Source organism: Papaver somniferum, chromosome 8 (assembly GCF_003573695.1).
Source record: "Papaver somniferum cultivar HN1 chromosome 8, ASM357369v1, whole genome shotgun sequence".
Lineage (NCBI taxonomy): Eukaryota > Viridiplantae > Streptophyta > Magnoliopsida > Ranunculales > Papaveraceae > Papaver > Papaver somniferum.
The window spans coordinates 107,008,496-107,080,584 of record NC_039365.1 but is presented as its reverse complement, the minus strand read 5'-3'; the positions used below and the strand labels follow the sequence as shown (position 1 = coordinate 107,080,584).

Below are 72,089 nucleotides of genomic sequence, written 5' to 3'. Positions count from 1 at the left end.
ACGTAATAACGTACAATTAAATTTTTGGTGTAAACCAAGCGTAAGTTTTTAGTTAGTTGTAAATCCTCACATAAGTGTTGTATATCCACGTTTTTGCTAACAATGTTACAAACGGTCAGTTAAATACAGGGTGTAAACATAGTGTAATTTGTGTCTTAATTTCTCGGCCAATAGAGTCCCGTCAAGTGTCCTCTCCAGGTTTACTAATGCCCAAAAATTTTATCTAATTTAATTTGAGGGGGTGTCGCACTCATCGGGCGACGTGGAACTCATATGACTTAGCATTTTAAAGGAGAGGAGATTATCATCTTGTTAGATTAGATAGATATATTATATCTCGTTAGATAGATTGGATGTCTAAACCAAAAACAAGTATAGAGTTATCTGTGGTCCAAGCTACCAGAGAGTTAGCTACATTGTTACATGTTTTTGGTTGAGAATAAAATATGCAAGCTACAAGACTAGAACTAAACATAGAAATATCTTTAAATGAAGTATTTGTCCGTTGATTGTCTTCGAAATTCTCCCATGACAATTGGTTAATCAGAGTTTTTGTGTAACTTTTCGCGATAAAGTGAGTAATTTATTGTTCCACTGCTTTCTTCAAAACTGCCCAGATGGCCCCTGGTTTCTGCTTCCTCTGGAGAGTTTACTTCAAAGGTAAGGCCAGTTCCTATGGGTGTGGAAAACCAAAAAGTTTGCCATTTTTGCACCCACTATGGAGCTGGCAAACTGGCCTGGCTAAGTGGCAACTTTGCCACTTAGCCAGGCCAGATCAAGTTTCCACCACTAGGTAATTTTTTAATTTTTATTTTTTATTCTTTCCTACTTTTTAGTTATTATAACAGATTTTTATTATAACAGGGCCCCTCAAAATATTTTATAATACCTAAAATCTGAAAAGGACCCCACCAAATACAAATAACTAGATTTTTTATTAACAAGGGTCCCACAAAACACAATATAATATACTACTTAATAAAATTTGCCAGTTTTACCATAGTGGGGAAACTAGTTTTCCATGCCACGTGGCATGGAAAAACAATCTTTATACCATCTCTCATAGGAACCGGCCTAATAGCAGCACAAAAAAGATGGTTTTCCAGTAGAATCGTGCATTATATAGAGTGCACCATTAGCCAATAAGACATGATCGAAAGTATCATTGGTATTTTCTTTGATCCAACCAATTGGAGGAGGCATCCATGTAGCAGCACTAATGACATTAAAATAAGGTGAAAGGGGTATAAGGGGATTCCTAAACAAAATCATGGCTCTCTAGCAATAACAACAGAAGGATTCTCCTTTTTCTTGTTAAAAATCAGATTATTCCTACTATTCCAGATAAACCACATAATAGCAGAAAAAACTTTTTTTGACTTATCAGAAAGATAGGTAATAGCATTAATAAGCCACTAATCAAGCCAATCGAGCAAAGTAGAGTCATGAAAGTTTTGAACATTCAAACAAAGAGAAGAAGAAAACTAAACCGAGGTAGCAAAAGGCCATGAGATATAAGCATGTATAAATGTCTCATTACATGAAAGACATCTAAGACAAATTATAGTGTCAATAAGCATTCTGGTCTGCAAAATAGTTCTAGCAGGTAAGGCATTTCTAGCAAATTTCGAAATGAAAATCTGAATACAGCGTGGTACTCTGAGTTTCCATATGCACTTCCAAAGAGTGTTGCTTGGGGAAGGTCTAATACCTCTGAGACCTAAGTGTGAAGATTTAGATTCTGAACAGAAGCATTGTCAAAATGGGTGTTCAATTTATAAATACTCCAAGATCTAGTATCAGGGTCAATGAAATATAATACTTCTAAGCAGTGGGGAGGAGGGACAAGAGGATTAGGTCTAGTAGAACCTAAGGTAGGAATCCAATTATCACACTAGGGACCAATAAACTAACCATCACTCACAACCCAATAAATGAAAGGTTTTATGAGCTCCTTAATGGTGTGAAGAAATATCCAAGTACAGGAGCAGGTAAAGGGCATTTAGCATTCAAAAAGCCAAATATTAGGAAAGTATTTAACCAAGTCCAATAGCAGGTAGAAGGGAACTTAACATTCAAAAAATAATTATTAGGAAAGTATTAATTAACTTTAAGAATGGTGCCTAAAAGAGAGTTAGATTTTAAAGAAGTTTCCAAGCATTCCTAGCTAGCATAACAAGATTATTTAATTCAGATTTTCTAAAACTTAGACCCCACTCTTACGAGAGCACAGAGTATCCCAACCAAGCAAGTGAAGTTCTCTATCTTTGGGGTCTAGAGTTTTCCCCCGCCAGAATTTACAGAGATGAGAGTCCATTTTCCTACAAAGAGCTTTAGCGATGACAAAAGCTGTCATTTGGTAAATAGAAATGGTTTGACCGACATGTTTAACTAGAGAGGTTTTGGCATGTTAAGATAAAAGTTGATGAAACCAATAAGTGATTCTAGCGTCAACAGACTGCAACAAACTCATACGAGTATAAATTTTAGACTTTTGGAAACTAATGCAAGTGCCCGAGTAGTTTTTTTCCCCAGATCCAAGGAGATAATATTAAGGATAGGAGAAAGATGTTGAGTCAAAAGAGGAGGCAAATCCTTGCTAAACAGGATTCCAGACTTATCAAAGTAGATTTCCTGACCAAAAGCAGAACAATATTTATACAAATAGTCTTTAATGGTAGTAAATTCATGAACAATAGATTTTGAGAAAAGCAAACAATCATCATCAAATAGCAAATGAGTAATGGGTGGAGGATTCCTAGACATCTTTGTTCATTGTACTAATTCTAACCTATTAAGTTTATCAATATAGGCATAAAAAGCTTCAGAACAGAGAATATAAAGGTAGGGAATAAAAGATCTCCTTGCCTAAGGCCTCTTTTAGGTTTTAAAAAACCAGGGGGACTTCATTTAGTAAAACAGAATAGGAGACAATGGCCAAGCATTGGAGAAATCTAATGCTCACACAGACTCATATGTCTGAGGACTTTCTCAAAAAAATTCCACTCAAGGTTGTCATAAGCTTTAGACATATCAAGTTTTCAAGTTTGATAGCAGATAAACCTTCTTTCCCATGATAATGGTTCACTATAAAATCCACCCCATTAGTAAGGAGGATACTATTCGGAATGCTTCTCTTAGGCACAAAAGCACTTTGGTTTTGAGAAATCAACCCATCTATGAGAGGTTTTAGTTTATTTGCAAGAATTTTGGAAAGAATTTCATAGGAAAAAATTACATAAATGGGTTTATACTGAGATACAACCTCAGCCATATGATTTTTAGGGATAAGGTCAATATTAGTGTGATTAAGGAAGTTGGCCACATGGCCAGTTCTAAAGCAGGTTTGCACCATGTCAATGACATAGTCCTAAACAATATCCTAATGCTTTGATAAAAAGGACCTGTGAACCCGTCTGGTCCTGGAGCTTTGTTTCCCCATATTTGAAAAGAAGCATGTTTAATTTCTTCAGGGGATAGGGGTATGTTTAAAAAATTGTAGTCATTCAAGGAAAATTTGGAAGGAAGATCAGCTAGGACTTCTTCTTGGAAAGATTGGGGATTAGAAGAGTAGAGGTTTTTGAAGTAATCTACAAAGGATTTACCAGTACAACTTTTATCAGTAAGGATATATCCAGAGTTATCTTTTATCTAGCACATGGCATTTCTTTTTCTTTTCTAGAGAGTGACCTTGTGAAAATAGTGAGTATTTCTATCTCCTTTCAAGAGCCAAACCTCTTTGGACCTGCCTTTCCGGTAAAGTCCTTCCAAAGAATACACATAATTCAATCTAGCTTTAAGTCTTGAGACATGCATGGTATCAGAAGGATTAGAGGTTCAGATTTTTTTAAGATCCTCCATACTGGTAGATATATTAGTTTGAATAGACCTTTCTTGGTGTTAAGCATGCAATTATCTTTCACTTTATAATCAGCGGACCTCACCACATTAATAGAACAAGAATTAGATATGATGTATGTACAAATAGGGTATGTTATCCACATAACCATGAAATTGAAGGGTTTAGGCATACAACATCCATCAAAATTAAAACCTATATGCATGGGACAATGATCAGAAGAATCCATAGGTAAATTATCAAGACAAAGATTGGGGAACAAAACTTCAGCATCATGATTTATAAAACATCTATCAAGCCTCTCAAGAATCATATCAACACCACTCTGCATATTAGACCAAGTAAATCTAGGACCATAATATATTGGATCATGCAAATCAAAAGTAGAACGAGAGGTTTTAAGATACAAGAAATCATTATCATCCAGGTCAATACCACCACTCTTATCTTTAAAACCCAAAAGGGAGTTAAAGTCTCCTACAAAGAAAATAGTGAAAAAGCGGGGGTACAACAACCACACCCAATATTTCGATTAGCAATCTGTATGGACTAATTCCAATATACTTTCAAGAGAATCCACTAGACTCAATCTTAATAAAGTATATCAAAGAGTTATATCTCTCTTTCTCGATGCAATTCTTTACTCAAGCAAATAGAAATATGCGAGTCTAATTGAATACAAGAGAAATCACTTGAACGGTACCAAAGAACAATGTTCAAGTATCAATCGATTTCAATCAACAACCAAAGGTTGGATTTCCAATTGATTGATTCAAATGTACAACCTGTGATATTTCAATTATATAACAAAATATAATGCGCAAAAGAAATAACACAGACACCACAATTTTGTTAACGAGGAAACTGCAAATGCAGAAAAATACCGGGACCTAGTCCACATTGAAAACACACTGTATTAAGCCGCTACAGACGCTAGCCTACTACAAACTAACCTCGGTCTGAAATATAGTTGAACTCCAATAAATCTCACACTGATCCAAGGTACAGTTGCGCTCCTTACGTCTCTGATCCCAGCAGGATACTACGCACTTGATTCCCTTAGCTGATCTCACCCAAAACTAAGAGTTGTTACGACCCAAAGTTGAAGACTTTAATAAACAAATCTGTATCACACAGAAAAGTCTACGGTAATAGATAAATCCTTCTCCCACATAAATACCTACAAGTTTTTGTTCCACTTTTTGATAAACCAAGGTGAACAGGAACCAATTGATAACCCGGACTTATATTCCCGAAGAACATTCTATAATTATCAATCACCTCACAATAATCTTAATCGACGCGGCGAAAGAAGATATTGTGGAATCACAAACGATGAGTAGGAGATGTTTGTGACTACTTTTATATCTTGCCTATCAGAGATATTAATCTCAAGCCAATCGTTACGATTATACTCAACACGATAGAATATGCAAGATCAGATCACACAACTAAGAGAAAGTAGTATCGGTCTGGCTTCACAATCCCAATGAAGTCTTTAAGTCATTAACCTGGTTTACAAAAAGAAACCTAAGGTTAAAGGAGAATCGACTCTAGCTTATACAACTAGTATCACAGAGGAGGGGTGGGGATTAGGTTTCCCAGTTTCTAGAGTTCTCCCTTATATAGTCTTTCAAATCAGGGTTTGCAATCAATGTTAGCTTAGTAACAAAGCATTCAATATTCGCTGTTAGATGAAAACCTGATTAGAATCAAGCTAATATCTTTCAACCGTTAGATCGAAAACCTAGCTTGTTACACACAAATGAAATGCACGATTTTAGGTTTGTGTAACCGTACCCAAACATGTACATTTGTTGGTTCAATAGTAGTTAAACAAATGGTTAGCTATATGAACACATTCATATCAACTATATTATTCTTCACCATAACTAGTTCAAATGACTCAAATGAACTAGTTAGAGAGTTGTTCAATTGTATAAATCTTATATGACTATAAAAGACACAATCGAAGCAAAAACGATTTGATTCACTCGAATCGATTCATGAACTTTATATCCACGGTTTGCAATTTGCATTCCTTAGTTAATATAAATATAAGTTCACATATGACCGTCTTTAGATATAACCAACTCAAGTTCGCGGACTTAAGTTCCGGAAGGAGTTCACAAACTCCAACAGATATTCTCGGGATGAGAACCTCCGCCAGTTCGCGGACTGAGCTCACAGCTCTTGTTCTGTTTTTCCTGATCAACAAAGTACGCATACTTTGGTTCAAGGAATAAGGACTTATACATATATGTGTTTCCACACAATGCTTATATCCAACAATGGTTATATAATCTAAACTCTCATTTCAATCATTGAAACATTCTTAGAGGACGTTATATAGTTGTTATTCACAAACCATTTTTCGTCAAAGCCATTTTCAAAGTGATTGAAACCTAACATGACTTTCATCACTAGGTAAAGATGAACTTGGCCAAAGCGAAAGCTTACCAACACATATTTCGAGAAATAGATAGGCGAGGATAAACTCGGCTCGAAATAACAATTGTGTATAAGTAAAGTCTATATAGCAAAACGACTTTTGTCTCAAGATAAGAGATAGAGTAGATAGGCTTTTGAGTGATAGATAAGTTCAAGTCTCCACATACCTTTTAGTCGATGAATTTCCACCAATTCCTTGAATAGTTCTTCGTCTTGTATGATGATCGCCATGGAGTTCTTGAGCTCAACTACACTTTCTATCCTAGTCCGAGACTTAGCTATAGTAGACTAGAAATCAAAACTTATAGTTTTGATCAATAATATTTACAAACATGCTTGAGATAGCAACGCATGCGAGTTCGACCGAGCAGTGCTCTAACAAATAGGTTCACTTCAACGGAATGAGGTTTTTTTGATTAGCCCAAAAAACATCCCTAAGAGTTTGGTTTGGTTCACCATAGATAAAATGTATGTAGAGTTTGGAATGAATAATGTCATTGGTGGTAACATAGATACCTCTTGAGTTGAGCGAGATGATATTGAGATCCAATTCCTGTTTCCAGGATAACACCAGGCCACCACTTCTACCAATACAAGGAACATTAAAGAAAATGGGAATCCTAAATTTTTCAGTTTTTCAGCAGTTGTATCGTTTCTCATTTTAGTTTCAGAAAGAAACACTATATCAGGGTTCAAGTTCTTCAGGAGAATACTCAATTCTTTATTAGAATATCTTTTGCCTAAGCCTCTAACATTCTAACAAAGCGAGTTGACATTATTAACATGGTTTAATGGGGTGGTAGTAGCAGCATTTGGATTAGAGGAGTTATCAGAAATGATAAGATGTGAATGGGGATTTACTTGATTGGTAGGAATAACACTACCATTAGGCTGAGAAATAGTATAATCACCACTTGCTTGATCTCCTTGTGTCGCATTCAAATCCAAAGAAGCAGCCTCATAAAGAGAATTATAATGTATATTATGGTCTGCCAAGGATTGACCAGCCGGTACATGAAAATGACCATATGGGTTAACAAGTTGGTGAGAACGATCACGTTGGTTAGGCTCATTGATTGGTGGAAGGTGCTCAAGATTAGTAATAAATGGGCACAAGGTATTGTAGTCAGGTTCTGGAGATTCTTGACTTTCTGAGGGGACAACAACAATACTGGCCAAAGCAAACTTAGCATCCCGAGTACATTTTCTAGCATCAACACGAGGGTTAATCTTTCTCTTCAAATTAGTGAGAGAATCATGTTCAACTGCTAAAGAAACAATTAATTCCCTAGAAAGAGGAGGGGGATGTGGTGGTATATATAGTTGCAGTCTTAAACCTTCGTAGATGATTTAGAATCAGAAGAACGATTAAACTGTTGTTTCTCAGAGGTAGTAGGTGTTGGAGACGTTTTCTTGTGAATGACAGGAAGACCATTCTCTGAAGTAGTCACAGCCTGATTTTTAATTTGACCCACTTCATGAAGTTTTCAGATTTGGAGATTTGCTGGTAAAAGGTCCCATATTGAGTTTTCTGTAAATGGAGTTATCATCCAAAGGTGAAGAAGTATACTGAATGACAACAACCTTCCCTTTTTCCTTGGAGCAAAGAATTTCAATATCCTCTATACCATGGCATTATCCCTAACCGGTTGAGCAGTCGGTGGGTTGGTTAAATTTCCATAGATTCAAAGCTGGAAGATACATGAACTGGTTGTGGAGGCATCCATCTTGAGACAGTAATCCTGGAAACAAGACTTTTATCGGACAAAGATTGACTAGATTCACCCGCTTGTTGAAACACTCTTGGTTTAGTTTTGGTAGAACTAATCTCTTTGTGATCGATGATACGGCATGATCAGCAAAAGGATATTGGCACCATAAAATATCTATATTATGCGAGAAATGGATCGATTCTGCCTCTAGTCACTAAAGGAATACCGGTAAGGAGAGGTTTTTATACTGCAATTCTGACATATTAACATTTTTATTTAAAGGATGGTTGGCGTATGGTTCTTTAGCTTAACCACTTCTCTTAATTTGAAGGTTAGTTTAGATCTTCAAACTTAATACATTCCTTTGGAACATTGCATAGCACCAACCACATAAGATCCTTTGTAAAAGCAGTTTGACAATTGTTTGGCCATCCTGAAGGAGGAACTATACGAATAAAAATGAGGTAACCACAAGCATACCAAGGTGTTTTTTTATTTAATCTATTGAAGTCTACTTCAGCTAGAAAACGTGTGAGAATCTTGTTCTTTAGACCACTAAAAGTAGTTACTGTGAGAGTTTGAAGAAGAAGCCATTGGTTGCAAATATAACTCTTGACTGAAGAAGTAAGAACTAAGAATTCATTGCAATTATGACCAATCATACACCATTTCCAATTATTATCATTTCAGCAACCACAACAGTTTTATCTATGAAAACAGGTTCATTGAGAAAAAAAGGAAGTTTATTTGGTAAGGTGAGCTTCTCAGACATTTGATTACAGAGGTCTTAAATTTATTTGTCTGTGGAATAAGATTGTGGAGGTTGTAGTTGTTGAGCATGTTTTTATGTTGGAAAGGAATTTATTGGAGAATTGTGTTGAGTACTCATCTGAAGATGAAGATTAAGGATATATGAGAAATGGGGAATAAATAAACATGCAGATAGTATGTTCGTCTAAAATGAATGGTGATGATGATGTATAAGTTGATGATGCAAGATAAAATGATATATTTGGTCACCTGTGCGGAGATAGTGATATGTCACTTGGGTAAGATGGACTATCTGAAGAGAAATAGCCATATCATTCTTAAAAATAGACTAACTACAAGGATAATTTAAAAGGGGACAATGAACAAGAGCTTGTAGTGGTATAAGGTCATAGTTCCTTTGTGTAGTATGATAACCGATTTTTTGGAGGGTTGTAGGTGTCTCGCTAAAACAACATTTCTTTGGAGATACTGAATATTGGCCCTTGATAGAGCACATGGGTCAAATATGGGGAGTCCACATCTATTTTTGGTAAGGCATATGACTCCACATTTAGTCTGATAAACTTAGTACCAACAACAAATATTCTCTTTGTAACGGTAGTAGATTGATCCATGCCACACAAGGTAAATGAACATTTATGATAGTTTTTATTATATGCTCAAATAGTAGAGTTACTCAAGACAACAATAATAAATATTGAAAAATTAGGTGATGAGAGAAATGTGTAGGGATGTATTTTGGTGACATATGACCAGATTTGCATGTGTCTATCTAGATGAATAATGGTGTATGGACAATGAGGATAGATAAAATGGAGAGGGTTTTGGACAATGGCATAATACATGAGCCGGACGTGTAAACTACAACTAACTATAATGCATCTCAGTAGGTGCTTCATTCTTTGAATCTGCAACAAAGTCAACGAAGATTATTAGTGCTACACTTAAGGACATGCAAGTAGATAACCAACTAGGACTCCTCTTGATAACCGTGTCGTGGAGATCTAAACGATAAAAAATGTATAGATAATCTTTGAGAGTGGGAGTTAACGAAGAGTAATGATGATCTTTGAAAAATTGCGTCTGGAAATGAATTAACATGGTCTGCCAAGAAATGAGACGTTTAACGAATCACCATAAATAGGCATCTATGGTTAATCTACTCTCTTTATAAAAGAGATATAAAGAGATAATAACACCATTAACAATAATTATACCCAAAGAGGAAATATCTTCTCCGGAGATTAGAAAAAATTGAGATGACTGATTTAGGTAACGATGCAGGGAAATAAAAATGTTGAAGATCAAACGATTAATTCACCAGAGATTCAGCATGCAAGAAAAGTCATTGAAGCCTTATCAAGCAATGAGATTCAGAGACTAATTCATTTCTTGAATCAGGAGTTGAATAGCAAAAGAGATAATGAAGAGTATGAGCATCAGATACTTGCGAATAATGGGGAGTTTCAATTATGAGTGAGTAAGTGTGATGCAATGGGTGCATGTAAGGCAAGAAAAAGACAAGAAAGGCAAAATAATAGGAGGTGCCATTGAAGAAAAACCATAAGTGCAACAGAGAATGATAGTGAGAAAAAAAAAAGAAAAAAAAGATGTTGAGGCAATTGAGGAGGAAAGCAACAGTGAATCGTCAACAAACCCTGAGGAGGAAGCACGAGAGATTGAGAGGCAGAACCGAGTGGAGGATATGATGTATTTTTGTTACCTAGCTGAGAAGATGATGCCCAGAATGCTTTCAAGCACCATGTCAGAACCATTGAATGTGGATTCTGATGGAAAGGAAATCCCTGGTTTAGATGTTGATGGTAATCCGGATACAATAGATGGGAGAAGATGAGAGGATGAAGATGAGAGGATGAAGATGAGAAAGATGAAGAGACAAGAGATGATGATGAAGAAAACAGCGGCAATGGTCCCGCCGCTTGATAGACACATTTTTGTGTATAATTTGTCCTCAATGTTCTGTATTGTTGGTACCCGATTTCGTACTTATTATGGTGTTTTATGTGTTTGTAGGTATTTTTGGGAAATAAACATTTTTGGAAAATTCGGCTCGAAAAGTTGCTCGGGGTACCCCCGGAAAAGTACTAAAGGCACCCTCATTTTGGATAAGGGAACCCCCAGGCACCCCAGCTTTTAAAGGCGCCCATACTCTGGATAGGGGGCAACCATCATCTTCCTCATTTGAATTTTGGTTTTGGTGGGAAATTGGTTTTTCACGGTGGCAGATTTAGGGTTAGCATTTTGGACAAGTTGCAATGAGACTCAACATCTGAAATCGTGTGGGGATGTTGTATTGGGCTTAACAGGCGTGGTAGAGGTGTTGGATTTATTGCAGTTGGACCAGATAATCATCGAGGAGAAAATAGGGAAGACATACACCGGAAAACAATATTCATGGAATTACAGCAAGTTATACGTGTGCTGCTCGTGTTTGGATACACTTGGTCTCTGAAGAAGCGTGTAGAAGACAAATAAGGAGATTTCATAAGTTGTAGACGCGTGGAGAATTAAATCTGGGAAGAAATTCGCGTATCTTGCATGGATATATTCTTGATTAACTGCCGGATATATTGGAGTTATGAGGGTTTGTTCTCGGTCCAAATGAATATATATAGGCCTATGAGATCACAGAGGGGGCGGACGGAGAGTTTGGAGAAGAACAATGCGTAAATCAGAACTGCATAGAAATCTTTTCTGCTGCTGCATAAGCTGAAGAACACGAAGAACATAGACCCACAGAGACAGTCGTTTTGCTACAGTAACAACGACAGTTAGGTTCTATCGTTCCCTGTAACAGTTCGGTTTGTAACACTTATAACTGTTACAAAGCCGGTTTTAATGAATTTCTCTCCCATTTCATCATTTGCACACCACCTTTGAGCAATAAAAATGAATTTTGAGCGTGTTTTCCTAATGATGAGCTAAACCCAATCCTTGGGTCGACGGAGGAAGCCATTCTTTCAAGAATTATGTGGTAATATTTATTTTATAAATTTATGCAATATTTTTATATGATTAATTGCATTGATAAAAAATAAATTAAATGATTCTTATTAATCAAATGTGTTTTCTCTTGATGATGCATGCTTAGTTTTAGACTCTTGATGCGTTATACTTGCGACTAACATTTGATATTTTGGGAATCTGATTTTGGCAATACTTTAGAATCGAATCAATTGTTTAAATTGCATGATATAAATTAATTGAGAACCACATAAGTGTTGATGAATGGTGAAATCCTAGCTCCAACCTCTCCATAATTTTCACAACATATCAACATTTATTTGCTTTATTTTCTTTGCTTTAAAATTAAGTTTAAAATCTATTGCTTTCACAAGTCTCAACGAACCTACTACTACAACTCAATTGAAAATCACATCACCGCTTCTTCAAGCAATGAAAGTGGCCATGACTTCTACTAAGATGAGGATAAAATTGACAGCAACAGTGATGATGATCAGTGGTGATCATCAAGGAAGCATTTTTAGAGAAGGAATCTTGGAGATTAATTTCGTGGAGATTTCTAGTACTTCTTTGTGAAAAACCACAAGGGTTCTGGTGGTGCTTTGAGTTGCTGATTTTGAGAGGTATAACAAGTCTTTCTTTTTACATCATCATGTGGACTTTAATGTTGTTTTTTTGAAGTTATTGTGGAAAAGGTTTGTTGAAAAGGAAAAGTGGTTGAAAGTTTTATTTTGAGGATTCTGATGATGGTCGGCCAGAGATTTTGGAGTGGTAGTGAAGTTTATGATGGTTGTGGTGTAGTAGGGCTTTGCTTATATATTTTTTCTGACATGAATGTTTTCAGTTTGTTTAGTTATTTTCGGGATGAAGCTTTTATGTAATAAAATAGTAGCTTGCTGATGTTTTTCTTGACTTGAATTGGACGTAAGGAGAACTGTTTTGTTAATAATATTGCAAGTGTTGTTTATATGATTATTTAGATAGGTATTTTTAAATATATAAAAAAAAATGATTAGGTTCCTACAAACTGTGAGGTAATTGAGAAATAAGATGAACAAACATCTGATCAATCCGTTGAAGAGATGAAATTGGAGAAAGTTCATGACCAGGAAATATAGATTCAAAATAGCTAAAAAGAACATGCTTATGTCATAATGACCGAGAAAAGCATGACTGAAGTTTTACGCATTTCAGTTCTTTATGTATCCTACGTCATAACCTATGTATGATGATTAAATTGCGGGACGAATGCTCTATTTAGAGCATCTCCAATAATTGGGTCAAGGTCATCTTATACGGAGGTCTTATTAAATTATTATTTTTCCGTGTGATCATTGCTACACGCCAAACAAAAATAAAGATGAGATTCTTAATTTATATTTGATCTCTCATCTCTAGAATTTTATTTAACAAATTTCATTTAAATTTTAAAACAAAATTATGATGTGGACGACCCAAGGTCATGGAACGTATAATCCAGGTTTTCTCTTTCACCACCACTTAGCCATCTTTTCTAGTGACCTTGGTCTTAGCATTGGAGAAGAAATTTTGATGGAAAATACCTTAAAAATCCTCGGTGACATGGTTTTTTTAAGACCTTGACCACAACTATTGGAGAATCTCTTGGCATCAAATCTCATAATATGCTATATAAAACCAAAATACCTTCTTCTAATCTCGTTGAAAGTTTTTTCCCTAAGATGCTAAGAAGCCTAAATTAAATACGTTTGGATTTTTATTTTATTTTTGTAAAAAATAATTATGACGTGAAACTTTAGTAGTTCGTGCACGAAGCTGAACTAGTACGTTTTAATGTGTGGAAATGTTAACTCAAACCTCATATGGATTCTAAATTAACTCAATATAGTGGTGTATATGGGATAAAAAACTAAACCTAAAACTTAAATTAGTAATCTTTAGGAACAATTGAAAAGGAGAGGGTACATATTACACCATGCGATTTATTGTTTGTGAACTTTTATGGACAAGTCCTTGTGCAATCAATAAGTATAGACTAACAGTAAAAGATCATTCTTCCTAATTGTATATCAAGGTCAACCTAGTATGTACCCGAACTATACAAGATCTGAAATCCAACAAGAACAAGTCTTGTTATATGTATCTCAATATACGAATTCAACAAGAACAAGTCTTGTAGGATATGGAAACTCCGAGCTATAAAAACTATCTAGCTTGATTAACGTACTACTTATGACATTTCAATTACAAAGATAAACAACATGATGCATGGGAAAAAAATACACCAGAAATCTTGTTAACGAGGGAAACTGCAATTTGCAGAAAACCCGCAGGACCTAATTCAGCTTGAACACTGTACTGTGTTAGGACGCTAAAAATATTATCCTACTATCAGACTTGGGATTGGAATTTCAGTTGAGATTATATCAACCCTCCGAACAATTCAGCTTCGGTCGTGCTCCGTACGTCTCTTTATCTTGCAAGATCCTACGCACTTGATTCTCCTAGTTGATGTCCCTTACAGGCATATGTGTTGTTTCAGCCACAATGAAGACTTTTAACTTACCTGCGCTATTAAGAAGCCCATTGATCTCTTTCAAATATGTTTCAATCAAGGTAATAGAAATCTGTTTGCTATAGAGGAATCTTCAATAGAAAAAAAGATGTCTAGGAAACTTCAACAATTAGGATAATTTACTCTCTTTAAAAATTATAAATATGTTTAATCAACTCTACCTCACAAGAACAAGCTAAACAAGTTTAGATATTTATCTTATGGAAATTCTGAGATGAAGAATACTTTCTAATTTCTGTAAATATTATTCCTTGATTTGTAGTTCTTGAATGGTCATATAACAAAAGAGACAAACCCTTAGAATACATAAATAAGATTTCACATACAAGAACCATCATGTAAAACATAATTTGATCGGACTTCACGAATCCTTTAATATAGCCTTCAAAGTCGTAACATGACATAATTTCACAAGGAAACGTAGGTCTCTAAAGGAAACCTCTAGTCTAAGAATCTAGGACATATGGATTGGGAAATTTAGTTGTACAAAGCCTTCTATTTATAATAAAGAACGAGGAAAGGTTACTAAGAATTCAAGCAATTGTTAGCTTATAATCAGTGTTCGTCCGTGAACTTGTTTCCTTATTTACGAACTAATTTGATGTTAATCAAAACTCAACTTCTCTGATTATATTATTCCAGAAAATAGAAATCATGTAAGCATGTGAGAAGTGAAAAAGCGGGGGTATAACAACCTCACCCAAATATTTCGATTAGCAATCTGTATGGACAAACTCCAGTATACTTTTATGAGAATCAACTAGACAGTTAGACTCAATCAATAGAAAAGTATATCAAAGAGTTTTATATCTCTATATCTTGATTTAATTCTTACTCAAGCAAATCTGCGAGTCTTGATTAAATACAAGAGATATAAACTTGGATGGTACCAAAGACCAATATCCAAGGATCAATCAATTTCCAATCAACAACCAAAGGTTGGATTTCACAATTGATCGATACAACGCACAACCTGTGATATTTCAATTATATAACAAAATATAATGCGGAATATAAATAACACAGACACCAGAAATTTTGTTAATGAGGAAACCGCAAATGTAGAAAAACTCGAGACCTAGTCCAGATTGAACACCACACTGTATTAAGCCGCTACAGACATTAGCGTACTACAAACTAACTTTGGTCTGGAATGTAGTTGAACCCTAATCAATCTCATACTGATTCAAGGTACAGTTGTGCTCCTTACGTCTCTGATCCCAGCAGGATACTATGCACTTGATTCCCTTAGATGATCTCACCCACAACTAAGAGTTTCTACGACCCAAAGTCGAAGACTTGATAGACAAATTTGTCTCACACAGAAAAGTCTATAGAATTGAATAAATCTGTCTCCCACAGAAATACCCAAGAGTTTTTGTTCCGTCTTTAGATAAATCAAGGTGAACATGAACTAATTGATAAACCGGTCTTATATTCCCGAAGAACAGCCTAGTATTATCAATCACCTTACAATAATCTAAACCGTATGGTACCGAAACTAGATATTGTGGAATCACAAACGATGAGACGAAGATGTTTGTGATTTATTTTTATCTTGCCCTATCGGAGATATATTCTCAAGCCAATTATTCAATTGCACTCATACGATAGAAAATGGCAAGATCAGATCGCTCAACTACAAGAAAAGTAGTTTCGTCTGGCTTCACAATCCCAATGAAGTCTTTCTATCGTTAACCTACAAGGCCTCGAGAAGAAACCTAAGGTTAATGGAGAATCGACTCTAGCAAACCAACTAGTATCACACAGGAAGTGTGGGGATTAGTTTTTCCAGATGCTAGATGTCTCCTCTATATGGTTTTCAAATCAGGGTTTGCAATCTAAGTAACCTTGGTAACAAAGCACCGTTAGATGAAAAACCTGATTCAACCAAGCTAATATCTTTCAACCGTTAGATCAAAACTTAGCTTGTCACACATACAAATGAAATGCATTCATTTAGGTTTGAGTAACTTTACCTAAACGTGTACACTTAGTTGGTTCACAAATAGTTAACCAATGGTTATCCATATGAGCACTTTCATATTAACCGTATTCATCTTTCTCATAACTATTTCAAATGACTCATAAGAACTAGTTGAAGAGTTGTTCAATTGCTTAGGTCTTTATTCATAGACACAATTGAAACAAAATCGGTTTGATCCACTTGAATAAATTCATGAACAATATAGCCACGGTTTGCAAAGATTGCATTCTTTATAATTTATTGTTTTAAGTTCATGAACTATCGATTTGAGATATCACCAGCTTTAGTACGCGTACGGGTATGCGTACCTTAGCTACCGGATTTGAGTTTACAAACTCAGCAGAAATTTTCGGTTCGAAAACTTCCGTGGCGTACCTAAGGTGACTGGTTTACTAGTTTGCAAACTTACAAACTCCAGCAGAAATTTTCGGTTCGAAAACTTCCGTGGGTACGCGTACGGGTATCCGTACTCAACCCGTCTCCTTCACCAATACCGCATGCACACATATGCACACACTTGGCTTCTGGTACATGGATTTATAAACTAATGTGCGAACACACTATATATGCTTATATCCATAGATGGTAATCTCAACTCTACATTTCTTCTATAATGTTATAACAATCGTTATTCACGACTATCATCATCAAAGCTATTTTCAAGATTGAAACGTCATCATGACTTTCGTCACTGGTAAAGATGAAAATGGTTAAAATGAAAGCTTACCAACACATATTTCGAGAAAAAGATAGGCGAGTAAACTCGGCTCGAAATAACAAATATGTATGTATGAAAACTATCATACTTAAATGACTTTGTCTCAAGAGTAAGAGATATAATAGAATTTTGAGTGATAGATAAGTTCAAGTCTCCACATACCTTTTAGTCGGATGAAGTTCCACCAGTTCCTCGAGTAATTCTTCGTCTTCGTAAGATGATCGCCGTGGAGTTTGGAGCTTCAACTACACTTGCCTATCCTATACCGAGACTTAGTCATAAGTGAACTAGAAATCAAAACATATAGTTTTGATCACTAATATTGACAAACATTCTTGAGATAGAAACGCATGCGAGTTCGACCGAGCAATGCTCTAGCAACCTCCCCCTTTGTCAATTTTAGTGGCAAAACTGTCAATACATATGGATTACGAAATAGATAAAAACTTTATAGCTTCTCGTCCACATGCTTGATCTCCTTGGTGCTTCAGCATTACTCGAAATCTTCGTCACTTCCAAGTACTCCAATGATTCCAAAGGTTGTAAGTATAGCATCATCGTTGTTGAAGTTCCGTAGCCATAACAATGAGAAAATAAATGCTCTCGATCATTGTTATACAATGTCATAATATTGTTACACAACATCAAAGTTCTCATATCACAACTTAGACAACAATACTATGGTGATATGTATCACTCCCCCTTAGTCAATACTTCATCTCAACACGAAAACCACTCCCCCTTACATAATGATCCGAAAACCGTATGTATTTGTAGTGTGAACTACATACTAATTCTCCTCCTTTTTGTCAATAAAATTGGTAAAGGTACGAAAACGGGATCCTAATGAAATTCTCATGGAGACACTTCAAGACCAAAGAAAAGTACATATCAACTTTTTTTTGATGCAATCATAAAGCCGAAGCTAAATGCATTCATCACGGAGTTTATAAAGATACAAGATAACACCTCAAATATTCCACAGCCGCAATCCCCACAAAGATATGGAAATTAAGCACAAGTTCAAAATAACTCTCCCCCATTTGATGTCATTCCCGAAATAACAACAAGAGCGACCTTACTTTTACAAGAAAAGAAGGATTTCTTTGGACACCAACAACCAAAAAATGATTTTGTTATCTAAAAATTCTCAATCAAATTAACCACAAGAGAACCCAGGATTAATCTAATTGGAATACACAATCAAAATAATCACAAACAAATCTATGATTAGTTTAGTTGGAAATGCTCACACAAGAACACTTATGGAGCCACACAGTATATACATAAAATATGGATCAGGGAAGATCAATATTGCGGAATATACAAGGATTCATTATATTTCCCATCACTATTTGCATAACGACATATAATAGACATAATCTTTATAAACAAAAGATTTTGACCTATTATTTGAGGGTGAAAACGGTTTCTGCTGATTTTGGTAATTTCAGGTGTGTGGGTGAGAAACGAGTTTAAACCCTAAACAATGTACTGCAAGGGAGTACTTTAGATTCGAGAGATCAATCTGTACAAATCCGGCCTAAACCAAGAAATGGTCGTTCCAGACTTACTTCGGTCACAAAGTGAAGGAGAATCGTTGGTTTTGGGGAGGGAAGCGAAGAGAGTGTTGAGACCAGAATAGTTGATTCTGGAAGAGTAGTTGTTTCACGACTTGTATCAGAAAGTGGGAAGCTAACAGATGGAAAGCTAGCAAATATTTTTTGAGTGTTGTATCCTCATGACCTGAACTTGATGTTCGGTAGAAATAGGTAAGACCTATTTATACAAGTCGAAGTGAAACGTACTCTGGTCTCATTAAGAAATGGAAAACGGATGAGTAAATGGGAGGAGGTGATAACCGGTAACGCCTGGAATTGATGTTCCATAAAATAAAGTGTTTAACCATTACCCCCAGTATTTACTAACCGCCTCATCCTTATGACACTGTCTTATAACGGGTGTAGTGTACGCCGCACGTTGTAAACCGCCAAACCAATACCCCATGAGCATCCCCCAGTTTGTGACATGTGTTGATGTCTCGAGTGTTTTCGTGGAAAATATGTAGCATGTTGTTGTTGTCTGGCAAGTTAAGCTTGCGAGACTTGCCGGCTCGGTGGTGACTTTCGACGGTCGAGATTTTGCATCTTAAGAGGAAAGGTATCTGTTGATTATTGCAACCCTTCGTTTGGTAGCCAGTGGCATGAAAACATGCTCGGTATGTCTTTAATATGGTCTGGTTTAGGCGCGACCAAAAGTTAGGGTTTTGGCTTTGTTTAGGCGCAGCCAAACTAGGGAAAAAGGTTGCATATAAGGTGGAAGGGTGGCCGTTTATCGTCGCACGCCTTCGTTTTGGTAGCCGCATAGGGAAGTCTGGCATGTTATGGTGCGACAAGGTGGTTGGAATGCCATTGGCACATGTGGCATGGCATGCCTTGACGCGGTTTGGCGTGGCCAAAACTAGGGTTTTGGTTCAAAGGTTACCATGCGTTGGTTGGCGACCTTGGACGGATAAGATTTGCCTCTAAGGTGGAAGGGTGGTCGTTGATCGTCGCACGCCTTCGTTTTGGTAGCAGCATAGGGAAGGCCGGCATGGTATGGTGCGGCAAGGTGGTTGGCATGGCAAGCCTTGGCGTGGCCAAAACTAGGGTTTTGGGCCAAAGGTTACCATGCGTTGGTTGGCGACCTTGGACGTATAGATTTGCATCTAAGGTGGAAGGTTGACCATTGATCGTCGCACGCCTTCGTTTTGGTAGCCGCATAGGGAAAGCCGGCATGATATGGTGCGGAAAGGTGGTTGGCATGCTATTGGCACATGTGGCATGCCATTGGCACATGTGGCATGGCATGCCTGAGCGTGGTTTGGCATGGCCAAAACTAGGGTTTTGGGCCAAAGGTTACCATGTGTTGGTTGGCGACCTCGGACGGCTAATATTTGCATATAAGGGGGAAGGGTGGCCGTTGATCGTCGCACGCCTTCGTTTTGGTAGCCGCATAGGGAAGGCCGACATGGTATGGCGCAGCGAGGTGGCTGGCATGCCATTGGCACATCTGGCATGGCATGCCTTGGCGTGGCCAAAACTAGGGTTTTGGGACAAAGGTTACCATGCGTTGGTTGGCGACCTTGGACGGCTAAGATTTGCATCTAAGTTGGAAGGGTGGTCGTTGATCGTCGCACGCCTTCATTTTGGTAGCCATATAGGGAAGGCCGGCATGGTATGGTGCGGCAAGGTGGTTGGCATGCCTTGGCGCGGTTTGGCGTGGCCAATACTAGGGTTTTGGGCCAAAGGTTACCATGCGTTGGTTGGCTACCTTGGACGGCTAAGATTTGCATCTAAGGTGGAAGGGTGTCCGTTGATCGTCGCGCTCCTTCGTTTTGGTAGCCGCATAGGGAAGGACGACATGGTATGGTGCGGAAAGGTGGTTGGCATGCCATTGGCACATGTGGCATGGAATGCCTTGGCGTGGACAAAACTAGGGTTTTGGGCCAAAGGTTACCATGCGTTGGTTGGCGACCTTGGAATGCTAAGATTTTCATCTAAGGTGAAAGGGTGGCCATTGATCGTCGCATGCCTTCGTTTTGGTAGCCGCATAGGGAAGGCCGAAATGATATGGTGCGGCAAGGTGGTTGGCATGCCATTGGCACATGTGGTTTGGCATTCCTTGGTGTGGTTTGGCGTGGCCAAAACTAGGGTTTTGGGCCAAAGGTTACCATGTGTTGGTTGGCGATATCAGACGGCTAAGATTTGCATCTAAGGGGGAAGGGTGGACGTTGATCGTCGCACGCCTTCGTTTTGGTAGCCGCATGACGGCATGGTATGGCGCGGCGAGGTGGTTGGCATGCCATTGGCACATGTGGCATGGCATGCCTTGGCACGGTTTAGCATGGCCAAAACTAGGGTTTTGGGCCAAAGGTTACCATGCATTGGTTGGCGACCTTGGACGGCTAATATTTGCATCAAAGGTGGAAGGGTGGACGTTGATCGTCGCACGCCTTCGTTTTGGTAGCCGCATAAAGAAGGTCGGCATGGTACGATGCGACAAGGTGGTTGGCATGTCATTGGCACATGTGGCATGGCATGCCTTGGCGCGGTTTGGCGTGGCCAAAACTAGGGTTTTGGGCCAAAGGTTACCATGCGTTGGTTGGCGACCTTGGATGGCTAAGATTTGCATCTAAGGTGTAAGGGTGGGCGTTGATCGTCGCACGCCTTCGTTTTGGTAGCCGCATAGGGAAGGACGGCATGGTATGGTGCGGCGTGGCTGGCATGGCATGCCATTGGCACAGTGGTGCGGTTGGCATGGTTGGCATGCCTTGGCGCGGTAGACGTGGATGGCATGGCATGCCATTGGCAGAGTGGTGCGTCTGGCATGGTTGGCATGCCTTGGAACGATCGACGTGGCTGGCATGGCATGCCATTGGCACATTGGTGCGGCTGGCATGGTGCATGCCTTGGCACGGTAGACGTGGATGGCATGGCATGCCATTGGCACAGTGGTGCAGCTGACATGGTTGGCATGCCTTGGCGCGGTAGACGTGGCTGGCATGGTATGCCATTGATACAGTGGTGCGGATGGCATGGTTGGCATGCCTTGGCGTGGTAGACGTGGCTGGCATGGCATGCCATTGGCACAGTGGTGCGGCTGGCATGGCATGTCATTGGCACAGTGATGCGGCTGGCATGGTTGGCATGCCTTTGGCATTGTAGACGTGGCTGGCATGGCATGCCACTGGCACAGTGGTGCGGCTGACATGGTTGGCATGCCTTGGCGCGGTAGACGTGGCTGGAATGGCATGCCATTGGCACAGTGGTGCGGCTGACATGGTTGGCACGTCTTGGCGCGGTAGCATGAGAGTTAGGGTTTGGCATAGATGATGTCGGTCAATGTTAAGGGTTCTGCCGTGGAACATGACACATAAAAAAAAGGTACCTTGGTAATTCTTACATAGGCATGCTGATCGATTCAATAAATGTGCTAATGGTCATAGTGACGTCATGTCAAATGTGCGGTTTTACGATTTTAACCCTAAGCTAAAAACCACCATCAACATTAAGTCCCCTGCTTAGCTCAGAACGGGAGCATTATTGCGAGGTAAGCATAAGATGGTGACAGGCTAGGAAAAAATCGAAACGAAAAGTCGTGAAAAGATGGTCAGGAAGGTCTGACTAGCCTTTTTCGAGAGGTAAGGAGAGTTCATGATCCTCGTGTCTGGCGGCCTTGCATAGATTCTATTTGTGGTGTAGACCGTGAAGTGGTGAGGTGAAGATTGTCGGCTTAGTCTGGCCATGCATCACCTTGGTCGGGTTAAGGAACATCGTGACGCTGGCTTGGCGCGGCAAGTCATGACGCGACACGGTGGTGCAAGGCATGACGCGGATTGGTGAGGCAGGCATGGCGCGGACAGCTTGGCATGGTGGGGCCAAGGCAATGGCGCCGACGGCTTGGCATGGTGGGGTCAAGGAAATGGCGCGAACGACTTGACATGGTGGGGCCAAGGCAAATGGCGCGGACGGCTTGGCATGGTGGGGCCAAGGAAAATGGCGCGGACGACTTGGCATGGTGGGGCCAAGGCAATGGCGCGGACGGCTTGGCATGGTGGGGGAAAGGCAATGGCGTGGACGGCTTGGCATGGTGGGGCCAAGGAAATGACACGGACGGCTTGGCACGGTGGTGATTTGTCTCTGCGGGCCCGATTGCCTCTTTTCCTTACTTGACTCAAATAGGAAGTCCTTTCCGTATTCAAACTCCTAAGTGTTACGCCTAAAAAATGGGCCGACCTCTCCTTTTATTTCAAACCTTTTTTTTTTTTATTCTGGCCGTGTGGTAGTAGTAAAGCGGACGAGAGAATCCTAGGTATGTCTTCCAGCACTTCCTTTTTAACTTGTTTTTCTTGTTTTCTTATGTTAGTGCAAACCCTATCCATAGTCGTACCTTTTCATGAACTTGTAGAAATATTGTTCTTCTGTATTGATATGAATCCTAGTCGTAGATATGCTTTGCATGAACTTGTAGTAACATTTAAGTGTGAATACCGTAGTAATGTTGGACGCCCCAATTACTGTGCAAAGTAGGCATGCATGAGCTAGTAACTGTCATTCCCTTCCCGTGAAAACCTAGCTTCTAAGGTTTTATTCTTTTTCCTCGTGTGGTCGTGTGCATGGTTCCCATAGTGGGGCGCGCCTTCTCGTCCAGGCGCCAACTTCCCGTTGCGGGGTATGGCCATGGTATGAGGTGGTGATGCAGGGTCTGTCAGTCCTCATTTCTTTGTCTACGCGCATTATAACTTTGCAACAAATTGGCTTACGTTCAAGATGGATCTCCTGTGTCTGATAAAACAATTTCCATGCGCATTCCGTAATAATTTCTCTTCGTATTGTTCCATTGTAGTTATTTCGAAGGTGAAAGTAGCGTGAGAGAATTTTCGTTAGGATGTCACTTTCTGCCGTACCGAAAGATGTTGGCAAGTCCAAGCCAAACATAGACGATGAGTTCTTTACAACATCCGCCACAATTAGGAAGAATCATCCCAAGTACGTGTCGATTCTTCTGACTGGTCTGGAAAGTGAAGGAGAGACCCGGTAGGTTCGGCCAGGAGGTGTAATAAGGTTTTGTCTTCAGAGGAAAGATTATTCTTCTTCTCCCATCGACTTTCAAATATGTGTGATTCCGTTGCGTCCCTTTGAGCAATGGATGTGATTCATGATGATCCAGGAATGTGTAAAAGCTAGTTTGACCAAGGCACAGATTATTGATGTTGTCACGGCTTCCGCAGTGCTTCAAATTAGGAAAGATATTCCAGGCTTGGTTGCCTTTATTTCCATATGGTGTCCGGACACTCACACGGCCATATGCAGGTGGGGTGAAATGACTATTTCCTTAGAGAGCGTGGCCATACTGCTGAACCTTCCCGTAATAGGAAACCTCGATGTCAAATTGTCTGCAGATGAAGAAGAAATGCGCGCCGCTCTGGTTGCGAAATCAAAAGGATTTTTCCGGAAAGAAAACGAGACGAGGTGCTTCTATGGATGGTGGGTATCTCAGTGGTTTCCTGATGAGTTGGAGCCAAATCAGAAGAATAGTACGCTTCATGTCGCGGCGTTCTTGGCTCTTTGGTTATCCAGGGATATTTTCGATGACGGTTGTGGTAAGAAAGAGATAAGACATGAACTTATCAAGTTTTCCATAAAATTGGCAAAAGGTGTCGTTCTCCCTATTGGCGGCTTGTTTCTTGGTTCTCTCTACACACACTTGGATCAGCTGGTCGCGGACATGTGCGCTTCAAATGGCTACATGAAATTGGATTCGTATATTCATGCCGCCTTTCTCCAAGCGTGGTTGTGGGAGCACTTCGAAAAGTATACTCCAAAATCGTTTGCCTTACTTCCCGAGTCTTGGGGTGGCTCTAGGATACTGCGCTGGTCGAATAGGCGCCCAAAGGTTGGTTCAAACCTGGTTGGATTCCTTGACAACTCGCACACGGTCAACTTTCGCCCATGGGCTCCGGTGCATGCGTCCATAACTCAGATCAATACTTTTGCTCCTGCTCCGAGCATGTACTTGTCTTCTGATAAAGAGGATATGAGCGTTGGAGAGATGGTGTTCATGCGAAGCTGCACGCCTGGTCATGTGTCGTCATTCATTCGAGGATCTTGTAAAGCGGTCTCTTACAATATCGATAGGGCGGCTTGTCATATGGATTTTGACCAAGGGGTCCCACTCGTTCGTCAGCCAGTTTTTCCATAAAACTCGTTGCCAACTGTTCTCGATGCTAGTGTTCTTGTGTCGGGTAAAAGCCTCCCTTTTCTGCTCGCGGAACGAAATCCATCAACAACCTCCAAATATAACATATTCTGGCAGGATGAGTTTCTTGTTATTCATGGGTTTGTGAATGATGTGGTAGAAAACCGTCACGGTAAGCCTTCTCCTGCAGTTTTAGTGGAGCATCCATTGCTGAGGGATCCTTCTTCAACCAAGCGAAAATCCGTTAGCCTGGACGTGGATAGTCCCCAAGTGAATGTCTAAAAGCCGTGCAGATGGTTCCCAGTCAGATTCGGCGACTTTTACGACTTTTAGTTCGTCTAATATGCGAGTATGTATGATTTTATCTTTGATTTTAGTTGGATTGTGTATATCCTCGTCTCTTTTCTAAGCGTATGTCTTCGTGCCTTGCCCAGGGTCTCAGCAGCGTGAACGCCTTTACCAAACTTGCTAGTAGTCAGAAAACAACGTTTCTCGGGGAAGGAAGTGGCGGTGTTGAACCTGTCCGTGGTGAGGGGGAATCCGAGAAGGGAGAAAGTTCGGAGTCTAGTGACGATGAGAATAGTTCTTCCAACAGTAGCGTTGAATCTTCTTCTGGCCGGTCTGAAAGCGGATCAGTGAGTCTTCTACATGTTTTTCCTTCTTCTCTTTGGAAAAGCATCTAATACGTGATATCACATGGGGAAGCCGTTTCTGAAGATGAACCCGAGACAAACGTTGGTGGAGATACAACTTTGTCTCCAACTATGGCAGCTGCACCGGGCGACCTTGAAATGGAGGTTGATCGAGGTGAAGACGTCGTTGTGACTCAGACAATGGAGAGCACCCAAGTGGACGTAGGTGCAATTGTCGTTAGGATTCCTTTGCCGGTCGCTGATGCAGTCGCGGGGGCCCCTTCTACCCTCCATACCTGGTTCCTCATCCGGATCATGTGTTGGTCGGGGGATTTAGCGTGCCATCCAAATATGCGGCGATGTATACTAAGATATGGGAGAGCTATGGACATATCGCCACGACCAAGAAAATTACTAGTCGATTTGCGTTGGTTAAGCATGTGGAGGAAGCTTTTTCTTCAATTGACGACATGTGCAACGTGACTGGTTGTACCGTTTCTTAGGATGTAATCTCAAGCTGGAGGTTCCATCGTGACATGTGCATAAATTTCAAGTTCAATGCTCCCTGGTTCGTCGAGGGTTTATCTGAGGTTGAAAAGTTGCTAGTCGAAACAGCCGAAGGTCCTTCTGCAGATACGGTCAAACAGCAGGAAGCGGAAGTCGAAAAGTTGTCCAGGAAGCTGAAGTTGAAACTGGAGGCTCTCCAAAGTACGAAGGAGGCTTTCGCTAAGAAGAGCAAGCCGTTGTTGAAAAACTTTCCTTGAATGCATTTCTGTCTTCTGAACTTCTTATCTTAGTTTTTTTTTTTAAAGGCAAATGAAACGGCTAGTTTACGGTTTTGATTTACTGGTTTTTGGGTTGATAGAAAAGTATTACCCCTGAGGGTTTTGGATTATTATTTGGAATGAACTGTTTTAGAATAATGATGGTTTGGTTATGATTACAAGTAACACAAACATCCCAGGGAAGATATGGAAACGTGAACATTGCATGTCGGTAGATGACATGGGATGAAACATAACATGGCTATCGGTTTTATCATTCCTGTGAAATCTTGAGATAGTAAACTATGTATTTTGTCTAGGCAGAACTTACTCGATTTTTTGGATCTGCTAACGAAAAATGAGTCAGGTGCAAGTCCAGGTTTTGTGGGAAGCACCGTGATTGTGGAAAGTCCCCAGTCGTCCCCGAGTCACTTGGTAATCGAGTCGTCGATCCCTGGGTGGATCGTTTGATTTTGACATCTGAGAAGTCCCCAGACGCCCCTTGCCGTGTCATGACTGGTAACCGGGCTGTCTGGTAGCTGAGTCGTCGATTTCTGAGCGGCTCATTTGATTCTACCGTCCTGACGTCTGGGTCGAAATATGAGATCGAGGATTGAAAATTGACATTGTAACCGAAAGATCAATCTCCCACTGTGGTCGCCAATTGTTTGAGGGTGAAAACGGTTTCTACTGATTTTGGTAATTTCGGGTGTGTGGGTCAGAAACGAGTTTAAACCCTAAATAATGTACTGCAAGGGAGTACTTTAGATTCGAGAGATCAATCTGTACAAATCCGACCTAAACCAAGAAATGGTCGTTCCAGACTTACTTCGGTCACAAAGTGAAGGAGAATGGTTGGTTTTGGGGAGGGAAGCGAAGAGAGTGTTGAGACCAGAATAGTTGATTCTGGAAGAGTAGTTGTTTCACGACTTGTATCAGAAAGTGGGAAGCTAACAGATGGAAAGCTAGAAAATATTTTCTGAATGTTGTATCCTCCTGACCTGAACTTGTTGTTCGGTGGAAATAGGTAAGACCTATTTATACAAGTCGAAGTGAAACGTACTCTGGTCTCATTAATAAATGGAAAACGGATGAGTAAATGGGAGGAGGTGGTAACCGGTAACGCCTGGAATTGATGTTCCATAAAAGAAAGCGTTTCACCATTACCCCATGTATTTACTAACCGCCCCATCCTTATGACACTGTCTTATAACGGGCGTAGTGTACGCTGCACGTTGTAAACCTCCAAACCAATACCCCATGAGCATCCCCCAGTTTGTGAAATGTGTTGATGTCTCGAGTGTTTTCGTGGAAAACATGTAGCATGTTGTTGTTGTCTGGCAAGTTGAGCTTGGGAGACTTGCAGGCTCGGTGGTGACCTTCGACGGTCGAGATTTTGCATCTTAAGAGGAAAAGTAACCGTTGATTATTGCAACTCTTCGTTTGGTAGCCAGTGACATGAAAGCATGCTCGGTATGGCTTTAATATGGCCTGGTTTAGGTGCGACCAAAAGTTAGGGTTTTGGCTTTTTTAGGCACGACCAAAATAGGGCCAAAAGTTGTCATGCGTTAGCTGGTAACCTTGGACGGCTAAGATTTGCATCTAAGGTGGAAGGGTGGACGTTGATCGTCGCACTCCTTCGTTTTGGTAGCCGCAAAGGGAAGGTCGGCATGATATGGTGCGACAAGGTGGTTGGCATGCCATTGGCACATGTGGCATCGCATGCCTTGGCGCGGTTTGGCGTGGCCAAAACTAGGATTTTGGGACAAAGGTTACCATGCGTTGGTTAGCGACCTTGGACGGCTAAGATTTTCCTCTAAGGTGGAAGGGTGGCCGTTGATCGTCGCACGCCTTCGTTTTGGTAGCCGCATAGGGAAGGCCGGCATGGTATGGTGCGACAAGGTGGTTGGCATGCCATTGGCATATGAGGCATGGCATGCCTTGGCGCGGTTTGGCGTGGCCAAAACTAGGGTTTTGGGCCAAAGGTTACCATGCGTTGGTTGGCGACATTGGACGGCTAAGATTTCTATCTAAGGTGGAAGGGTGGCCGTTGATCGTCGCACGCCTTCGTTTTGGTAGCCGCACAGGGAATGACGGCATGGTATGGTGCGGCAAGGTGTTTGGCATGCCACTGGCACATGTGGCATGGCATGCCTTGGCGTGGCCAAAACTAGGGTTTTGGGCCAAAGATTACCATGTGTTGGTTGGCGACCTCAGACGGCTAAGATTTGCATCTAAGGTGGAAGGGTGGCCGTTGGTCATTGCACGCCTTCGTTTTGGTAGCCGCATAGGGAACGCAGGCATGGTATGGCGCCGCGAGTTGGTTGGTATGCCATTGGCACATGTGGCATGGCATGCCTTGGCACGGTTTGGCGTGGCCAAAACTAGGTTTTTGGGCCTAAGGTTACCATGCGGCTGGTTGGCGACCTTGGACGGCTAAGATTTGCATCTAAGGTGGAAGGGAGGCCGTTGATTGTTGCACTCCTTCGTTTTGGTAGCCACATAGGGAAGGCCGGCATGGTATGGTGCTACAAGGTGGTTGGCATGCCATTGGCACATGTGGCATGGCATGCCTTGGCGCGGTTTGGCGTGGCTAATACTCGGGTTTTGGGTCAAAGGTTACCATGCGTTGGTTGGCGGCCTTGGACGGCTAATATTTGCATCTAAGGTGGAAGGGTGGTCGTTGATCATCGCGCGCCTTCGTTTTGGTAGCCGCATAGGGAAGGTCGGCATGGTATGGTGCGGCATGGCTGGCATGGCATGCCATTGGCACAGTGGTGCGGCTGGCATGGTTGGCATGCCTTGGCGCGGTAGACGTGGCTGGCATGGCATGCCATTTAAACAGTGGTGCGGCTGGCATGGTTGGCATGCCTTGGTGCGGTAGACGTAGCGGGCATGGCATGCCATTGGCATAGTGGTGCGGCTGGCATGGTTGGCATGCCTTGGCGCGGTAGACGTGGCTGGCATGGCATGCCATTGGCACAGTGGTGCGGTTGGCATGGTTGGCATGCCTTGGCGCGGTAGACGTGGATGGCATGGCATGCCATTGGCAGAGTGGTGCGTCTGGCATGGTTGGCATGCCTTGGAACGATCGACGTGGCTGGCATGGCATGCCATTGGCACATTGGTGCGGCTGGCATGGTGCATGCCTTGGCACGGTAGACGTGGATGGCATGGCATGCCATTGGCACAGTGGTGCAGCTGACATGGTTGGCATGCCTTGGCGCGGTAGACGTGGCTGGCATGGTATGCCATTGATACAGTGGTGCGGATGGCATGGTTGGCATGCCTTGGCGTGGTAGACGTGGCTGGCATGGCATGCCATTGGCACAGTGGTGCGGCTGGCATGGCATGTCATTGGCACAGTGATGTGGCTGGCATGGTTGGCATGCCTTTGGCATTGTAGACGTGGCTGGCATGGCATGCCACTGGCACAGTGGTGCGGCTGACATGGTTGGCATGCCTTGGCGCGGTAGACGTGGCTGGAATGGCATGCCATTGGCACAGTGGTGCGGCTGACATGGTTGGCACGTCTTGGCGCGGTAGCATGAGAGTTAGGGTTTGGCATAGATGATGTCGGTCAATGTTAAGGGTTCTGCCGTGGAACATGACACATAAAAAAAAGATACCCTGGTAATTCTTACATAGGCATGTTGATCGATTCAATAAATGTGTTAATGGTCATAGTGACGTCATGTCAGATGTGCGGTTTTACGATTTTAACCCTAAGCTAAATACCACCATCAACACCTATCTTCCATCAAAGAATTGACATAATAGGCTTCAAACTTTTGTAATGTCAAAAGTTCACGGACGCAAACACACATCCCATAACAAATTGCAATATATAAAACCATAAAGATTAATACTGCAAAAACAATCTTTGCCCTTAGAAGGTAGAATCAATATTTTTTGCACGGATTTATACCAAGAGTGGTTACCAAAAGCGTATAAAAAGATTTTCTTAACAAAGAAGAACATACAAAGTCAATAAAGACCATGCATCATAGTTCACACAAGATGATTGTGCACATTCAAGAATCTCATAATAATACGTACTACTGCCCATATTGAACTTTATTCTTTGTGATTCACCAACAACATTCTTGTAAAATCTACAAATGAGCTTAGTTGAGTGGTACTCCAAGAATCCAAGTGCCCAAGCAAGAGAAGTGAAACAAGTGCAATGAAATGGAGCAAAACACTCAAAAACAAGAGAAAGGACAAATACCAACCTTAACTCATCCAAAATCAGGAATTATCATCTTCATTTTGAAGAGAATTCAAAAAGGAAGAGAATTCAAAAAGAATGAGGTCATTCCGAGTTTGGACGAAGAAGTTACGGCCAAAACAAGTTTACCGAATATCGACGTTAAGTATGCATACGGGTTTGCAAACGAATTTTCATGACCTAGGTGAGTATGCAAACGGGTATGCGTACTTAAACCCCTGGATTTTGATTTTAAATGATGTTATGCATACCAGGTAGGTGTACCATGAATTTCAAACATCCCGAACTACTATTTTCAAACCTAAACTTTTAAGAACCTTAAACACAGACGAAGTTAGGTAGAAATGAACAATAAGCAAGGTACATGGATCATTATAAGTATTCTAAGAAAATAAAAATATAAATATTTCTCAGGTTTATAGACGTACCTTTTTAGAAGAATCCAGTCGAATTCTACAACCTTACCGAACATAATCTGTGTGCCCCAATTCTCGTCATTCCCTCACCATATACATAGCAAGGCATTCCTTGGTGAGGATGCACTTACACCACAATCAAGTTGCGTTGGGGTGAACAATGTATTGCTCACCACAAGTGACCATTGGATTATCACGAAATAGATCGCTTTTAGAACCTTTCACATCCAATTCCATTTTTCCAAAAAAATTGTTAAGTTCCAACATCGTGGATACTGCCTTCTCCATAGTCATGGAATTTTCTAGAAGATCATTATTTTTCACACTCAAAGCATTATTGGCTTTCTTTGGTACCCACTTCTGAGTGCGTTTAGGAACAACCAGAACCTTCTTCCCATTACTCTCTTCAAGATTTTTCTGAAGAGAATTGGATTGACTATTCTTTTGCAAGTTAGTCTTTCTCCAATTGGGAGTATCGGATCTTGTCTTAGTCTTTACGAAGTTATCCTTTTGATAACCATTACGATTGTGAAAAGAATTCGTATGACGTTTATAGGCAAATCTAAATTTATCACAATACTGATTCCTTTGCCTAAAGGTTGGACAATTATAGCCTGTAGTGTTAAGGGGATTAGTCTTAACATATGATCTTGGTTTCACAACTTCTTGTGATGCCCAAACAAGAACATCATGAAGTTTCTCATTCCTTATATGGAAACGACATCTCCTTTCCAGATGACCTTTATTTCTGCAATAGTGACAAACATAAGGAATGTTCTTAGCTCGATCCATGTGTGCTGACTTTGGAGGTTGATATACTTTTCTATTTCGAACCTTAACTTTTGCTGAAGGTATTTCACTTTTGCCATCAGTGGAAACCTTTTGTTGAGAATCATCACTAGCCTTGACAAATTTTACTTCTTTGCTAGTACTTGGAGAATCTATTCCCTTATGGCCCAATCCTCGTGTATCACGATGATTTTTACTTGCTCCTAGCATAGTGGTTAATTTTATTGAACTTTTTCAAAGTCATCTTCCAACATCTTGATTTTATCAAGAGCAGCAGTTAAATCAGCCTCAATGAGTTTTTCTCGAGCGAGATAAGCGCTTTCTCTGTCGTCAAAACTTGTTTGATGGGAGTTAATCCTTGCTTCAGATTCTGCAAGTTTCTCTCCCAACAAACAATACTTTTGGTAGAGATTATCACATTCAAGTGACTTCATACGTAGGTTTTCCTCAGAATCCTTGAGGATCGATTCGTTAGAACGATTCGAAACGTAAACACCTGCGTAAAATCTTCTCAATTTATTGTTTTCTCGACAGGGAGGAGTCATAAGAGGAGTGGCATGAGAAGTTTTCATCTTCTTCTTTTCTAATGAATTCAAAACCTTCACATACTCAGAGACTTCCTCATCAACATCTCTATCAGTATCTGAATCACCTTCATCAGAAAGCTCATCCAGCTATTCTTCTAGACGTGTTTCCCAGACTTCAAAAGGTTTTACATTGAGAGAATGTTTAGATACTGACCTAGATGTGACAATCCTCTCTAGTGAATCCAAGCTTTGAAAATCATCTGGTAATTTATGAACATGTAAGTTATTAGAGATAAACTCGTCCATAATCAGATCGCTACAAACACATACTGATAAGGTCTTTAAACGTGTTTGCCTGCTCTGATACCAATTGAAAAAGCGGGGGTCTAACAACCTCACCCAAGTATTTCGATTAGCAATCTGTATGGACAAACTCCAATATACTTTTATGAGAATCAACCAGACAAATAGACTCAATCAATAGAAAAGTATATCAAAGAGTTTTATATCTCTATCTATTGATTTAATTCTTACTCAAGCAAATCTGTGAGTCTTGATTAAATACAAGAGATATAAACTTGGATGGTACCAAAGACCAATATCCAAGGATCAATAAATTTCCAATAAACAACCAAAGGTTGGATTTCACAATTGATCGATACAATGCACAACCTATGATATTTCAATTATATAACAAAATATAATGCGGAATAAAAATAACACAGACACCAGAAATTTTGTTAACGAGGAAACCGCAAATGTAGAAAAACCCCGGGACCTAGTCCAGATTGAACACCACACTGTATTAAGACGCTACAGACACTAGTGTACTACAAACTAACTTTGGTCTGGACTATAGTTGAACCCTAATCAATCTTACACTGATTCAAGGTACAGTTGCGCTCCTTACGTCTCTGATCCTAGAAGGATACTACGCACTTGATTCCCTTAGATGATCTCACCCACAACTAAGAGTTGCTACGACCCAAAGTCGAAGACTTGATAGACAAATATGTCTCACACAAAAAAGTCTATAGAATTGAATAAATCTATCTCCCACAGAAATACCCAAGAGTTTTTGTTCCGTCTTTAGATAAATCAAGGTGAACATGAACTAATTGATAAACCGGTCTTATATTCCCGAAGAACAGCCTAGTATTATCATTCACCTTACAATAATCTAACTCGTATGGTAACAAAACTAGATATTGTGGAATCACAAACGATGAGACGAAGATGTTTGTGATTTCTTTTTATCTTGCCCTATCAGAGATATAATCTCAAGCCAATTATTCAATTGAACTCGTACGATAGAAAATGGCAAGATCAGATCGCTCAACTATAAGAAAAGTAGTTTCGTCTGGCTTCACAATCCCAATGAAGTCTTTCAGTCGTTAACCTACAAGGTCTCAAGAAGAAACCTAAGGTTAAAGGAGAATCGACTCTAACCAACTAGTATCACACAGGAAGTGTGGGGATTAGTTTTTCCAGATGCTAGATGTCTCCTTTATATAGCTTTCAAATCAAGGTTTGCAATCTAAGTTACCTTGGTAACGAAGCATTCAATATTCACCGTTAGATGAAACACCTGATTCAACCAAGCTAATATCTTTCAACCGTTAGATCGAAACTTAGCTTGTCATACACACAAATGAAATGAATTCATTTAGGTTTGAGTAACTTTACCTAAACGTGTACACTTAGTTGGTTCACAAATAGTTAAACAATGGTTATCCATATGAGCACTTTCATATTAACTGTATTCATCTTTCTCATAACTAGTTCAAATGACTCATAAGAACTAGTTGAAGAGTTGTTCAATTTCTTAGGTCTTTATTCATAGACACAATTGAAACAAAATCAGTTTGACCCACTTAAATCAATTCATGAACAATATAGCCATGGTTTGCAAAGATTGTATCCCTTATAATTTATTGTTTTAAGTTCATGAACTACCGATTTGAGATATCACCAGCTTTAGTACGCGTACGGGTATGCGTATCTTAGCTACCGAATTTGAGTTTACAAACTCAGCAGAAATTTTCGGTTCGAAAACTTCCGTGGGTACGCGTACCTAAGGTAACTGGTTTACTAGTTTGCAAACTTACAAACTCCAACAGAAATTTTCGGTTCAAAAACTTCCGTAGATACGTGTACGGGTACGCGTACTCAACCTTTCTCCTTCACCAATACCGCATGCACACATATGCATGCACTTGGCTTTCGGTACATGGATTTATACACTAATGTTCTAACACACTATATATGCTTATATCCATAGATGGTAATCTCAACTCTACATTTCAATCATTGAAACATTCTTCTATAATGTTATAACAATCGTTATTCACGACAATCGTCATCAAATATATTTTCAAGATTGAAACGTCATCATGGCTTTCGTCACGAGTAAATAAAATGGTTAAAGCGAAAGCTTACCAACACATATTTCGAGAAAAATATAGGCGAGTAAACTCGGCTCGAAATAGCAAATGTGTATGTATGAAAACTATCATACTTAAACGACTTTGTCTCAAGAGTAGGACATAGAATAGACTTTTGAGTGACAGATAAATTCAGGTCTTCACATACCTTTTAGTCGGATGAATTTCCACCGGTTCCTCGAGTAGTTCTTCGTCTTCGTAAGATGATCGCCATGGAGTCTGGAGCTTCAACTACACTTGACTATCATAGACCGAGACTTAGTCATAAGTAAACTAGAAATCAAGACATATAGTTTTGATCACTAATATTGACAAACATGCTTGAGATAGCAACGCATGCGAGTTCGACCGAGAAATGCTCTAACAAGAAGTTTTTCTTGTATTACAAAGAAGAATGTGCACCCACGTACTTTCCATAAAGAACCATGCACAAGGGTTGCCTCACATATGGACCAAGTAAGGTCATGAATTATCAAGCCAAAATGGTGTTCAATAACACTCAAGACCAAGTTTATTCAAAATCCCATAAAAAGTTTGTGAGTAAAAATTGTTTTATAAGTATCCAAGAGAGGTACAAAAAGGACATGATTTGCAAACTAAAATCAGTTCGTGTACGTACTATTTATTTCTCTAAAAGTTCAGGAACATATCTAAAACTGCCTAGTTTGTGAACCAAAAAATAGTTCATGTACTTTCGCAATCCTAAAAATACCAAGGAAAATACTAAAAAGTGCCTAGTTCGTAAACTGGGTTTGTGAACTCAAAATCAGTTTGTGTACTTTTTGCACTTGGTATTCAAAAATCTTTTTTTTTTTTTTTTTAAATTTTTTTAAGGAACAAGATTACTTCTTGATTTCGTTAAAATAATAAGAATTCATACATCATCTTCAAATACATCAACCATGAAAAACATGAAAAATTAAAAAGATTAAGTATCAAATACATGGATTTCAAAGATAAATCTGATGATGTTGAAGGAATGGCTTGTGATTTAGTAATCTGTCATTTTGAATTGTCTTCTTCTTAATTAAGATTTACATGTCCCAAACGGGAGTAATTTGCGCAAATTGTTGTTACCACAATCAATTTCAGTGCGCCTTGTTCTTCACATAAATGCAAATTCATGTCATGCCGAAGTAGATTGCTCTGGATGAAATATCTGAGACGATTGATGCAAACGATTGAATCTCCATGAAGGCTATGGAATTTTTCTTGGGAAGTATTCAAGAAGTAATCTAAATGGCATATAAAAACCATTATAAGATAAAACAAATACATACTAGAAAACCTAATATCGTTTTATAAAAACGATTGTTTTATTTAAAACTAATATGCATATAATTACAATTATATTCAAATCTAACCAGAATATCTGAGGAAATCAGACCAAATCTGGTAGATTTGAGACACTGGATATGATTTCTGAAGATTTAGGAGAAAACGGTTGGAGTATTTTTTTTTAATCAAAATTAGTTTGTGAACAATAAAATTTCTCTAACTGTTAAAGGTCTATGAACAACCATTGCTTGAATCATATTTCAAGATCAATCAAGAACATGCTTAAACTCGAAAGTTCTTCTTTCAATTCCTCAAGTTACACTAAACCCATACGACATTGTTTCATATGGTAGAATGATATAAATAATGAGAAAATATGATTAGTCAGTCTTCACACACTTTTATTGATGAAGTTCTCGCAGATGCCTCCATTGTCCTTCAATCTTCAAACTTCAAGGGTATTCGATGAATTATGATACTTGTGAGTTTGACCGAGAGATGCTTTAACAATCTCCCCCTTTCGCAACTTCAGTGACAAAACTATCAATTACATATGGTTTAAAAATAATAAAAATTAAACTTTCAACTCAGTCTCTATAATGCTTCTTGATTTATTGAATCTTCAACGTCTCTTGAATTCTTTCTTTAAGTTCTTCTACAATTCTGCATGTTTTCGTTCAGCACCTTGTTGTTGAAGATCGTAACTTGATAATAAATTATGAGAATACTCAAGTTAGATTATTTAGAATTAATAATAAATATCTACTCAAGTTGTTATGCCAGTGCATAATACTTTTACGTATTTTAAAGTCCGTTGTACTTAAATCTATATTATGACGATATGTTCTCCTTCTTTGGTCAAGTGAAGTACTTTGTGAAAGCTAAAAAAACCAGACTGGAAGTCCATAGTGAAATGCATATTAGATTTCCATAAGAAGTCCATACAGAATGTCGGATGGGATACTATAAGCTCGAGGATAGTGATACTTTTTCCTACTACAAAGAAAACAGAATTCGTCTCAGAGTGTGGTGTAGATGAAGAAAAATGAAGAGAGCAACTGGTCAAATAGTGAAGAATGGTTGATTTTAGTCAAAGAAGTGTGGCATCTTTTTGAAATGTGCATGTATGTATTAATTATAATGTAGTGCCATTGTCGTAGTATTTAAGATATACTCGCAATCTACAGTTTTATCAGTATCATATTCTTACGAGAAGTACTAGATTCAATGCAAGGGTCATTGAATTTTATGTATGTTTAAAAAACGGATGTAAATTGAAAACATTATATAATTACAATGGAGATGGTACTTTTTTCCCCACATATAAGTCAATATCATATTCTTACGAGAATAAATTAGATTCAATGCAAGGGTCATTGAATTTTATTTATGTTTGAAAAGCCGATGTAAATTGAAAATATCATACATAATTACAATGGAGTTGGTACTTTTTTCCCACACAAGTAATATAGAATTTGGCAACATAGAAATTCGGGTCATCTTCGAGATAAATGGCGAGGATGCTTTTTTTTTCTCAAAAGAAATGTACGATTAACTTCCTCTCATATCCATCGATAATACATATGATATGCATTTTTATTTCCCCTCAAAAAGTTATCTAGTGATGGATTAATCATGAGAGAAAATGTGGACCATGTACTCATGGTCAACATTAAACAAACCAAGATCAACTTTAAACAAGTCTAAATCAAACATACAAAGGATAAATCAGAACCGTTGTTAACAAACCAAGATCAACTTTAAACAAGTCAATTTATGAAGTTGATAGAAAAAATGACAGATATATTGGAGTTTTGTTATTAAGAGGGAAATAATGGATTCGAGGAGGGAAAGATTTTAACTAAATTCAAGTCAATTTAGGGTCAAAGTCAAATACAATGAAAATAAGTAATTATTTTTAAAATACCCACCATACCCTCGGTGACTAAATCATTCTCAACCTTTGTTTGTCGTGTAAAAGAAAAACCCTAACCTTTTAGAAAAGCAATCAAACGATTCAAATCAATCTTAATTCTTTTGTTGGGTATTCCCTGATTGCGATTAACAATGCTTACAAGTGTTGTTCTAGATTCGTATGCATCTACATCTTTATTAATTATTTCGCTCACGATTATTCTCGATCATAGTTTGATACTACTTGATTAGCAACGATGGGGATATGAATGAGACTAAATTTTATGATTCACGGTTTTCCGAAAAGAAGTCTTGGGAATACTGTGGACTGTTAGCTATTAATATTCTCCCCCGTTTAAGATGTTCTAACAATTGGTTTGAGGACAATACAACACTGTATTCTCATTATCAAGGTTATGGAGGAACTAGCTCACAGTACACGGGATCAAGCAATTACTCGTCTAATCATCTTCCAGTTTTCTTTATATCCAAATCTTCACGCAGGTGTCGGTAAAAGAAGATACCCTATGTATGGTTGGTGAACTCACTATAGTTACGGTGAGGATAAGATAGATATTTCATCATTTTTATAAACAATCAATCCCTCTCCATAATTTTTAATTCCCTCCTCAAATCCGATCTTTTCCTCCTGTTAACAATACCATTGTAGGCGATAATTTCAGCTAAAATCAAATACAATAACCTTATTAAAAAGTTAAAATTGATCAACCAACTTGACTTACCATCCTGTTTGTATAGAGCTAAAGATTTTGTGAGAATGAGCAAGCTAAAATTGATCAACCAACATTTGGTCCTCCCCAAAAGAGTAATACATTGATTTCACTTATTTTGATTTATACAGTTCGAATTACAAAGGGGACATTAGGCGATTTAGTTTTCAGTAAACGCCGAATTACTATTAGCAAATGTATTGAAGTTCGTACTTTAAATTAAAAAAACTAAGATAAAGAGTTGAAGTTCGAGATACAAAGAAAGCAAAAACAATCAAATGTCGAGCATGAGTTCACCACGTATTAACACCAGAAGAGAAGATTCTCAAGAATAAACAAACTAGGTGCAATCAAAGTTTCAACAACCGTTAGTCAATCAAATCAATCGAAAACTAACAAACTGCAATTATCTAGTTTCCCACCAACGGTACTCGTAGAGCTTCTTGATCCCTCAGAAGTATTTAAACGAGCGGTCGTAAGAGATTTCACCTAATTAGGGTACTTTCCTCTCTGAATAGACGGCTCCATGACAATATTTTTATTGTTTCTATACAAGAAATTAGGAAAGGAAAGACCCTAATTTGATTTATAAAACTATAAAAGTAACTATCAGGAAATAAAATTAGCAAATTTAAGATATGATACTGTGAGATTGAGAATAAAGGGGTAATTACCTGGCCATCAGTGCTTGAAGATGTTGCTTTGAGTCTTTTGGAGAGGTTTTGCTCTGAAACAATCCCATGAAATGAAGAAAATGAGTTAGGAGATGGAGAAGTTTCATCCAGACTAACATGATCATTTCCTGAGAATTCTACATTGATATCAGTGGAATTATGACTGGACATATTGTCTTCAAATTGAGCAACAAGAGCTTGAAGAGATTTTGAATAAGCTTTAGATGGATGAGGACTACCTGGATCAATGTTAGCAGCATTGAAATCATCAAAAAAGACATCCAGATCTCCTAAAGCAATATAGGATTTTAAAAGATCTATATTTGATCTGAATCCACTTTCATGACCCATGGATGATTTAAAAGCCTGTATTTGTTGATCCACATTTTCATCTGTCATATAATCTAAAATATCACTTCTTCCTATGTTATGACTAGGACATGGATTTAACTGTTTGGAACCACTAGTATTACCCTCCTCAAATATGATTCTCTTTCCATTTCTCTGGACCACTTCCTCTCTCTCAGTAATTAAAACTATTAATATTAACTTGTATCATACCTTGAGCATTACATCCTACTACAGTAACTAGAGAGGAAGAGGACAAAGGAATGTTCCTCATGATGTTGTCTGCACCTGTTCATTTAAAGAAATCATATCTTTTGAGACCTCCACAATAAATTGTGCAGGGTTGACAGTTGAAGTTCCTGTATGCATGCAAGTAGACTGTTTTACCACCATTACAACTTCAGGATTATGATTAACAATGATCTGAGTCATATCTGTAGGACTTTGTTCAGCTGGATTGGCAATTGCATGTTGATCTTCATGATCCTTTTGGATCTGAGAAAACGAAGAGCTGCCAGTTTTAATTCCTCTCATGTCTGGGTTTGTCCATGAAGGTGGATCAAGGATATAAGTAGATGAAATATCCTCTTTGTTGTTGCAGAAGGTAAGCTGCAATAGTTTCACATTCAAGTTCCTTATGATAAATAGTGTAACATGTTAGACCATAGATCGGCTGAATCCACCACGCGTTGGTATGTCAAGATTGGTTGTCATATTTTAGTGAAACAAAACTCATTTAAAGAGTCGCTTGATTATTTACTACAATCAACTTCGTATAGGTTAGCTTGAAATTATTAGGATATGAGACATTACAAGTATTACGTGAAGACTTGAAAAATGTGAAGAAGTAAGGAGCTACGACGACAAAATCATCCTTCTACTTAAGGTTAATAATATTTGACTTGAACTATTTCATTCCCTAACGTACCTTTCAAGTCGTGCATATTGAAAACATAACTATGAAGCTGTGAAGGATTATAGACATAGTATTAAGGAATTACAATACGAAGTATAAGTCTATGTTTTGAACTTCGTATATAAGACATTGACATAATCGTATGAATGCTATTGTGATTATGTATGGGTATGGGTGAAGATTTATTCCTAGGAAACAATGTTTTACATTCGTTTAAAGGAAGTAAATTCATAAACTTGTTTTGTGAATCGAAAGGGAAAATCACTAGGATTATTGGTATTGTTATACATTGCAAATCTTTTGAATTGCCAATATGTGTGTTTAATATAACCGCTCATAACTTGTTTATGTATCTTGGTAAAACTATTCACAAGGGCTGACTTTTGTATTTAAGTAATCACCTAAGATGGTAAGATCGATATCTTGGATTTGGTATGACTAAATACTAGCTATTGGGTAACCGATCATAGTAAGAGGTCTGACCGATCACAAGAGAGAGTGTAATCGATTCTTGTAAGAGGTTTAACAAGTTTTAGTAAGTTGGTGTAACCGTTCCTATTACTTGGTCAACCGATCACAAGTTTTACCATAAGAAGTGATAACCGATCCTAGTACTTAGTTAGCCATTTTATGGTTACTAGTGTAACCGATCCTAGTACCCACTTGGAGGTGGAACCGAAAATTTTTGTTGAGGTAGAACCGTGAAACCCATTAATGGTGATCTGATAGGATAATCAATCACATAGTTCTTGGAAGTCAGATGAACCAATTCTAAACTTGTTTGGAAGTGTGGAAAATCGGTTCCAAGATTGTAAATATGAAAAAGGATTTAAGAAGTAAAGATGTCGACATACTTTGAACATGTGCAGTAACTCTTATCTTTTATTTTTCAAAGATATTCCTTAATAGCTAAAGGAGAATCCCGAATCGAAATAAATTGAGAATATTTTAATTAAGGTTTTTAGTTTTTATATGCTTTTAATTTCCAGAAATTAAAATGCATATATTTAGAAAATAAAAATTATTAATGTTCATTTACTAGTTGGAGATTTTCTACTGAGATTTCAGTCATTAATTGGATAGAGCATTTCCAGGTTTTATGAAAACCGATTTTGGCTTTATTGCATATCTTTGAGAATATTCGGTTTTGGAAATTCTTTGGTGTCCAAACTTCCTTGTCTATAAATACTGAAGTTCGCATTTCGAGCAAACTAATCCTCAGAGCCAGCGAAACTACCTAGTTGTGTTGTTACTGGTGGAGACGCCTATTCGGAGAGGAAAGTACCCTAATTAGGTGAAATCTCTTGCGGCCTCTCAGTTTAAAGACTTCTTTGGGATTGAGAAGCTCTATTAGTACCTTTGGTGGAAACTAGATAATTGCAGTTTCTTATTAGTTTTCGATTGATTTGATTGATTAACGGTGGTTTAACTTTGATTATACCTAGTTTGTTTATGCTTGAGAATCTTCTCTTCTGATATAAGATTCACTCAAACTATATCGAAGTTTCGACGGGGATTTTTAGACTGTTTGTAGATCTAAATACGTCTTGTGATAATCCATTGTTAACAGACTCCGTTTTGTGTGTGATTGATCACAAGAGATTCAAGTTGATTGTGTGCATGTGTTTATTGAAGATCTAAGAAGATTTTAAGAAGAAGAAGAAGAAGATTTCTGATTTGGGTTCATAATCTTTGGTGTGCATAACACTTAAGGATCCAACTATAATTGGTTTATCTTTGTGATAGATTGGATTGATTAGTTGAGTAGATCGGCATCAATACGTTTCTTTGTGACTAAAGATATTGATTGCAAAATCTAGATACAACTACTTTGGTAGTTGTTGAGAAGATAGATCTAAGTACCTGACAAAGGAGTTTATTGGGATAAACGGAAGAGCCTTTTTTCAAACTCATATCACGTTGTTTGAAAAGAGTTGTTACCGAAAAGATTTGTTGTTCCTTTATTGTTTGGAATACGAACCAAAGGAATTGTTCCAAGTGTGTGACTTATTGCAAGTTGGAGGCGTAGGGATACAGACGGAACTAGGTGAACTATAGGTTTAGTCTCTTGGTCTCAACTATACGAAGTTGGTTTAGATTTTGTATAGCGGCTTAATCCTGAGAGTATTCAATTCTGGACAAGGTCCCGGGATTTTTCTGCATTTGCGGTTTCCTCGTTAACAACATCTTGCCATGTCTTTTACTTTTCTTTTTCCGCAATTATAATTGTCTTATTATAATTAGAAGTAAAATACACAAACGTTAATTCATATTTACTTGATAGGAAATCTATTGTGTTTGGTTAAGTCTGAACCTTTTATCAAGTAAACATACTTCGTTGTTGTATTGTCTCGATCTTGTATCCATAGTCAATCACGCAAGTTATCTTGTTGTCGTATTGTCTCGATCTCGTATCCATAGACGATCACACGAAGTGTGAACCGATTAGTTGTATTTTCTCGACTTAGTCCATAGACAATCACTTCTGAAGAAATGACTTATAGGTGGAAAAGATTTAGATTGAGGTATATTTGGGTACCCTCGTCTTTTCATAACAAAACCCACATAGATTAAAAGGTTTCTTTTTATAAAACAACCTGATCCAAACTTCTTCACCTGCTGCATTTTTCATCCAGAATCCTCTACTAAGTGGGTCCCTGACGTCCAAGAGAACTAAAGCTTTTTCCACTTTTCCTTTTTGTACAATACAATCAGGAGGATCCAGTTCCTTTACTTCACCCATTGTTGAAGCTATACCCTTAACAATAATTGGATTTGCAAACCCTGGTTTCATGTTGTAAAGACGTAGCCAAAAGAGTTGCTTTGTTAAATCCACTACAGATTTTTGGCATTTTAGGATTCCAAGGTTCAAGCACAAGTAAGTCACCTTCTAGAAACCAAGGTCGAAATTTAAGAACAATCTCATATTCATCTTGAGTATGAAACTTTATGAGATAACAGTCATTTTCCTTTTTTTGATAAAAATATCCTTACTTTTTGGCCAAAGCTTTTTGAGGTTTTTTTTCCAGTTCCCTAACTGTATAAGTTTTAGCAGAATAAGGCTTACCCAAAAAGCTGAATTTGAACTATTCAGCACCCAGAATCAAATCTTCAGTTGATAGTTGCGGTTCTCTCAGAGCTCTTAATCTATCAATTATGGATGTAAACTCCATTCTTTCTTGAACTTGTATCAGCTCAGAGTCCATTATGATAGAACTCGAGGAATAAGAAAAGAAGTGGGAGAAGAGAACGAGGTGCAAGGAAATTATAAAGAAACCTCTGCCGAAAAAGGGATGAGTGAATGTTGTACACCTGGTAGAAAGCTTCTTACATCCTACCAGCTCAGAGTTAGGGATAAATGATAGGCGGTTGTGTTATCGACTAAGACCAAAAAGAAACCATGAGTTGAGTATAAAACTGTGTGTAAGAAAATCATAAAGAAGATATGGCCAAAAGGATAGTAATTGTATCATCGCGTGCAAATCCATCATCAAAAGTGGAGCCATAATCAGAGATTGAAGAGAGATTACTGGGACAATCAGGCAAAACCACTCCAATCACCTATCAACCTCCAAGCACGAATAGCCAGAACCTAAAGAAAATAAGATTGAAAACCCATTAAAACTAGTATTAAGGAGTTGCCAAAGATCAAGAAAACTTGTTGAAGAGCATGCAAAGCAAAGATTTAACGGTCAGAAACAAAAATTAATCATGAAAATTTTGCGAGTCACGCCGAGTTATTCGCCCGAATTATCTAGAGACTTCCTCCTATATTATTGTTCATATTTGATTATATAACCACAATGGAGTTGGTACTTTTTAAAGTCAATATATACCATATTCTTACGAGAATAAACTCCAAGGGTCATTGAATTTTATTTATGTTTGAAAAGCGGAAATAAATTAAAAAGATCATACATATTTGCAATGGAGTTGGTATTTTTTTTCCACACAAGTAATAAAGAATTTGGCAAGGTAGAAATCCGGGCAAGAATCCTCCTACTTGTATTTTGTCGCACATAGAAGTAGATAAATCTAATGCGAGGGAGAAATATCATATTTCTGCATTAGACAACTCTACTATTAATGTTGTAAGGGTTCCTAGCTCCCCAAGTTACTCTTTTAATGCATTTCCAATTTACAAAAAAAAAAAAAGCTAGAAATCCGGGTTATTTTTGAGATATATGCCGAGGCTTTTTTTTTCCTCAAAAGAAATGTGCCATTAACTTCCTCTCATATCCATCGATAATACATATCTGCATTTTTATTTCCCCTCAAAGAGTTATCTAGTGATAATCATGAGAGAAAATGTCCATAACTCCTAGAAAAAACCATGTACTCATGTTCTTCAGTTTTTTTTTTTTTTTTGGATACGAATGTTCTTCAGCTTTTATGTTTGAGATTTAGGGTTTTGGAGTATATCATTGAAACCAACACTGATAATTTTCTTCTTGGTTTCCTTCTAATTCTGCATTCCGCGGAGGAACAAACAATATGAACATCCTCATTGGAGGGGTAATTTCTACTCATTCTTTATTCACTTTACATCCGGAGTGCGGCTTAACCATTGTGTAACTGAAAGAAAACGAAACCACGAGGCTGACCTTAAGTCCGTGAAACCACAACCACATTGTCAACCTGCATATGGCTCTTTCACATAAAGTGGGCACTTTTCATTTGGTTGTCTTTATAGAACAAATTAATTAAAACACGTTTTCCATTAACTCCGAGAACAGGAAAGTTATTGACAGGGATAGTTCATTAGTGTTGTTGTCCTAGGAAATAATATTCTTAAACAAAACTGTTCTGACAAAGATTGTAACATAGCTCTCTTCGGCCAGTTGATGACATGGCAGTTGTTATATATTTGTTTTCAAAAAGCAGAGATAAAAAAGGAAGGAGATGTGGGTTTGTGCCTTTGTGGGATGGACACTTGAAAACGTAAGCATTTCTTCTTCTTCTTCTTCTTCTTCTTCTTCTTCTTCAAATGGGCAAGAATAGCGACGTATTTGCAGGGAAGAACCGATAACGATGTCAAGAACTTGTGGAGTACCAGGCAGAAGAGACTGGCAAGAATTTTGCAGACACCAACAGTGTCGAAGTCACAGAAAAACAATGGAAAATCCCCTATGTTCCATGGACAGCCTTCCTTAGAGGTACATAACTTCCCTACCACGTTACACATTTTTTATTCAAGCTTTCTACTTTGTAATAATTTATCTTTTGCCTTCTGACATATTCCAGACTCCTAGCCTGTGTCCAATTACAATGCAAGAAGAATCGGTTTCAATCAGTAATTCTTGTCAACCTTCAATGAGTAATTCTTGTCAACCTTCTTGTTACATGGGAAACAATATACCAATCAAAATGGTGACTTTACCAGATTTAGTGAAACCAGACAATCTTAACAACATGGAAATTTTACCCGAAATTGAGCTCCCTTCAACAACTGAGACAAAACCATTCGTTGATCATCCGCAGCCACTGCAATTCGCTTTCCCACAACTCCCTGAACCAGAACTAGACATTCCACTCTTATCAGAAAATCAAAACCTCGATTTGGATGTGTTTGGTCGTGGAGAAATTTCTGAACCTGAAAACGGCTCACACTTCCCTTTGGATTTACCCTTTTTTGGGTTAGGAAATGCCGACCGAGACTTGGTGAAGGGGAGCAGCATAAACACTGAAACCCCAGATAGTTTCTTCGACGATTTTCCACCAGACATGTTCGATTATATGGAACCGCCACTCCCTAGCTCATTCCACTGATGATTTAGTAAAGTTTGCTGTGGTGTCTGTGTAAGAAACACTGCTTTGTGAGTTTTGTAGTAAGCATTTGATGTTTCTAACTGCTTCCACTTCTAGACTCTGTACTGATAGCTTTGCATTTTCCTTCTGATTAGTAATAGACTGGGAATAGACCTCTCTTTAATTTATCCCGCAGTAGCAGAAACGATTTTTGTGGGAATACAGAGTTTCGGAAGTTTTTTTTTTTAATCTTTCATAAGTTCATCAGTTTAACTCAGACTCATCCCAGAGTGATGATATGCTCCATGTAACAAGTATGACAACAATAGGAATGACATGGTGTTTTTTTTTTTGACTGGCCTGAAAAATAAACTGGAAATTCAGTCACATTAAAATAAAAAAGAAAAAGAACACTGAACACTAAAGGTGGCTCTTTATTATTTGAATGGGTAGGTTTAAGCATTTTACAAACGTGATTCAACTATTAAGAGTGTACAACCTTTACAAAAATTCTCTAATCTGACATTTGAAAAAATGACTATTGACAATTCAATCCATATTATTACTGTTATCACTTAAATTGAATGTAGAAACACAATATACAGACCCAAAACCATGAGCTTTTACAAGTTTGAAAATTCTCTTAAAAGATTCAAGGTTGCTATATGGGTAAAGATATTTCTAAAATTATGCTGAAAATTTCAGGAAAACAATGTATCTATATCTATGAGGGGGTAATGCCGTTCATGTCAATCACATCATCTCCAAGTTGTCTCGTTTGCATCGGTGAAAATCGCGTTATGCTGTTGGATGAGGCACTGAATAACCTCGATCGAGCTGAAATCAGTTGTGGGCAAGCCATCGTCCAGGGGAATAGCAGAAGATGCCTCCATATTTGCATCAGTTTCTGCAGAAATACAAGAAGGGAGGAGTTGAAATATAGTGGTTAAAGATGAATACAAACTCATTTGCCAAACCAAAGAGATCGATTGAGTGACATATAACTGTTGAGATTATTAGTCCCACATTGTCTGGGCAATCTAAGATCCTACGGTTTATAATCCTTTGGGCCTCTCCACTCATTGCCAATTGGTTTTGAGTTGGATGCCCGTATTCTAGCAATAACCCCCAATATCGAAATGCAAAAGTCAAAATAAAAACTATCTTAGAAAAGAAAATATTGACAAACAAATGTGCGACCAGGTTTCTATACTTAATAAATATGCAACGTAAGTGAAGTGGCAAGTTCAAAACAGATTTTCAGCATTTTCAAAACCTTTAAGACAGCATGTTTGTGAAACGTCAATGAGCAACACTTGAACCAACAGTAATCAGAAATCATTGTACCAGGTTACCTTTCACAATACATAAGCAACCGAACTGAAGCAAAAATGTTTACACCAGATTCTCAGCAATGTCAAAGCCTTTGACACAGCATGTTGATCACACCATTGTTAAATCAAATTGGATAGATAAAGTGGGTAAATCATATTTGAGTAAGGGACATGAAATCGATGTTTTTGCCATCCCTCCTTTAAATATGGTAAATCTTCATAGTTCCACGTGAAAGGCGTCCATCCAAAAGTTAATGCAGTAAAAGAAATACTAACATACCTGAAAGGTTATCCCAGGCACTGCGAGTAGACGGTGTCCTATCCAGGGACTTGTCTGAAGAACCTTTAGATGAAAAATTGCAGTACCGAGAGAAAAATTCTGGTCTCTGCTCCTTTTGCCAAATGATGAGAGGAGCCATCTCCACTGCAAGGCTGCCAGCATCCATCTATTCAAAATATAGAAATCAGCAATCTCATCATTTATTCATACTGCAAAATGCGTTTTAATATCTCAATCATAATAGAAAGTACATCATTTTCCGATAGCTTGTGCATGTATCACTAAACCGACTGTAAATCCAGAAGATTAGGTATATGTGAATTGAGAACGAAACTGGTCACCCTGGATCAATACATTCAAGAAGTCATATTACAAGCTATGAAGTGCGAAAGTGGCACATATAGCTGAGGAATGAGGTTGAACTTACATGATAAATAATACAGCTACGTCAAAACATATTTACAAAATCCTTCAGATGGTAAGGCATTACAGAATCATTTAGATGGTAAATCATTTATCGACAAACTGACAAACATTCAAGCTAGAGAGAAATAATCAGATACGAGAGAAGGAACAAAGAGAATTTACCTTGTTAGGAGGTGATTTCTGGCTCACCCGGAGCAACAGTGCAGTTAGGTATTCCAGTGTCATGTAATTTACACTTGGAAGTTTCTTCAATATGTTTCTGATTGCATGTATGCTGGAACGAGCATTTCTAACTTCATGATAAAGATCGAATGTGATAAGCGGCTCAGGAAGACTAGCAATGTAACATTTGAGTAGAATTCCAATGTCAACGGGATTAATGCCGTCCGCAATGATGCCGTACAATCTGTAACACACAAGTGAGCAGTTTCTGAACATAAACTCCATACATAATTCTAACTGACCTTCAAATTTTCAATAAGTATTACCTTGGTTGTACAGTGAAATCAATTGTTGAATGACTTTTTTGTCGCCTTCATTTTTGAACAAGTACTCTGTACTCAAAGCTGTAAGAAAACGATGGCCAATAATTCATACTATACACGACATAGAGTATTGTATGAGCTAAATTTATTCCTTTATTTGATAAGTCACCTGATAATACGAGGTAATCAGCACAGCTAACCAAAATGTGAGGAATGGGCTTGAGGGATTGTTGCCGTTGCACAGTTATCTCAATTGGAACTCCAAACACTACAAATAAAAATGTCAATCAGATTTTGCAAACTGATGATCATTCAGGAACCAACTTTTACCAACATGGACTTAAAGTAACATGCAACACCTTTAGAATATCTTATCTTTTTATTCATGTGTTGAAATCAAATTTGGTAGTCAGAACTTTGTTCTCTTTGTTATAGAACTTACTGCGAGAAACTTAATTGCTTTTGTTAAAACAACACTAACTGCTTCAGTTCCACCTGTTAAGTAAAAGTTTCATGGGTGGATGTTGTGTCTCACCTCTAAGGACAGGAAATTAAGAATTGCATCAACAAAAAAAATGGGTTGTTACTAAGGTGGTGTTAAATTAACACCGATTGCTAATACATAGCTTAGAAACACTAGAAGGAACTTCAGGCATGATCGCCATTGACCGTTTCCAAAACTGCAAAAGCAGGGAGAAGCTTCCATCAGCTTCAGATTATTGTTTACTGGGAAGTACTAATTTGCCAATACAATCTAACTCTAGAGTCCATCTTAAAGCCTATTTGTGTGTCAGAGCTTCTCAATTTGAAGGATATTTCAACACAGAGATTTTGTAAATCACCAAAAGTTACTTCTGTAAACCATTCTAGATGAAGCGTCACTTTATCACCTTATTGCCTAGTGAAGCTCCATTGGAGCATTGGAAACCACATGTGGGCCACATGACTTACGAGCAGAACATCTTTAACTACATCATACACCACTCAAAAATCTATAGCTCTTAACGATGCTATGCTTGATAATGAATCAGAAGTATACTTCTATAATTGGACAATGACACACTTCCAATATCACGAGCAAGAAAGGACTAGTGAATAAGGGCTCTACAGTGGAACTCATTGGTACATGAACTGATAAATTAAAGTTTGCTTGACCAAAAATAGGAACTTAACCAAAGTAAAAGGCTTCCCGAGTTTTGCATCAGAAACCAGTGCAGGTGGACGCGGGTGCAATTAGCACAAGGCATACTCAAGAAATTGATACAGATTAAAGAGGAAATATCGTAACAAGATATAAATAGGGAATACAGATATTAAACAATCTATTTATCACCAGCAAGTAAAGGGAACACAAAACTCACCATCAGTGCTGGCAACTCCCTGCAAAATTAAAGAAAAACAAAAATTGGCCATTAGCAAAAATTGGCCATTAACAAAAATTAAAGAAAAACAACATTCAAATTACAATATCATGTACCTTCTGCCAACGCTCAATGTTAGTTAAGATACTTTTACTTCTTTGAGCAGTCTTCTTTGCCACCTAAAACATAAAATCTACGCTTGTCAATACAATATTACAGGATGAACTTTCGAAACTATATAACTTAAGTTTATAATCAACAGATGAATGCAAACCAAGAGAAAACATTTCACACACTGGTCTTATTAGCATCTTATTTCGCAAGAACAATACAATTCATACAACAACTTACTCTATTGTGGCACAGTGACACTAACTTAAAAGTGGACGTCGTGACATGTACAGGATGTATCTCAAAATTTCCTCACTTCAATCCTGTTTATAAACTAGAACAGTTTTTATTTACCTAATACTGAAACCTACCTCTTCAACTTTGAGCTTTCCCACAACACATTTTTCCTTAGTCTCGGATATCCCCCTCCTAAAGAGTGTCCCTGTTGAAGCAGCAACAGAAAGAAATCGCTCTTGCACTGCCTCTTTAGATCCAGGACGTAAGTTATTCTGCTGAAAAATGGACCAGCGACTCCTCATTATTGATCCTACTCTTTCTGCCACATCGGCAACATTTTCTTTAGCCTCTTTAGCAGCTTCCCCAAAAACATTTCCAGCTTCTTTAAGCTTAACACCTGCACAGCAATCATACTCAATGACAAGGAACACTAACAAAAGAAAGAAAAAAAATTGAAGAGCAAGAAATTTTGAATTACCTGAAGACGAAAAAAATCGTTTGCCTTTTCTTGCCATTGAGGCGAGACTGCAGTCGTCTCCGAAGGCATTTGAATGACTTCGAGATGTAATGAACTCAATAAGAAACCGGTAAACCTGTTTGATTAAGAAATCGGTAGCAAGAAAAGTATTACTAGTAAGATTTGCTAAACTCATCTTTAATTGATAAAGTAATAGGTACAAGATCCATGAATAAAACAAAACAACATACATACAAATAAACAAAATGATACCTATCCTTGGATCATTAAACTATATAGACTAGAAAAAAAAAATTAAAGAAAAACTGATTATTATTCAAGAACAAATTAATATATGTATCTAAAACCCTAATTTAATTTAAATTCCACCTTTTTCTTGATTTCTTGTGTGATTCACTTTCTCTCTCTAAATCTAGCGTTTGAACTTAATACCGGTCTTCTGTTAGTGGAAACTGGAAAGAGAGCGAAAGATACAGAGGCAAAGTCACAGAGAATCCTCTTCTTTCTGCAGAAAATTTCAGAGAGGGAATGATAAAACAATCGTTATTTTTATTTTCATGTGTTCGGTTTAAATAAATCGTTGAATTAAACGAAAAGAGCCGTTTTCTCAGAGACTAAATGACACTTTTACCCTTGACATGACATTTATGATCCATGTCTTCCTCGTTCTTATCATTTTTGTTCAATGCTGATAAAGGAGCCGCGGATTCCATCCGAGAGGCGGCAGTGAATAGGACAAAAAGGGTCATTACATGATAATTCGAAGTGCCCCTTATAAAAAAACTAAAAATGACTAATTAATTCTTACATAGTTTAGTGTTGATAATCAAATTTCACTTATATTAACTCTAAAACAAATCAAAATCAGATTTTCAGAGTTTAAAAAAAAAAATTTAGAGGAGAAGAAAATAAAAACTTTTGTGATATTTGTGAAACCCTAGATTTTGATTCACTCAACCAAAATGAGTGATTCCAGTGACAAATTTGAGATGAGTGAATCTCTAAATTAGTTTCCATTAGCTTTTTGTCGCTCAAAATTATCTAAAGTACGTAAAAAAATCGAAATTTTTAAAATTTCAGAAGAACTTACGGTTGGAATTTAAGTCGTTACCAACCGTAACTCTCAGTTACGGTTCCAAAAGTATCGAATACCAACCGTAACTGGTTCAATTTGGGGAAAACCCAATCGTAGTACCAGTTACGGTTGGTAGAATGACAACATATAGCAACTGTAACAAATTACGGTTGGTAACTAATGAATCGAGATCAACCCTAACTAACCTACGGTTAGTAAAGTTATTTGAGTTACAAGTCGTAACTTAAATACGGTTGATAAGAGTGATGCAATTACAAACCGTAAAAAGAAAATGAAACATCCAGGACAACTTAAGGTCCGTAACTTAAGTAACGAGACCAACCGTAAGTAATTTACGGTTGCAAAAAAAATCGTAACTGAACATTTTATCTCGAAATCAAGAACTTACGGTTGGTATTTGAGTTAAATGAACCGTAACATCAACCAAATCTATAGTGACGGTTCCAATTGGAGTTATTACCAACCGTAACTCACATGCAACACAGAAATTTCAATTTTGATCCAAAATCCTAATTTTTGATACAAAACTAACTTAAATCAAACACAATAAACTAAACCCTAACTGGCTTTTCGAAATATAGTTTTCAATCAACGATTATCAATTTTTCAAATCGCTGATTAATCGAGGACGATGAAATTCAATTTTAATGGAGGAGGAGAAGAGAAGAGAAGATGAAAAAATCAAAAAAGTTTTTTGATTTTTCTGATTCCATTAGGTTAAAAACTGGAGAGGGTAATCTAGTCAATTTACACCCCCTATAGGACACCCCCTAACCAATAAGAGGAATATTGCTATCACACTTTCCGCCCCTCTAATGGAACATTCCGCCCCTATAACGGGAATGGTGAGAAGAGATATATTTTACATCCCAAAGGGGTTATAATTGGAGTCCTGATTCCGGACGGAGCCGTATAACGTGAGAGTGTCACGTACGGTTCCATTAATGTCAAGGTTTCTTTGTGCCAAAATGGTAGCCATGGAGTGTCTCTTTGTATCTCATCGCACATTACATAGAATCCGAAAATGCTAGACATGGGACAAAAGCAAAGGTAAAAAAATAGTCTAGATATGGGATAGGAAGAAAAGGAGAGGGTAAGCCACGTGGCGTCCATCTGTGGCTGCACCCCCTGCTAATCTATGGTTCCAGGGGTTGCCACCTCTTGTCTCATATCCGGACCATGCCTGTTGTCCCATGTGTAGTCGCTCCCCATAGAATCTTCAGGAAATCAGAATTTAGAAATGCTAGGAGATCTTAGTGTTGACTGTGGAAGCGCGGTTTTGGGACCCACTGAATGGGTTAGACGTACGGCTTGTGCCTCATATGGGTTTTAGGCTGAGTGCAGTGGAGGAGGGAAGGTAGTGGTTCTGCGCCACCGTCATGTTGGAGTGAGGACTGAGTATAGCGGTGAGGGAGGTAATTTAGTTACAAGCGAGGATTGAATCTTCGCCCGAAAGAATTTTATTTATATAAAACACTACAAGTGGGCCCAAAACCTGATATTTATATATTTTATTATCTTTTTTATTATAATAAAACTGTAAGCGATGATAAATTCATCGTTTTTCTCTTTTTCCTGGCGAGATCTCTTTCCTCGTCTATTTCTAAAACCCCTCCCACCTTTCCTGCTTTCGAGCAGAGAGAAAATCAACTCATTTTTTTAGACTTTCAGCCACTACGAGATGTCGTTATCATCCCCTTCTATTACTCCACTATACTCAGCCTTAGCACGAGGGCTTAAGATGGATATGTTCGAAGTCGAACATGGTGTACCAATTCGAACCAAAGTTTGACAGGCGGTAATTTTTTCACTGGAAATTGACGTCCACCTATCTTTTTAAGGCTTTTAACTGTTAGACTTCGGGTTTCAAAATCTTAGGGCGCACCCTCCGGCACGTTTTTTTTTAAAATATTTTCATGATTCGTTTTTCTTTTAATAAATGAACAACCATTTTTTTTTTTGTATCTTAGGGCGCGTTTTTTGACATGTTTTTTTTTCTAAAAAATATTTTATTCGTGATTCATTTTTCTTTTAATAAATGAATAATCATTTTCTTTGTAGAGGATCCATAAGAGAAATTGCTTTTCAACGATGGAATAAATGAGATATTATTCTCTTAAAGTTTCACCGATTTTAACTTTTGATTCTTATCGATTCTTTTTTATTTATTTAAGTTGACTTTGATTTTTCATTTTCTAGGTTCAGTTTGCCTTCGGGTTTGCGTCACATTCCGTAGATTGAAATCTTGTTCATGCTTTCCCTATTATGTTTTCTGTGTTCTTCATAGCACCCTTAAGTAAATCTTCATTTTTCTTATCAAAATCTCTTTGATTTGACGTTATTATGTTGGATTGAGTTATCATTTGTGTTGATTTAAACGTTGAGATCGTTTTTGTTTGGGCATGTTGTTGTTGGTTGTTTGAAGGTGGGACTTTACTCTTTGGCTTATGTTATTTCGAAGGTTTAGGTCAAAACCTAGTAAACAATATTGAAATAAATTGAGATTGCAGTGTGAATCTCTGGGTTTTTAATTTCAAGGAATAAATATATTTACCTCTTAAAGATGACATATTTAGGGTTCTAATTGTACTACCAGTTTCTGTTATTTTTGTTGTTGAAATAAATTTCAAGATTTTTATTTTGAAGCATGAAAATATATTAAATTAGATAGTGATTACACAAGGGAATGTCATAACCAATCAGTTGTTCATTACAATTTGATTAATAAAAGAATGGATTGTATAGTCCCAAAATGTTGTTGAGAAGTTTCCTGCCTGATCTGATTTTCAATGATGTTGTAGTATGATGGTTCGTTCAAGACTTGTGAAAGCAGATTTTTTTTAGACTTAAATTTTATAAATGATAATAGTAAACTCAAATAAAAAGGTGATATGAATATTATGGAGAGACTGGGGCTAGGATTCCACCATTGGTCGATATTATTGATTTAATAAAACAATAATTTCGCAACTCAACATTCAAATTGATTCTAATAGTATTGCCTAGACATGTAGATTTTTAAAAGAATAGATGTTAATCCAAGCATAGAATATCAAAACTCTAAAGCAAGCATATTTTATCAAGATAAAATACACCTAACTAATCAAAATCATATAATCCATTTTTAATTCAATGCAAAAATCATAATATAATTGCTATAATTAATTTAAAATAAAGATATATCACTTTTACCGAAACAACAGCTTCTCCATCGCCCCAAGGATTGGGTTTAGCTCTTCATCATGGAAACACGCTCAAAATTCATTTTTACTGCTCAAAGGTGGTGTACAAATGATGAAATGGGAGAGAAATCAATTAAAACCGGGTTTGTAACAGTTATAAGTGTTACAAACCGAACTGTTACAGGGAACGATAAAACCTAACTGCCGTTGTCATTGTAGCAAAACGACTGCCTCTGTGGGTCGATGTTCTTCGGGTTCTTCATCTTCAGCAGCAAAAATATATTTCTGGTGATTCTGATTATCGCCTCTGTCTTCTCCAAAATTCTCCCAAACCCTCCGTCCCCTTCGTACTAATCCTCAGCCACTTATATAGCCTTTCAGCACCAAAATATCTCGTCATAACTTCATCAAATTCTCCATAACTCGGCTTGAAGAAAAAATATTCTTCGGATATTTTCTTCCCTGAATTAACTCTTCACGCGTCTGCCATTGATACTCTGTATCTTCTGTTGGTTATACACACTAAAACACGATACCATTTCTTGGTTCAAACACGCGCACATCACAGATTTCACGGGAAAGGGTGAGATATTCTCGTGCATACTGTCTATCTTCAACCCGATCAATATATCCCAATTTAATCCAAGAAAAAGCCCATACCACGCCTGTTAATGTCAGTCAAGTATTCCCGTGCAATTACAGCTATTGAGTCTCGTTGAATCGCCTCAAAAATCCGAACCAAAAATATGCCAGCGACTGTGACTATTTTCCAGCCAATTTCAATTTTCAAAAGATGAAGAAGAAGTGCCTTAAATCCATTCTGCGGGTTCCTTTAACACTGGGTGCTCTGGGGGTGCCCTTATCCAAACCAAGAGTGCCTTTAACACTTTTTCGAGACAATTTTTTCAAAAATGTTTATTTCCCAAAAATACCTACAAACACATAAAATACCATAATAAGTACGAAATCGAGTACCAACAATACAGAACATTGAGGACAAATTAGACACAAAAATGTGTTTATCACTGCCTGACTGCCATCCGCCGAGAAATTTACCAGACCATCCGCCGCGAAATTTACCAGGTCATCCTCTGCTTGGTTTACTTCCTTGTAGTTATGTTGGACAGTATGCTGAGGAATTTGACGCATTCTCTGTTTCATTTCATGAATCATTCATGCTAAATACCAAGGTGGTTCCAAGTTAGATTTTAGGAATCTCAATAGATTTTTGAGTCTGTTTCGAATTGCAATTTTGGACAATTCCATTGTGTTGTCGTCCTTGATGCTATCAGCAAGGCCCACATCTCAGCTATTAGAGCAGTGGTGATACTCAAAAGTTCGACTGCTGGAACCACAGTTCTTGCATCCGAGTCCCTACATATGAACCCTACATCGGCAGCAACCGAGTGTCCTTTAGCCGCCTCATCCGTATTGATCTTTATCCAATATATATTACGATTGATCCAACCCATCAATATAGTAGTTGTTGATCTTGTGTTATTTGATAGATTTGGTGTAGGTAGAATCCATATATTGCAGGATAAATGATCCCCCTTTCCCTAGTGAATTCTTGTTGTATTTTTAGAGTAATCTGTATAATGTTCTATGGATTTGTGTGAGGATATACCTTACAAGTTAGCACAAAAAACGAGTGGGAATATCTTAGGATGCAGATTGGAAGGGGAAGAACAAAATTATAGAGAGAGAAGACAACTTTTATGATTAATTTTTCATGTCCTCCTCACATCCACAAAAAGGGGATAAGAGGATGACACAAAATACAACGCGTTCAACTCGGACGATTACAACTAAAAACTATCTACTTAACAGAATTAAGAATAATAGCTATTGGGTTCAATAATCAAGTGGACAACCCTTAACAAGACTGTCAACAACAAACAAAATGAACTTGGGTCCTGACAAATACCCTTTACTCCTCCAGATCCTTGACCTCAAGGATTTGTTTTGGAAACCGATATGCCATAAAACCCTTGTCCTCCCAAGTAGCATCTTGAACTGATAAATTCTCTCATTGAACTAACATTTGAGTAATGCTCTTTCTGTTCTTCTTAACTTGTTTGCTGGACAGAATCTTTAACGGAGTAATCTTCATTTCTTTGTCCTTGTTAAGATTTGGCAATGTAGTTTGGGGTAGCATTCCACTGCCTAGCTTTGCCTTTAACTGAGAGACATGAAATGTAGAATGTATCTTGGACTCAGGGGGTAGTTGCAGCTTGTAGTCCACCTTCCCAATTCTCTCTACCACCGTATAAGGGTCAAAGAACTTAGTTGCCAGCTTCAGATTTTTCTTCATCTGTAATGATCACTGTCTGTATGGATGTAACCTTAAACATACCCGGTCTCCTACCTTGAACTCTCTCGCAGTCCTCTTCTTATCAGCTTGTTGTTTAATCTTGTGTTGAGTTTCCTCAAGAACACCATTAAATACTTGTCTGATGACTTGCTTTTGCTGCAATTAATCATCCTCCTCTAGACTAACCCCGGCATAGGATGAAGTTACACCAAATTGTGGGGGAGCATATCTGAAAAAGCGGGGGTACAACAACCACACCCAATATTTCGTTTGGTAATTTGAATAGCCAAACTCCAATATACTTTCAAGAATCAAATATACAGTCAGACTCAATCTAGAGAAAAGTATATCAAAGAGTTTTGCGATCCCGATTGAATACAAGAGAAGTAACTTGAACGGTACCAAAGACCAATGTTCAAGGACCAATCAATTTCAATCAACAACCAAAGGTTGAATTTACCAATTAATCAATTCAACGCACAACCTATGATATTTCAATTACCAATTGATCGATCCCAGTGTATTTTTTTATGATTTGGACACTCATTTGCAAAATGAACAAAACCTTTACACTTAAAGCACTGAGGCACATCCTCGTAATCCGTTTCATTAATATCCTTGTTTTTAGGATGAACGCGATTATGAGGTTTAACTGATGACCTAGGTTTATCTCTGGAGAATCGTTTACTTCTTTTCAAAAGAAGTGAAAAGACGAGGGTACCCAAATATACCTCAATCTAAAACTTTTCCACTTATAAGTCATTTCTCCGAAAGTGATTGTCTATGGATTGAGTCGAGACAATACAATGAATCGGTTCACACTTCGTGTGATCGTCTATGGATACAAGATCGAGACAATACGACAACACGATAACTTGCATGATTGACTATGGATACAAGATCGATACAATACAACAACGAAGTATGATTACTTGATAATATGTTCGGAATTAACCAAAAACTATAGGATTACTATCAAGTAATTAGGAATTAACGTTTGTGTATTTTACTTCTAATTATAATAAACCAATTATAATTGCGGAAATAGAAAAGTAAAAGATACATCAAGATTTTGTTAACGAGGAAACCGCAAATGCAGAAAAACCTCGGGACCTTGTCCAGAATTCAATACTCTCAGAATTAAACCGCTATACAAAATCTAAACCAACTTCGTATAGTTGAGACCAAACAACTAAACCTATAGTTCACCTAGTTTCCTCAGTATCCCTGCGCCTCCAACTCGCAATAAGTTACGCACTTGGAACAATTCCTTTGTTCGTATTCCAAACAGTAAAGGAACAACAAATATATTCGGTAACAACTCTTTTCAAACAACGTGATATGAGTTTGAAAAAAGACTCTTCCGTTTAACCAATAAACTCCTTTGTCGGGTTCTTAGATCAATTTATTCAACAACTACCATAGTAATTGTTTAGATTATGCAATCAATACTATGAATAACTAAGAATTATATTGATTCCGATCTACGCAACTAATCAGTCCAATCTATCAAAATATAAACTGATTATAGTTGGATCCCCAGCCGATCAAGTTTGGTGCACACCAAAGATTATGAACTCAAATAAGAAATCTTCTTAGATCTTCAATAAACACCTGCATATAAACAACTTGAATCTTTTGTGATCAATCACACACAGAGCAAAGTCTGTTAACGATGGATTATCACAAGATGCCTTTAGATCTACAAACAGTCTAAAGATCCCCGTCGATACTTCGATCTAGTTTGAGTGAATATTATATCAGAAGAGAAGATTCTCAAACATAAACAAACTAGGTGCAATCAAAGTTCAACAACCGTTAGTCAATCAAATCAATTGAAAACTAATAATAAAGTGCAATTATCTAGTTTCTCACCAACGGTACTCTTATAGCTTCTCAATCCCAAAGAAGTCTTTAAAACGAGCGGTCGTAAGAGATTTCGCCTAATTAGGGTACTTTCCTCTCCGAATAGACGGCTCCACCAGTAACAACACAACTAGGTATTTTTGCTGGCTCTGAGGATTAGTTTGCGCGAAATGCAAACTTCAATTTATAGACCAAGGAAGTTTGGACACCAAGGAATTTCCAAAACCGAATATTCTCAAAGATATGCAATCAAGCCAAAATCGGTTTTCATAATTCCTATAAATGCTCTGTCCAAATATTGATCGAAATCTCAGTAGAAAATTTTTATTTTCTAAAGATATGCATTTAATTGCTGGAAATTAAAAGCATATAAAATTAAAAATCTTAATTAAAAGATTCTCAATTTATTTCGATCCGGGATTCTCCTTTAGTTATTAAGGAATATCTTTGAACAATAATAGATAAGAATTACTGCACATGTTCAAAGTATGTCGACATCTTTACTTTGTAAATCCTTTTTCATATTTACAATCTTGGAACCGATTTGCCGCACTTCCAAGCGAGTTTAGAATTGGTTTATCTGATTTTCAAGAACTATGTGATTGATCAAAAACATTCAATCACCATTCACAGGTTTAACGGTTTTACCAAACAACGTTCGGTTCTACCTCCAAGTGGCTACTAGGATCTATTACACTAGTTTCCATAAAATGGCTAACTAAGTACGAAGATCGGTTACCACTTTCTCATGGTATTACTTGTGATCGGTTGCACAAGTTATAGGATCGGTTACACCAATTACTAAAATTTGTTAACCTACTACAAGGATCGATTACACATCTTATGATTAGTCCCACCAAGTTTTAGGATCGATTACCCAATGTCTAGGAATGGTCACACCAATTACAAATATCGATCACACCATCTCAGGTGATTACTTAAGATTGGTTCACTAATAAAAGTCATATCAATATATAAGTCAGGCATTGTAAATAGTTTTACCAAGATACATAAACAAGTTATGATCGGTTATAATAAACACACATATTGGTAATCCAAAGATTTTCAATGAATAACAATACCAATAAGCCTAGCGATTTCCCTTTCGATTCACAAAACAAGTTTATGAATTGTACTTCCTTTAAACGAATGTAAAAACATTTTTTCCTAGGACGAAATCTCCACCCATACCCATACATAATCACAACAGCATTCATACGATTATGTCGATGTCTTATATACGAATTTCAAAAGATAGGTGTTATACTTCGTATTATAATTCCTTAATACTACGTCTAACTAGAGTATAATCATTTACAGCTTCGTAATTATGTTTTCAATATAACATGATTTGAAAGATACGTTAGGAATGAAACAGTTCAAGTCAAAATATTACTAACCTCAAGAGGAAGGATGATGATGTCATCGATGTAGCTCTTCACTTCTTCGCATTCTTCAAGTCTTCGAGTAATACTTGTAAGTATCATAACCTAATAACTTTCTAGCTAACTTATACGAAGTTGACTCTAGTAAATAATCAAGCGACTCTTTATATGATTTTTGGTTCACTAAAATATGACAACCAAACTTGACATACCAGCGCTTGGTGGGTTCAACCGAGCAATGATCTAACAAGAAGATCCCTAAATTGTCTTGTGATCAAGCATATTGACTTGTCAAGATCTTCATCTGATGAATCAGCCTCAAAAAGATCATCTTCAGAGAAGCAAATACTTTTGTCAAGTAATTTAGTGTTCTTTTGTACTTTGATAGCAACATCCTTTCCAGATTTGGATGTATGCTCATGATCAAAGATCTTTAACTTCCCAACCAGAGTATTTCTGGAAAGAGTTGCAAGGTTATTTCCATCAACGATGGCATGCTTCTTAGAATCGTATTTAGATGGCAGCAATCTGAGAATTTTCATCACAATGTCCTTTTCAGAAATAGTCTTACCCAACGCAAAAGATGCATTAACAATTTCAGACACTTTGTGATTAAACTCATCAAATGAATGTTCATCTGTCATATGAAGGTTTTCCCAATCAGAATTTAGGTTTTGCAGCCTATCTTCTTTTTCACTGGTACTTCCTTCAAATACAGTTTCTAATATATCCCAAGCATCTTTAGACGAGTGCACGTAGTCACATGGTGCTGAAGATCTGGGGTAATGGCATGTATGATAGTATTTAACCCATCAGAAATTTGCTTTGCATCGAGAATCTCGGCAGGTTCATATGCACCAATATCCTTTGAAACAGTTACATCGCCTTCTGCAACAACCGGAGGATTATAGCCATTAACAACATAAACCCATGATTGAAAATCACGCGCTTGAAGAACGGCACGCATATCAATTTCCCACCATAAGTATTTGAGTCATCGAAGATTAGAGGTATGTTTATGGAGTTAACACTTTTGTCCATATTCATATCGCTACAAACATAGACTTATAAGGTCTTTAACGCTTGGTGAGTTCAACCGAGCTATGCTCTAAAAAGAAATAACTTGAACGGTACCAAAGACCAATGTTCAAGGATCAATCAATTTCAATCAACAACCAAAGGTTGGATTTACCAATTGATCGATTCAACGCACAACCTGTGTTATTTCAATTATATAACAAAATATAATGCGGAAAAGAAATAACACAGACACCATAATTTTGTTAACGAGAAAAACCGCAAATGCAGAAAAACCCCGTGACCTAGTCCATATTTGAACACCATACTGTATTAAGCTACTACAGACACTATTCTACTACTAATGAACTTCGGACTGGACCCTAACTGAACCCCAATCAACTCACACTGATTCAAGGTACAGTTGCGCTCCAGACGTCTCTGGTCCCAGCAGGATTCTACGCACTTGATTCCCTTAGCTGATCTCACCCACAACTAAGAGTTGCTACGACCCAAAGTCGAAGACTTGATAAAAAAAATTGTCTCAAAAAGAAAAGTCTATTGGAATAGATAAATCTGTCTCCCACAGAAATACCTATGAGTTTTGTTCCGTTTTTTGATAAATCAAGGTGAACAGGAACCAATTGATAACCCAGACTTATATTCCCGAAGAACTAGTATCACACAGAAGGTGTGGGGATTAGGTTTCCCAGTTGCCAGAGTTCTCCTTTATATAGTTTTCAAATCAGGGTTTGCAATATAAGTTACCTTGGTAACAAAGCATTCAATATTCACCGTTAGATGAAAACCTGATTAGATTCAAGCTAATATCTTTCAACCGTTAGATCGAACTTAGCTTGTTATACACAAATGAAATGTACCTTCATTTAGGTTTATGTAGCTGTACCTAAGTGTGTACACCATGTTGGATCAACTGTAGTTAGCCGAGATTAGCTATATGAACACTCTCATATCAGCCTTATTCATCTTAACCACAACTAGTTCAAATGACTCAAATGAAACTAGTTAAAGAGTTGTTCAATTGCTATATTCTCATAGAAGTATACAAGAACACAATTAAAGCAAAATATGTTTGATTCACTCGAATCAATTCATGAACATTATAGCCACGGTTTGCAAAGAATGCATTCCTTAATATATAAATGTATTAGTTCATGTCACAGCCGATTCTAGAACTTTGAGCACTCAAGTATGTAAACGGGTACGCATACTTAAGTAGCCGGTCTGAGTTTGGGTTCGCCAGTACGAATACTTAACACACTTCCAAATCCCAACAGAAATTCCCGGACCTATACCTTACGCAAGTATGCGTACCGGTATGTGTACTTGGTACACGGAATTTCACAACTTCAAATACGCATACGGGTATGCATACTTTAGTTTTGGTCATGGATCACATACATGCAAGAATGCACACTATGTCTATAATCCAATAGTTCTAAACTCCATTTCAATCATTAAAACTTTCTTAGAGGATGACAATAGCCGTTTGCACACACTATTAGCATCAAAGCAATTTTCAAGTTATTGAAATAATCATAACGAAATATTCCAAGTCTACACAAAATGATTGTATCACACAAACCATGTAAGATGTTACTCGACAATTTTCACATGATCATCTTTTGACTTTCGTCAAGAATATAAGATGAACTTGGTTGACGCGAAAGCTTACCAACACATATTTCGAGAAATATGTAAGCGAGTTAAACTTAACTCGAAATCTCAAATGTGTATAATAGAAAACTATATCGTAACACGACTTATGTCTCAATATAGGAGATAGAGTAGAAATAGACTTTCCAAGTGATAAATGAGTTTCAGTCTCCACATACCTTTTGTTGATGAAGTTCCACAAGCTCTCCTTAGTAGTTTTTCGTCTTCAATTGATGAATTCCGTGAAGTCTAAAGCTCAACTACACAATCTATCCTAGTCCCAGACATCTATAAGTAGACTAGAAATCAAGACTTATAGTTTTGATCACTAACATTGACAAACAAGCTTGAGATATCAACGCTTGCGAGTTCGACCGAGCACTGCTCTAACATCTCCCCCTTTGTCAATTTTAGTGACAAAACTATCAATACATATGGATTACAAAATAAATAAACTCCGTAGCTTCTGATCCAAATGCTTGATCTCCTTGGTTCTTCAACATTACTCGAAATATTCGTAACTTCCAAGTACTCAAATGATTCCAAATGTGTTCAACTCAGCATCATAATTGTTGAAATCCGTAACAATAACAATGAGAAAACAGTTGCTCTCAATCATTGTTATACAATGCCATAGTATCATTACACAACATCAAAGTTCAATTGTATCACAACTTTGACAACAATATTGTGGTGATATGTATAACTCCCCCTTAGTCAATACTTCATCTCGAAATGAAAACAACTCCCCCCTTACATAATGATCTGTAATCCATATGTATTTGTAGTGTGAACTATACATTAATTCTCCCCCTTTTTGTCAATATAAATTGGCAAAGGTACGAAAACTAGTGGGATCCTCATGAAATTTTCATAGAGATGCTTCATGACCAAAAGAAAACAACATATCAACTTGTTTAGATACCATCATATAGCCGAAATTAAATGCATTCATCAAGGAGTTTATAAAGATACAAGATAACCCCTACGATATTCCACAACTGCACTCCCCACAAAGATTTGGAAATTAAGCACAAGTTCAATTAAGAACTCTCCCCCAAAAAATGTCATTCCCGAAAGAACAACAAGACTGACCCTACTTTTACAAGAAAATAAGGATTTATTTCGACATTAACAAATCACATGAAACATGAATTTGTATCCAAAAATCTCAATTGAATTGACCACAAGGAAAATGATCAATTCAACTGGCCATCCTCAATATAAGAGAACTTAGAGAGCAACACAGTATATACACAAAGATGTGGATCAGGGAAGGACCAATATTGTGGAATAATTGAATATTCATTCTATCTTTCATCACTGTTTGCACAATGATATATAATAGACTTAATCTTTGTAAACAAAATTTCATCCTTTCTTCCATCAATATTTACATAATGACATAAAAGGCTTAACTTTTGTAGTCAAAAGTTTGTTCTATCTTTTATAAATACTTCCATACCTACACATAATAAAGTTAACTTTTTAACAAATATGGGACAGTCAAGGTTCACGGACGTAAACAATATATCCCATAACAATTTGCAATATATAAAACCAAAAAGATTAATACTGCAAAAATCATCTTCCAAATCAACTTTAGAATTTAAATAAATAAATCTATAAACAGTACAAGATGAAAACGTTGGAAATAGCTATGTGTACTCACAATAATGGCTATTTCAAACCCTAGTTATCCTTCTTAAAAACACAAGAATAAATTCTCATAAGAAGTTTCCTAGACATTGAGACCTCTGAAAAATTCTTTATTATCCCCGAACTCCTTGTTGACAACAACCATGGTAACATAGGGTTCATGAAGAAATGAGTCGATTCCAACAAACCTTTTGAACTGATGCTGAAACAGGGCCTTCTGAATTTCAAGAGTTCTCAAAGCAATAACCTTTATTTCCTGAATCTCCTTTCTTGTTTCCTTCAACTTTTCAAGAACACCAGAAAACTTTCGAGAATTTGACGAAACGGCTCTTGCCTTCCTCACATTCCTTCTCTTTCTTTTCAAAGTTGGAGGTAACAGAGATTTATCTTTTTCCTTCATGATTAACATCTTTTCCATCAGAAGACATAATGCTTGGAGTATCCATACGAGCATAATTGTGAGAGGAAATCACAAGATAATCTCAACAAGCAGTCTTATGATAAAAAAGAGTTTCAAGTGAAGGAAAAAGGAATGTAGGGTTACGGAACTTTTAAACACATAAATTCACGCACGCATAACTCACAACCCTAAAGAGGGTAGAATTGTCGAGAATAACCCTCTTTATTGATTAAACATGGAAGTCCCTTCCAATATCAATTAGATATGAGAAGAGGCACGAATTCCAGACTTACAATGCTCATCCGAGCAAAAACAAAAGAAAATCAAAACAATTTTCTTTTCCTAAAGCCTGAAGTGTGCATAATCTTGTCTCTTTTGATCAGGCACATAAGACAAGATGCACTAACCAACACAATTAAGTTGCGTTGGGGTGAACAATAATCTGTCCACCATAACCTTCTCGAAAGGAATTCATAGATCCATGTTTCTCTGAGTGTTTAGACCATAATTTTTCTTTTAATGATCTAGTCTTTTCTTTGGAAATTAACTTCTTTGAAGAAGAGATGCGTTTACATACTTCTGATGATCTTTGAACAAGTTTGAGCTTGTTTGCTAATCGATTCGCTATTCGTTGAAGTTTGTTGATATATCTCATTTTGTGTTTGTACTTGAAACACTTTGAAAGTTCATGACCTTTGAGATAACAATAAGATCATGTCAACATGGAGGATGATTCAGACGCCCGAGATGTGTGCGCGGCTAGACACATAGTGGAACCTGAAAAATCAGAAAAAGAGTTTCCAGTAGAAACGGGTAGATCCATTTTGTCTTCCAGACGGGTTGAGATTTCTTCTGAAATAATATAAAGATTTATGTATGTATTGCTACAATTATTAAAATCAATATTTTCACAAAGAAGTGCAACATTTAACTTTTCGTCTTCATTAGAATCATAGTTGTCAGACATTTCATCAAGAGTTGCAGCTAGACCTTTGTTCCCAGTGTATTTTTTACGATTTGGACACTCATTTGCAAAATGACCAAAACCTTTACACTTAAAGCACTAAGGCATATCCTCGTCATCAGTTCATCAATATCCATGTTTTTAGGAGATACACGATTATGAGGTTTAAATGATGACCTAGGTTTATCTCTGGAGAATCGTTTACTTCTCTTCAAAAGCAGATCCCTAAACTGTCTTGTGATCAAGGAGACTGACTTGTCAAGATCTTCATCTGATGAATCATCCTCAGAAAGATCATCTTCATAGATGCAAACACTTTTACTTTTGTCAAGTAATTTAGTGTTCTTTTGTGATTTGAAAGCAACATCCTCTCCGGATTCGGATGTATGCTCATGATCAAAGATCTTTAACGTCCAAACCAGAGTATTTCTGCAAAGAGTTGCAAGGTTATTTCCTTCAACGATGGCATGCTTCTTAGAATCGTATTTAGATGGCAGCGATCTGAGAATTTTCATCACAATGTCCATTTCAGAAATAGTCTTACCCAACGCAAAAGATGCATTAACAATTTCAGACACTTTGTGATTAAACTCATCAAATGAATGTTCATCTGCCGTATGAAGGTTTTCCCAATCAGAATTTAGGTTTTGCAGCCTATCTTCCTTTTCACTGGTATTTCCTTCAAATAGAGTTTATAATATATCCCAAGAATCTTTAGACGAGTGCACGTAGTCACATGGTGCTGAAGATCTGGGGTAATGGCATGTATGGTAGCATTTAACTCGTCAGAAATTTGCTTTGCATCGAGAATCTCGGCAGGTTCATATGCACCAATATCCTTTGAAACAGTTGCATCACCTTCTGCAACAACCGGAGGATTATAGCCATTAACAACATAAACCCATGATTGAAAATCACGCGCTTGAAGAAAGGCACGCATATCAATTTCCCACCATAAGTATTTGAGTCATCGAAGACTAGAGGTATGTTTATGGAGATAACACTTTTGTCCATATTCATATCGCTACAAACATAGACTTATAAGGTCTTTAACGCTTGGTGAGTTCAACCGAGCTATGATCTAACAAGAAATAACTTGAACGGTACCAAAGACCAATGTTCAAGGATCAATCAATTTCAATCAACAACCAAAGGTTGGATTTACTAATTGATCGATTCAACGTACAACCTGTGTTATTTCAATTATATAACAAAATATAATGCGGAAAAGAAATAACACAGACACCAAAATTTTGTTAACGAGGAAAACCGCAGATGCAGAAAAACCCCGTGACCTAGTCCAGATTTGAACACCATACTGTATTAAGCTACTAAATATACTATCCTACTACTAATGAACTCCGGACTGGACCTTAGTTGAACCCCAATCAACTCACACTGATTCAAGGTACAGTTGCGCTCCTTACGTCTCTGATCCCAGCATGATTCTACGCACTTGATTCCCTTAGATGATCTCACCCACAACTAAGAGTTGCTACGACCCAAAGTCGAAGACTTGATAAATAAATTTGTATCACACAGAAAAGTCTATTGGAATAGATAAATCTGTCTCCCACAGAAATACCTATGAGTTTTGTTCCGTTTTTTGATAAATCAAGATGAACAGGAACCAATTGATAACCCAGACTTATATTCCCGAAGAACTAGTATCACACAGAAGGTGTGGGGATTAGGTTTCCCAGTTGCTAGAGTTCTCCTTTATATAGTTTTCGAATCAGGGTTTGCAATCTAAGTTACCTTGGTAACAAAGCATTCAATATTCATCGTTAGATGAAAACCTGATTAGATTCAAGATAATATCTTTCAACCGTTATGAGGTTTAACTGATGACCTAGGTTTATCTCTGGAGAATCGTTTACTTCTCTTCAAAAGCAGATCCCTAAACTGTCTTGTGATCAAGGAGACTGAGTTGTCAAGATCTTCATCTGATGAATCAGTCTCAGAAATATCATCTTCATAGATGCAAACACTTTTACTTTTGTCAAGTAATTTAGTGTTCTTTTGTGATTTGAAAGCAACATCCTCTCCGGATTTGGATGTATGCTCATGATCAAAGATCTTTAACTTCCTAACCAGAGTATTTCTGGAAAGAGTTGCAAGGTTATTCCTTCAAATATGGCATGCTTCTTAGTTTCATATCTAGATGGAAACGATCTGAGAATTTTCATCACAATTTCCTTTTCAAGAATAGTTTTACCCAACGCAAAAGATGCATTAAAAATTTCAGATACTTTGTGATTAAACTCATCAAATGAATATTCATCTGCCATATGAAGGTTTTCCCAATCAGAATTTAGGTTTTGATCCTAGCTTCCTTTTCACTTGTATTTCCTTCAAATACGGTTTCTAAGATATCCCAAGCATCTTTAGACCGATTTCCCGTAGTCACATGGTGCTGAAGATCTGGGGTAATGGCATGGATGATAGCATTTAACCCGTCAGAATTTTTCTTTTCATCGAGAATATCGGCAGGTTCATGTGCACCAATATCCTTTGGAACAGTTGCATCGCCTTCTGCAAAAATCAGAAGATTATAGCCATTAATAACATAAACCCATGATTGAAAATCACGCGCTTGAAGAAAGGCACACATAGAAATTTTCCACCATAAGTAATTTGAGCCATCGAAGACTGGTGGTACGTTTATGGAGATAACACTTTTTTCCATATTCAGATCGCTACAAACACAGACTTATAAGGTCTTTAACGTGTCTGCATGCTCCGATACCAATCGAAAAAGCGGGGGTACAACAACCACACCCAATATTTTGTTCGGAAATCTGAATACACAAACTCCAATATACTTTCAAGAGAATCAACTAGACAGTCAGACTCAATCTATAGAAAAGTATATCAAAGAGTTTTGTATCTTTATCTCTCAATGCAATCAGCAAATAGGAATTTGCGAGCCCGATTGAATACAAGAGAAGTGAAAAGACGGGGGTACCCAAATATACCTCAATCTAAAACTTTTCCACCTATAAGTCCTTTCTCCGAAAGAGATTGTCTATGGAAAGAGTCGAGACAATACAACAAATCGGTTCATACTTTGTGTGATCGTCTATGGATACGAGTTCGAGACAATACAACAACAAAGTGTGTTTACTTGATAAAAGGTTCGTACTTAACAAAACACAATATGAGATATATCAAGTAAATAGGAATTAACGTTTGTGTATTTTATTCTAATTATAATAAGACAATTATAATGCGGAAATAGAAAAGTAAAAGACACATCAAGATTTTATTAACGAGGAAACCACAAATGCAGAAAAACCCCGGGACCTTGTCCAGAATTGAATACTCCCAGGATTAAGCCGCTACACAAAATAAACCAACTTCGTATAGTTGAGACCAAGCAACTAAACCTATAGTTCACCTAGTTTCGTCTGTATTCCCACGCCTCCAACTTGTAATAAGTCAGGTACTTGGAACATTTCATTTGGTTCGTATTCCAAACAGTAAAGGAACAACAAATTTGTTCGGTAACAACTCTTTTCAATCAAGTGATATGAGTTCGACAAAAGGCTCTTCCGTTTATCCCAATAAACTCCTTTATCAGGTTCTTAGATCAATCCAATAAAAATTACCAAAGTAATCGCCTAGACTATGCAATCAATATTCTTAATCCAAAGAATGATATTGATGCCGATCTACACAACTAATCAATCCAATATATCACAAGAATAAACTGATTATAGTTGGATCCTTTTCCAGCCGAAACAAGTATTGTGCACACCAAAGATTATGAACCCAAATCAGAAATCTTCAAAGTCTTCTTTGTCTTCAAATCTTCTTAGATCTTCAATAAACACCTGCACACAATCAACTTGAATCTCTTGTGATCAATCACACACAGAATGGAGTCTGTTAACGTTGGATTATCACAAGACGTCTTTAGATCTACAAACAGTCTAAAGATCCTCGTCGAAACTTTGATCTAGTTTGAGTGAATCTTATATCAGAAGAGAAGATTCTCAAGTATAAATAAACTAGGTCCAATCAAAGTTCAACCACTGTTAATCAATCAAATCAATCAAAAACTAATAATAAACTACAAGTATCTAGTTTCCCACCAACTGTATTAATAGAGCTTATCAATTCCAAAGAAGTCTTTAAACCAAGAGGTCGTAAGATATTTTGCCTAATTAGGTTACTTTCCTCTCTGAATAGGCGGCTCCACCAGTAACAACACAACTATGTAGTTTTGCTGGCTCTGAGGATTAGTTTGCTCGAAATGCAAACTTTGATATTTCTAGACCAAGGAAGTTTGGACACCAAGGAATTTTCAAAACCGAAAATATTCTAAAGATATGCATTAACGCCCATCTTCAATTTTCATAACTCCTGGAAATGCTTTGTCCAAATAATGACTGAAATCTCAGCAGAAAATATTAATTAGTAAATGCACATTACCAATTTTAACTTTATAAAGATATGCATTGATTTGCTGGAAAATAAAAGCATATAAAACTAAAAACCTTAATTAAAAGATTCTCAATTTATTTCGATACGGGATTCTTTCCTTTAGCTATTAAGGAATATCTTTGAACAATAAAAGATAAGAGTTACTGTACATGTTCAAAGTATGTCGACATCTTTACTTTGTAAATCCTTTTTCATATTTACAATATTGGAACCGATTTACCACACTTCCAAACAAGTTTAGAATTGGTTCATCTGACTTCCAAGAACTATGTGATTGATCAAGAACACTCAATCACCAATCATGGGTTTCACGGTTCTACCTCCATGTGAGTACTGGACTTAGTTACACTAGCTTTCCAAAATTCGGTTGACTAGGTATTAGGATCGGTTCCCACATATATATGGTATCTAACTTGTATTTGGTGCACATGTCCATAGGATCGGTTCCCAATATCTAAAAATGTGTTGCACATGTTCATATGATTGGTTCCCAATAACTAAAAACTTGTTGCACCTCTTACAAGGATCGATTCCCCTTTTGTGATCGGTTGCATCTATTCATAGGATTGGTTCCCCAATGTCTAGAGTTGGTCATACCAATAACAAACAAATCGATCATACCATCTCAGGTGATTACTTAACATCGGTTTCACTAATAAAAGTCATACCAATACAAAAGTCAGGCCTTGTGAATAGTTTTACCAAGAACATAAACAAGAAATGAGCGGTTATACTAATCACACATATTGGTAATCCAAATATTTGCAATGAATAACAAATACCAATAAGCCTAGCGATTTCCCTTTCGATTCACAAAACAAGTTTATGAACTACTTCCTTTAAACAAATGTAAAACATTGTTTCCTAGGATGAAATCTTCACCTTTACCCATACACATAATCACAATAGCATTCATACGATTATGTCGATGTCTTATATACAAAGTTCAAAAGATAAGCAGTTACACTTCGTATTGTATTCCTTAATACTATTTCTAACTAAAGTATAATCATTCATGCTTCGCAGTTATGTTTTCAATATGCACAACTTGAAAGATACATTAGCGAATGAAACAGTTCAAGTCAAATATTACTAACCTCAAGAGGAAGGATGATGTCGTCATTGTAGCTCCTTGCTTCTTCGCTTCTTCAAGTCTTCATGTAATAGTTGTAATGTCTC

General features: G+C 37.5%; 1 protein-coding gene and 1 pseudogene across 1 annotated transcript; one reads left to right on the top strand and one right to left on the bottom strand.

The window, feature by feature from the left end:
* The first annotated feature begins 45,709 nt into the window (after positions 1 to 45,709).
* Positions 45,710 to 46,210, top strand: LOC113305895. The gene has a single exon (XM_026554885.1). The coding sequence runs from the start codon at positions 45,710 to 45,712 to the stop codon at positions 46,208 to 46,210; it is 501 nt and encodes a 166-aa protein (XP_026410670.1).
* A 394-nt stretch (positions 46,211 to 46,604) lies between these two features.
* Positions 46,605 to 51,432, bottom strand: LOC113302491 (annotated as a pseudogene).
* Between the last annotated feature and the right edge of the window lie 20,657 nt (positions 51,433 to 72,089).

What these genes read in the sequence shown, in the direction of transcription:
- LOC113305895 (XM_026554885.1), top strand. Translation starts at nt 45,710, where the DNA reads ATGCAAGAAGAATCGGTTTCAATCAGTAATTCTTGTCAACCTTCAATG.